Source organism: Cynocephalus volans, chromosome 12 (assembly GCF_027409185.1).
Source record: "Cynocephalus volans isolate mCynVol1 chromosome 12, mCynVol1.pri, whole genome shotgun sequence".
Lineage (NCBI taxonomy): Eukaryota > Metazoa > Chordata > Mammalia > Dermoptera > Cynocephalidae > Cynocephalus > Cynocephalus volans.
The window spans coordinates 12841269-12911620 of NC_084471.1; the positions used below are offsets into that span (position 1 = coordinate 12841269).

Below are 70352 nucleotides of genomic sequence, written 5' to 3' on the forward strand. Positions count from 1 at the left end.
GAAGTATGTTCGATAAATATTGGTGCCTTCTGCCTCTGTCTTCCTCATGGAGCCTCTGTGTTGGATGACCTAGGGCATGTGCCTTAACTTCTGTGAGCTTCAGTTTCCTCTTGAAGGAAGGGACAGGATGATTTTTCATGGGCCAAGGCATTCCTGGATGGGGCCGGAGGTCCCCGTGCAGAAACAGAGAGAAGTTGAAGAGGAGAGGGCCTGGGAGTCCAGCAGTAGAACAAAGGCTTACGCCCTTTCTTGAGCCTGGCAGCCCCGGACCATGAATCTAGCTCGCCAAAAGCCAAACTGTGAACACTTAAGATTGGGACAAAATCAGCTGCTGAGTCTCCTTTGGAGGTTCTGGGACTAGCACACTTATTTCTCTGAAACCTGTGGAGTCTTCAGGGAGCCCTGGGGGTTGGGGGCTCAGTGTCCTCCTGCAGGAGGAGGGCTTCAACTGCTTCTGGGAGGATGGATGGACAGCCCCTGTTACCATGGGTAGTTCTGTCCAGAGCCCTCACTCTCAGCCAGCCCAAGGAAGTCCCCATCAAAAATATAACAGTGACAGCTGGTATCTGCTGGAGGCATGGGGTAGACCAGGCTCACCAGATTTGTTATCAGTCCACACCATGCCACTTTGGGGCAGGACTGGGGTGGGAGTGGGGCTCATAAAGAAGAGCTTGTTGGAATTAGGTGGTGGTAACGAGCTGGAGCCCAATCCACTCTGGATAAAACAGCCTCCCTTTGCTTTTCCAGGATAAAGCAGCCACGGGTCACATTCCTTTCAGTCCACAGGGCCACCCAGGGTGACCCTGCTCTCTTGCTGGGCTCTTGTGGATATGTCCAATCTGTAGGGTGACCATATGCCTTGGGGAACCTGGGGAAGGCCTGGTTTACTCCTATTGTCCAGCCATCACCTTGAATCCAGCACTTCTAGCCCTCTCAGAAGGGCCCCATTCTGGATGACAAGATTGTGGCCTCCCTAAATCTACATCGGTTTCACATCAGATGGCCTTGGTTCCCTGCTGGCCCTTCTTGGCTGGGCCAGAGTGAGCCTCAGAGTCCTTGTCTGTAAAGTGGGTACACTTATATCCACTTCAGAGAGTGTTGGGAAGTTGGAAGGAATATGTGGGCAGAGACCCTGGCAGTACTGAGTGCTCCGTGATTGGTGGCTTTGGCCATGACACATTGATGCTGGGCATCGTGGCAGGGGAGAGTAGGAGTGTCTGGGTCAAATCTGGAACACTGGATCTTTGTGGGCTAGTTTCGAGGGTCACCTGCTGTTAAGAACTCACAGGAAAAAATAAAGGGAGACCTCCAAGGTTAAGTATCTCCTTCGGGGGCAAAAGGTGACAAAAGGTGGCAGGGGCCTCCTCACCACTCCCACTGCAGCAGCCCCTGCCCTGCACTGTGGATCCATGAGAAGCCAGGGTCTAGGTGCACTTGGGAAGGGCAGGGACTTCAGTGACCCATAGAAGTTTCTGCCTCTTCTTCCAGGGCAGGCCTGAGGTTTGAGTAGCCTCCTGCCTCCCAGCTGTACTATCAGGTCATCCTGGGACACTGGGGCCCGTGACATCTGGTGGGCGCCGTAGCCTCCAGCAGCAAGAGTTGAGAAAGCGAGGTCCAGAGATAGTGGAGTATCTGGCCCAGAGCCACACAGTTGGTAAGGGGGAGCTAGGATTCGAACCCAGGTCTGCAGGAGGACACCAGGACCTTGGTGCTTGCCAATACACCATTGGCCCAGGACTGGATGACCAAGAAGGTGGGGGGTGGGGGTGGAGATGGGGGTGAAGGGGGGGTGGATGGGGGGAGGAGGGAGGGGCAAATGGGAAAGGTGGGACACGGAAGAGAAGGAGATAAGAGGGGGCAGACGGGGAGGTGGGGAGGGCTTTCTGCCGAGCGCTGGGGCCTTGTCTAACATGGACTGAAGGTCTTCACCTGGAGCTCCTCCCGGCCCTCCCGGCTGTTGGGGGAACTGCCCTCATCCTCCCACAGCTTCAGCCCTGGGGGTGCAGCAAGACTCTGTCCTCTTCCTCCGCCTCGTGCTCGTGCCGCTCCTGTCCAGCCACTGCCCAGCCCTCACTGGCCTCCTCCAGCCCCCTGTGGCTGCTCCCCACGTCCCTACAAGTGGCCTGTGGGACCATCCCAAGCAGCCTCTAAGTGAGTCTCTCTCCAGCTCCGAACACTCCCCCAGCTCCCCACTGCCATCCTGATAAAGTCTAATTGCTGAGGCTGGCCAGTCTGGTCCCCCTTCTGTTCCATTCCAAGTCCTGTTGTTCTGGGGCAGCCCCTTCCAGGCCCACCAAGCAGTTCGCCACTCCCCAAATGTGCAAACTGCTGTGTGGGGGCTTCATGTATTTCCCCAGCAATCCCTCAATCAGGAATGTCCTCCCTCACTGCCTGGCAGTGTTGACCCCCGTGCCCCTTCCACCCAGCCCTCAGGCCCTTTCCCACATCCTTTCCTACTGTAGCCCCTGCGCTTGCCCTACGGGGTCATTTCCCCTCCTCTGCCTGCCCTGCCTCTGGCCTGCAGACTGTGATTCATCCGTGTTTCTCCCGGAGCCCAGCGCTGCGCCTGGGACCCGGCACTGGAAGAGCGTGTTCTCCCCGAACGAGGCCCTGTGGAGTCTGGCTTTTCTCCTGGAGGGCGGTTGGCGGATTTTAGGCAGAGGAGGCCGTGCTCAGCTGCTGAAAGAAGCTGAACAGGATGGGAGATTGCCAGACTGGGAGGGGGAGGTGGGGCCTGGCTTGGTGGGGAGGGGTCTTCCCTGGTGAATGGGGTCCAGAGAGGGTCAGCGACTTGTCCAAGATCACAAAGCTATTTGGGGCAAGGCTGGGATTTTGATCAGATGTGTCACTCCGAGGTTTTGTTCTTCAGCCATTCTACATGGGAAGTCTCTTGGGGTGGGGGGGCATGCAGGCTGGAGTGGCTGGGTCTCTGGTGCCCCTCAGAGGCCAGGCTCTCAGGACACTCGGGGTGGCCTTCCCATTGCAGGGAAGGAGGGGCTCAAGGCTGGCAGTGCCCTGGCGGGAGGAGGCCTGTGTTTGATTCTTTGGTGCTCACCCTTGCAGACCCCTGGGGAACACCTGAGTCGTCACTGAGCCGACAAACATATTTAGCTCCTTTCACCGTCCCTAATAAATCAATTTCTCCAGGTCTCACACACCTGCCGATCTACTCCAGGCTGCCAGCCCTCGTCTCCTGCCCCCTGGCATCCAGTGCAGGGCCCCATCGCCAGCTCTGGGTACCAGGCCTCAGGATGGAGGAACTCCTCCCTGGTGCCTGACAGGGGCCCACTTTGCCTCCTTAGAGACCCCCTTGCCCTCTCCTACTCCACCCCAGGGCATCCTGTGCCAGGCTTGTCCTTCCCTGTGCTGGGATGTCCTCCATTCAGCTGCTGTGTTACTGGATGCCCGAGTCAGAGCTTCATGCAGTCAGAGCTGCGGCCTCCGAGATGCAGGGATTGCACTACTGTGCATGCCGCTCAGCCCCTGCTAGCACCCGGTCTCCCTCCACCTCACATCTGCTTGGTCACTTGGGCTTGTGTTTGGGGCCCAAGGGGGTCCTAGAAACACCTTGCCCGTCCTGCATCCTTGTTCTGCCTCCTACTGACCCCACTGGCTGGCTGGAAGGCCCAGGCCTCCACTTGACTTATCTTTCACAGGCACCTCTGCCCAGATCTCCACCCCCTGCCCCTCATCTGTGAATTTTTCCTCCTCCAATGGTGCCAGCCTCTTCTGTATTTCCATGAGAGCATGTGCACAGTCTGCTTTGTGACGATGATGATAATAACAGCAGCACTTCACATGACCCCGGTAGCTGCCCAACACCATTCTAAGCATTTTGCATATATTTAATGATTCCCATTTTATAGATGGGAAATCTGAAGCTCAGAGAGCTTAGGAAACTTGCTTACAACACAGGGTAGGTCTGGGCCTTGAACCCAGGCCCTCTGGGTGGCTTTCATTGCTGCCCGCTGTGGTCTCTCACAGGAAGTGGCTTTTGTGGCACTTGCCTCCCTGCCTCTACCCAGCACCATTGCTCCCATGGCAGGAACTGCATTGTAACCATGCCCGAGACCCCCTTTTACGTGGAAGTCTCCATTAAAGGTCTGTATCATGGAACTCATCTGGCCCAACCCCTCAGGCAGGAAAATCACATCCAGAGAAGGTAAGCCACTAGTTCAGGGTCCCACAGCCAGAAATCACAAGAGCGTGAGTCTCCCGACTCCAGGCTGGGCAGGGGTGGTGCCCAGTGTGAAGGGTGAAGGAGGCTCGTGCTCATCTATGTCCGTGAGTGTCTTTTGGGCTGCTTGAGCCCACAGGCCCTAGTAGACCAGGTGCCTCCCCGCTAGGATGCCCAGGCTGGGGCTCTACTCTGGACAGGGGCCCCATCCCTGCAAGGGACAGCCGGGCCTGGCAGCCTGTTTCCTGTAGCATAGGAACTGCTCATCCACGTGTGGTGGGAGCCCCCTGCTGCCCAGAGTGGGGAGTGGCAGAATGGGGCGAAGGTGGGCAGAGGCTGCCCGGGGAAGGGTAAGGTGGCCTGGGGCCTGGGCCAGTAAGTCAGAGCTGGACTCGGCCAGTTCAGACTGTGATGTGGCCCTGCCCGCCTCTCCGGCCACGCCCCATCCCTTAGCAGCACCAGCATTCTTATGGTTCCCTTTGCCTCCAGACATTTGCACCTGCTGATGCTGAGGCCCAGAGGGCCTTTTATCAGTTAACTTCAGTTGAACCCACAATTACTGTGCACCTACCATGTGCCAGGCGCTGAGTTAGTGCACAGCCTTACCCCGAGGACCTCACAGTCCAGTGTGGGGCAGACATGAGGTGAGCTCATTGCACTATCAGGTGTGTGTACCTTCAAAGGCCCGGCTGCCAATACTAAGGCGCTCCTCCTCTGAGAAGCCTCCCTAGATTGCCCCCTGCCCAGCCCAGCCCCCCACTGCCCCTTCTGTAACAACATGTATCAGCCTGAGCTGTAACTGGGTGTTCATGCCTGTCTCTCCCTCTAGACTTGAGCTCCTTTTGAGGGCCAGGGCTTTGTCCTGATCATCTTTGGATCCCTGGCTGTGAGCATGGACACTGACATAGTAAGTGCTCAATAAGCATGGGCTGAATGAAAGAATGTGTGGGTAAAGTCAACCAGTTCAGCTCCTTAAGGTCTTCAAGGAGTGACTCCAATGGTGGAATTTCAGGCAGGGGACTGGGTTAGGGCGTGGGGGTGACCTTGGTGCCCTACATATCGTAAGGGGGCTGCCTAGAGTCCTAGAATTCAGGACCACCAGGATGTGAGCCCCATGTGGGCAGGGATTCTTTTTTTCCCTTTATCAATTCTTTCATCTTTTAAAAAAAATTTAATTAATTTTACATCTCAAAATACATTGTACTTGATTTTCGTACCCCTTTAACCTGTTCCTCTCCAGCCCCTCCCTTCCCCCCCATCATATCTGTGCACTTCACTTAAATAGTTCAAGGAATTTTTGTGGTTATTCTGTCTTCTTCCCTCCACCCCCACCCTTTATTTGTTTGTGTGTTTATTTATTTATAAATTTTTAGCTCCCACAAATAAGTGAGAACATGTGGTATTTCTCTTTCTGTGCCTGACTTGTTTCACTTAATATAATTTTCTCTAAGTCCATCCATATTGTTGTGAATGGTAGTATTTTGTTCTTTTTTATAGCAGAGTAGTAGTCCATTGTGTAGATGTACCACAGTTTCCTTATCCACTCATCAGATGACGGACATTTGGGCTGGTTCCAGATCTTGGCTATTGCATATAGAGCTGCAATAAACACTGGAGTACAGGTATCCCTTCGGCATGATGATTTCCATTCCTCTGGGTATATTCCCAGCAGTAGAATCACTGGGTCATATGGTAGATCTGTCTGTAATTGTTTGAAGAACCTCCATATCATTTTCCATAAAGGCTGTACCATTTTGCAGTCCCAACAACAGTGGATAAGAGTTCCTTTTTCTCTGCAACCTCTCCAGCACTATCGTTCTCAGTCTTTTGCATGTTAGCCATCCTAACTGGAGTGAGATGGTAGCTCAGTGTGGTTTTGATTTGCATTTCCCGGATGTTGAGTGATATTGAGGATTTTTTCATGTGTCTGTTGGCCATTCATGAATCTTCCTTTGAGAAATGCCTGTTCAGCCCCTTTGCCCATTTTTTAATTGGGTTATTTGTTTTTTTGTTGTAAAGTTCTTTGAGTTCCTCGTATATTCTGGATATTAATCCTTTGTCAGATGTATATTTTGCAAATATTTTCTCCCACTCTGTTGGTTGTTTTTTTACTCTGTTGATTGTTTCTTTTGCTGTGCTGTCTTGTTCTACCAGTGCCTGGAACAGTGCCTGGCATACTGTAGACGCTCAATAGATATTTGTGGGAAGTATGAATGAATGAAGGTTACTGAATTCAAGCTCCTCTGTCACCCACCAGTGATCATGGGAGCAGCCTGTGCTGGCATCCCTCCAGAGACAGGGAACTTATTACCTATCTCCCGAGGCAGCAGCTCTTTCCATCTTTGGACAAGGCTGCCTGTTGGAAAGTTCTTTTGCCTCTCCCTGGGCTTGGCAGAACCAGCCCACCCCTGCCTGTGCTCTGAGGGAGGCTTGTTGCAAGTCCAGCCCCTGAGGGCTTCCCTGTCCAGCATGGCAGTCTAGTGTCCTGAGGATGAGGTTCCAGGACCTCTGAGCACCCACTCTTCCCTGTCTGGCCTTCCTCCCCTCAGGTGGGAAAAGGATGAAGGTGAAAGGCCAGGGTGGGGTCAAGGATGGCACATAGATCATGAAGGGCACAGAGTCCACTCATGAGTTGGATCATGAGTTTTATTCTCTTTTCTGTGACTCCCAGAACATCTACTCATGCCCAGAAAATCACTGATCCCACCAGCTCAGTGTTGGGGAGGAAGCTGAGGACCAGAGAGGGGAGTGGACTAAGATCACACAGCCAGTGTGTGCCAGAGGCAGGAGAGGACCTCGGACCCCCTGACTCCCATCCCAGTGTTCCTTCCATGACTCTTGGCTGCCCCTTCACCAGCCAAATGGGTCAGCAGAGGTGGGGCTCAGCTCACAGGCTGACAAGAGTCTGGAAGTCCTCATATGTCCAGCAAGGCCTCCTTCTGCAGATGCCCAACCCAGCCCTTCTCTGGTGCAATATCTCTACCAGGTGCTTGCACACCTCCAGAGACAGGGATCTTACCACCTCACAAGGCAGCCACTCCATCCTGGCCCCGTGAAGGTGTGCACGTGTGTGTGGGGGGAGGGGGTGCCTGGTGAGCTGCTGTTCCTCCTGGGAATCCACCTGCTCCCCTCACCCACTCAGGCTGGCGTGGGGCAGAGGAAACCCCGTTTTCTGCTCCCTTGCCAAGAAATTTCCCTCCAGGGGCTCTCCCGGGGCCCGTGTGAGGGGGTGAGAAGAGCTTCTGAGAAAAAGCCGATTAGTGAAATCCTCCTCCAGGCCAGGCTTCCTTGGAGACAAAACTGCCTGCCCGAGTACTGGGAAGTCAGCTCTACTCTGCTGCTGCTGCTGCAGAGGGTCTTGGGATGCTGGGACTGCTGGTCTAGCAGGAAGCTGTGGCCAAGACTCTGCCACTCCAAGCAGGAGCCTGCATTGCTCGCTGGCTCAGCCGCTGCCTCCATGCAGCCCTCCTAGTAACCACAGCCCGTAAGCTCACTCTTCTTGGCTTCTTTGTTGTAGCACCCATCCTGCCGGAGTCCCATCTGTCTTCGATGCTCTGTCATTTCCTTGAAGGGTCCCACCTGCTCTTTTGCCCTAAATGGAATCCTTGAGGGTGGAGGCCATTCCACCCTCCTCCCCCCAGCAGCCTTCTTCCATCCAGAGTCTGCCCCTGCTCAGTGACAAGTGCTGTCATCTCCAACTGGAAGCTGGAGCACAGAGCTAACAGAGGCTGAGACATTTCTAGTCCAAATACTGCAGTTTTGCAAGAACCAGAGAAGGGGCGTGACTTGGCAGAGGGCACACAGTGAGTCAGACGGAGACTGTGGGGTCTGGGTTCCTAGGCTCCTGGTGCCTGGGGGTCCTGTCTGTGGGTCTGAGCTGTGTGTGTGCTGAGCCTTGCTCAGGCAGGGAGGGCCAAGCCCAGTCTGAGGACAGGGGAGGGGCTCGCTGTAGCAGCGTCCTGTCCCCTGAGCAGAAGGAGGAACCTGGCCACGGGCAGGAAGCTCTCAGGGAGCCCACGGGGCCTCCCCTACTTTGAAGGCTGACAGCATTTCAGATGCAAAGAACCATTTCAGAGATGAGGACACAGAAATCCAGCGAGAAGACAGAGTGCGGGGTTCTGGGGCTGGTCTCTCTGGCTGCTTTCCTCTCCCTTTACTGTAGTGGACTTAGGGCAGGGTCCTTGGGGCCTTTCCTGGCAGTGGCTGCATGTTGAGGGCCAGGAGGCCACATTGCAACTCTGGGAACTCTGAGGTTCCCACTCACCCTGCTGAGCTCTCCTTCCCCAAATATGGTCAGCACCAAGTAACTAGGCAGAGTGAGGATGTCTGTGCTGGGGATGTGGGTCTCCAGGTACCACAGGCCACCTGGTTCCCAGGACATAGGCCCCCAGCACCACCTCCTAGGAAGCTCACTGCTTGCTGGCAATCTTCTTTTTCCGAGCAGAGACCAGGTCATAGAAGGGGACGCGGGTGATGCTGGCTCTGGAATGAAAATAGAAGAGACTTCAGGGCTGGACTGGCCATCAAGGGGGTCTGGTCTCCCAGGGATTGTCATTAGGGACATAGTGCTCCCAGGGAGGTGTCGGCCTGCTCTATCACAGGAGAAGGGCCAGCTGACCCCAACAAGGACCGAGCCAGGTGAGTCCGGCCTTGCTAGCCTAGCCCAGATCCCATCACAGGGCCAGTGAGGGTGAAGCTTTGGATCAGAAGCTGAGAGTCTTGGAATTCTGCCTCAAAGTGTCCCTGGGCCCCTCTTCAGGTTCCCGATAGAGACTCTCAGAAGGAGGTGGAAACAGCCCGGGGTGCAGCCAGCAGACCGGCCCCTTACCAGCTGTGTGGCTCTGGGCAGGTCCCTCCCCTCTCTGGGCCTCAGTTTCCTCATTTGCAAAATGGAGATGGGAATGGGTCTGGCCTGGCAGCCTGTCACAGCTATTGTGAGGCCGGAGTGAAAAGACCCCGCAAGTCCCTGGGACACGGTCCCCAGCCCAGCGACCAGTCCTGTCTTCCTCCCAAAGGTCTTGCCTTGCTAATGTCTCCCACAGGCCCTGAGAAAGTTTGTCATCTTGCCCGTTACCAGGCATGCCCTCCCTGCTTCTCTCCCTACTCAGTGGCCACATCAGCCTCTCTCACCCGGACGGTGATGACAACATCTTTCCCTCCATCGCCCATATTGGCACCTCAGAATCAGCCCTGACTCGGTGGCCTTTCTCACCTGGCCACACCCCTCCCTATTTACCAGTCTATAGCTCCCCATTGCCTCCAAGAGAAACAAAGCTTGTCACCATGGCGACCATGGCCTTGCAGCCTCAGCCCCCACACTGCCCAGCCTCGCCTGGATCCCGGGATGCTGTCTAGGTGGGCCACGCACTGATTGGCCCTATTGTCTGTGCCCACACTGGCCCTTCCACCTCCACCAGGTCCTTCCCAGGGCCTCTTCGGACAGCGATGCTAACAAGAGCACCATTTGCGAGCACTTGCTGAGTGCCAGGTGCTGGGCAAGCGCTTCCATGCAGCACCTGGTTGGACCCTCCCTCAACCCTGTGAAGTTGGCCTCTCCCTCCCCTGAGTCCCAGGACCTGGTGTGGTGCCAGGCACTCAGGAAGTGCCCACGGAATATGGGTGGAAGGGATTTGCCTGCCAGAAACAGGAGGGAGATTCCGGAGTTTAGCCCCCTTTACAGACAAGGAAATGAGACCCAAAAGAAGCAGGGTCCCCACGGCCCAGCCACCCCTTACCGGATGGCCTGGATCCACTGGTCGCGCTCCTCGGCGCTGGTGGCCGAGATCCGGTATGACTCGTGCTTGCCCTCCACCACTTTCCCGTCGCCGTCCGTCTTGCAGGCCTTTATCTTCTGGCCCCGGCTGCTGGGGTTGTAGAGTTCCAGGCAGAACTGTGGGAAGGTGGCCAGGTGAGGGTGGGGCAGGGGTGGGTGGAGGAGACACTTGGGCAGTACCCATGCCCAGCAGGACACCCCCATCCCCAGCAGGCCTGCTTCCCATGACAGGGGAGGGGACAGGAGTTGCTACTACCCACACTGAGCACTAGCCAGGTGCCAGGCTTGGCCTAAATCCACCATTCTCTCTAAAATCTCCATGTGATAGATGGAGAAACTGAGGCTTGGAAAGGAGCAGGGGCTTACTCAAGGTCACCCAGCCAGAGTCAGAGTCAGGCTCTGTAAGACAACTGAGACCATGCCCTTTGTTAATATTGACCCATCCCCAGGGTCCACGGCTCCAGGAGGGAGAAGGAGGGGAGCCCCGGCCACACAGAAAGTGGGATGGGGTGGGCATGGCCCAGACTCTTGGGGAGCCCAGCCTGGCTACCCTCTCCCACCCTGTTTAGGAAATTCCCCAGCAGCTCTGGCCTCGGGCCCCTCACCCCGACACGTACTGGCTTCTTGGGGTCGTCCACCTTCTGCACTGAGAGGTTCTCAAGGGGTATGATTCCTCGTGGCTCCTTGTCCTGTAGGGGAAGGAAGGTCAGGGTCAGCAAATGGAGCTGTGAGGCCGAGAGCAGGGAGTCAACTTGGAGGGCTTCCCAGACTTAAAGAGCAGTGTGCCCATCTTCCCAGACTCTGTCCAGCCATGGAGGGGAGCAGCATGTGAAGAGCTCTGGCTGGGGGTTAGGAGACCCAACTTTAAGCCGAGGCTCTGCCTTGGACCTCAGCCGAGCCCCTCTTCCTCTTTGTACCTTAGTTTTCCCCATCTGTAAAATGGGCATGGAGGCAGAATGAATAGCCTTAAAGGGTCTCAAGCTCTGTTAGTCAATTGCTTAATGGGGGTTGAGAAGGGTGCTTTGAGAGAAGGGTAGGGGCAGGGTAAGGCTGCTGGGACCCCTGCTCACAGTGGTGAACTCGAAGTAGTAGAGGCAATTGTCGGTCAGGATGAACCAGCGCCGTTTCCACGTCTTCACGCGGCCCCCTGCAAGAGGCCAGTAGTGCAGCAGGTCAGGCCTCCTCCTCCTGGGCTACTGACGCTTGGTCCCCCACCAAGCCCCCTAGCCCCTCACCCACCATACTTTCCCCTACATCTGTCCCTTCCTCACACAAAAACCTTAGTAGGTCCCATCACCCCAGGTGTCCCCTGCACTTCTTGACCGGACACACTCGGGGCTCCTCCATGATCAGGCCCTGGAACGGCGCCTGGCCAGTCCCTGGTCTTTCTGGCTGTGGTCACTCCTTGGTTCAGCCCTTAGCCTGTGCCCTGCCTGACACTGTGCTAAGCAGTCCATCTTTCATTTGCCAGGCACTGTTCTAGAGGTTTTTAAAAACATTTACTTACTGATCCCCAAAACCACCCTTGAGGAGGGGACCATTGTTAACCCCACTTTACAGATGAGGACACTGAGGCACAGAGAGGTTAAGTCATCTGTCCAAGGTCCTGCAGCAGAGCTGAGGTTTGAACCCCAGAGTCCCAGTTCCATAGTCCAATCTTTGGCTATTTTGCTCCACATTTAAGCCTCCCAGGGATGACTGTCCCCATCTTACAGCCATGGACACTGCAGCTGAGGAGCCTGACTCAGCACATGGGTGTGGGAGCTGAGGTTTGAAGCCAGGAGAACCCTGCCTGAGTTGGGATCTGTCACTGAGGGCTTCCCTGGGGCTGAGAGCAAGGGGCTGGGGCCGACAGGGGGCTGAGTGGCCTGTAGGACAAGGTCGGAATGGGGCATGGGCGTGGAGAAACAGAGGGCTCCAACAGGCATCTGGGGGGATTGGGCAGGACTGGCCCGATGCTTGGTATACAGTAGTGCAGGAGGCTCTGCATGCTGAAGGTTGCCAAGGCCATGGCCCCTGCTTCAGCATGAGGTGTCTTTCTTCACCTGCCTTGGAAGGCCACTGTCCCTGGCTGGGCTGTCCCTTCTGGGGAGGCTTCCAGGAGTGTGTGTGGAGGAGGCAGGGCAGAGGGCTGGGTCCTGCGGTTCTCCTGCTAGACTTTGCAGCTGCTGCCACTGAAGCATTCACCACAGTAGCACCCACCATGGCAACACCCATCACAGCAGCACCCACGACAGTAGCACTCACATGGCAGCACCCATCACAGCAGCACCCATCACAGCAGCACCCATGCAGCACTGTGGCTCCCTGCAGGGTGGGGGCCCTCCCTGCCCCCAGTCATCTGGGGGAGGCTTCTCCTGAGCCACATCCTGTTGCACTCCCTCCTTTCCTTCAGGGACACCAACCCTCTGCCCCTCAAACTTGCCCCTTGCTGGCTGTGTGGCCTCGGACAGATGCTCTCACTTCACTGAGCCTTGGCTTCCTCACAAAGGCCACCTGAAGGCCGGGCTGTACAAGGGTCCAGCACCTTGCCCATGCTTAGTAGGTCCTGAACAAATGGCACTTTCCACTAAGACTCGTCTCCCCACCCCTCTGGGGAGAGACTCAGAACCGCAGGGGAAGCATTTGTCTACGGATCTGTCTGTGCCCCTGCATCCTGCCCCTAGCTCAGCATCCCCCCGCTGCCTCCTCGTTCCCAGGACAGAGCGATGGATGAAAGGGTGGATGGGGCAGACAGACCCGGGACACTCCCAACCCCACCCTGAGGCCACGTGTGAGCGTATGTGCACGTGTCAGCCCCGTGTGCCTGAGTGTGTCAGCGTGTGCTGCTCATGCACGAGCGTGTGTCAGGGCCTGTGCCTGTCGCCTCTCACCCAGCTTGAGCAGCCAGCCCTCCCGGTCCGGGTTGAAGAAGGTGTGAGTGAGGTCGCTGCCATCGTCCTCGGGGATGGAGAAGGGCTCGCTCTTGATGCTATCGAAGAGGTTCTGCCCGAGAGAAGGGAGGGGACACCTGGCCGTGAGTCCACCCGAGTCTGGGGCCTGGGCCCAGCCTGGCCCATGTGGCTTCGGGCAGGTCACTCACCCTCTGAGCAAACTCATTCCTCTCCTGTTGGCTCGTCGTGGTCCCTGGGCCCTTTTGGAAAACCCTCCCTGGTTCCCTGGGCCCATTAATATTCCCCTTCCCACCCTGGGCCTGGCCTGACCCACACCATGTCATGCCTCCCCTGTGCTACTGTGTCCCCCAGGGCAGAGCATATGGGGGTCAGTGCCTCAGACACACAGACTCACATGCACTGCTCCCCCCACTCTCCGGGGCACAGTGGCCAGAATAAGGACCTCCTTAGGCAATACCCATGTGGGGAGGGACCCTCTTCTGCTTAGCTGCTGCAGTGGAGGCTTCCAGATGCACCCTGGGTTGGCAGGACACAGAGTAACTACCGGGGAGGAGGGGATTGGCTGCTCCATGTTGAGGGGCCCAGCTGAAGTAGAGACCCAAGGTGGGATGCTTCCGTGGCTCTCAAAGTCCCCTATCCTAAGCAGCTGTCTTTTGGATGGGCTCCTGTTGAGGGGGTGGGGACATGGGGAGTTCCGAGAAGCAGATTTCAATTCTCCATTGAGGACTTTCTCTCAGTAAGAGCTGCTGAAATATGCAAGGAGCAACCTTGTAAGGTAATGAGCTCTTTGTCACTGGGGTATGCAAGCCAGGGCTGGGACCTCCCCGTGGGCAACGTGTGGATGCTGGCCCCAGACCGCCTCTGTGTGTGTTGAATCTCCTGCCACTAGGCATCATATCTCATAAACAACCTACCTTGATTCCCAAGTGTTTGGAAAAACATTCAGAACTGTTTATTTCTGCTTATTAAAACCAGATGCAATGTTGTCTAAGATAATCAAATCATTTCCTTTTGTCACATTTGTGTGTGCTACTGTTCTGATGGTTTCCTCTAGATTTTAAATAAAAATTTTCACAAGTATTGTTTTATTCTCCCAAAGTTTTAGAAATGGTGCTTGCTGGTTTTTTAAGGTCCTCTCTGACCTGGGAGCTCAGGGTCTGGAGTGAGGGGCAGGCCAGAAGCAGGTTTTCCTGGCTTGATGGAGGTGGGGGCTCCAGCATGTCCCCCAAGCACAGATTCCAAGTCCCCAGGCTCAGACTGGCTGTGGTGGTGTGGGGGTGGGGAAAAGCAGGGACCAGTGTCTTCTTTGGGAGCCCCTACACCCCACTCCTGCCAAGGCTCAGCCTGGCCCTGGGGATTCCCAGGTGGCATTAGCTGGTTGACCAGGGCCTGTGGCAGGAAGTCCTCACCAACAAAACTGTCAGCACCAACAAATATTTGGAAGGTGCAAAGAAGCAGGCAGGAGTCAGACAGGGGGCCTTGGTCTCCACAAAACCCACAGGGGGACCCAGCAGCTTCTGCGGTCACCCTGTCAGCCTGCATATTCTGCCCCCACAAGAAAACAGCTTAGTTCATCCACATTTCCTGTACTTTGTAAACACCAGCTTCCCTTATAAGAAAACACCTCTGCACCCACTGCCACCCACCCATGGGGCCGGCTGTCTTCTTCCGGCTGGGAGGATGTGCACAAATATAGTAGCCTCTTCCCGGTCACTCTGCTAGCCCTGTGTCTGTCTGTCCCCCACCTCCTCAGCCTTCCTCTGGGGAATCACATCTCCTGCTTCCTGTCCAGGTTGCTCAGGGGGGTTGACACCCACTGTCCCTGACCCCCAGTTGTCAGGAGGGAGTGAATGGCTCACCTCTGGCTGATAGAGCATTTCATCCTGCTAGCTGCAGTTCAGGGAGGATTATGTTTTCCCAGCCAGCCCATAAGCCTTGATTCTGGGACTTTAGTTTAAACTGCTGAGAAACAGGGCTGCTAAGAAAGCTGGAAGTCTGGGCCAGCTCTGCCACAGCTTGGGCAGAGCGTGTTTAAGAGGGAAGTCAACATAGAGGAGAGGGTTGTTGAGAGATGGAGCCATTGCATTGAGCCCCGATGTCACTAAGCACCTGGATCTAGCCAAACCTGAAGCTGATGGTCTAAAGACAAATTGGTCCCTGATCTTTTCAGTGACATGAATTGAGATTCCCTTAGCCAGGAAGTAACTGGCACCTGGGAAGGCCTCTGTCCCCAAATTTTGCCTTCTGCTCTCTGCAGAGGGAAGGGCTCTGGAGTCAGACAGACACGGCTTCAAATTGGGACTCCTCATGCACCATGAGACCCCGGCCAGCTATCTCTCCTGGAGCTCGATGTCGTTAGCTGTAAACTGAGGATGGGAGGACTTAATGCGAACATAAAGTACCTAGAACTGTGCCCGGTACACAGTTTGTTCTGATGGAGAATCTTGGACAAGGCCCCAGGAGGTCCAGGTCTGCCTACAGCAGAAGATGCTTGGAACTGAACCCTGCCTAGTTTCTCCGCCTGTAACCCTAGAGGGTGGGGTTCGTAGTCCCCTCCTTCTTCCCGTCCTGCACTCTAGCTCCTTCTGCTGGCAGCTCTCAGGGTAAGGGCTTCTCTGCCAGCATTTTCCAGGTACCTGCTCAGTGCCAGGGCTCAACTGTGTTTACTGTGAGGTCAGTGCCATCAGCCCACTTCACAGATGAGGAAACAGAGGCTGGCACCCAAGTCACACAGCCTTAAGGGCAGAGCTGGGACTTAATTGTCCATCCTTGTAAGTTCAGACCCTGTACTTTTGCCCTGAGCCTCTTAGACACTCTGCCCTGGCCCGATCTGGACTGCCAGAGCAAGACCTGCTCAAACTGCCTGTCCCTGCACCGGCCCCGTGCACCTCTCCAAACCCTTTCCCACCCATGCACCCTCACGGTTTGTGTGCCCTTGAGGTGACCTCTCTTTAGCTCATGTATCTGTGTAGATTTAATTTTGTAAACTGGGCCACATAAAAGCATTACATGACATGTCCTTTTCAGCAGGGCTCCAGCTTGAGTTGCTTCATGGAGAACCCTTCTGCAAAGTGGCAAACTTTGAATATCTGAAGGTGCTTAAAGCTGAGTCCTTGCTTTACATACGGGGAAAATGAGGCCCAGAAAGGAGGCGAGAAGACCCCCAAACTCACGCACTGCCCGTGAAAGCCATGGATGGCAAGGATCAGGCCTGTGTGGTTCTCTTTGACTACGCCCTGTGAAGCTTTGGGATTAATTAGCCACTCCAACTACACCAGGCACGTCGCTGAATACCTCATACTTCTACACTAATCCTATGAGCTGGGAATTCAGAGAGGTCAAGCCACTTTCTTAATGTCGCACAACCAGAAAGTGGGATAGCTGGGACTAGATGTGGCTCTGCCTCCGGAGCTCTGTTCTTTTTTCTACTCAGTGCCTGCCTTGCTGGGTTGCTGAAGAGGATAATAAACCCTTCCCAGACCTCCCAGGCAGAGTTGGAAGCTAAAATTGAGATAATAGACCTAAAGCCCTTTGAGAAGAAAGTTACAAGCTCTGTACAAATGTAGCACATTGTTATTAACAAAAGGCTTAAAATGGGAAAAATATCTAAGGAGGGAGAGGCTGAAGAAGGCTCTCAGGGGACTGAAGGCAGTAATGTGGCACCTGGGAGACCAGCAGGACTAGAGCTGGGAGGTAATTAACTCATTACCTGCCAGACAAGGCGTGCCCAGTTTCATGCCAGAGGACCTCAGATGAGATGAGTTACCAATTCTCAAATGCCTTGTATGATTCAGGCATTGTACTAAGTGCTGCTTTTTTCATTATTAATTATTCTTAATAGTGACATAAACCACCATTCAGAGCCTGTACTATGTACCCGGTACAGGCTCTGCCCTTTACATTTTTAAAAATTACTGCTCACAGCAGCTCTTGTGACACAGGTATTATTATCCCCATTCTCCTGGTAGAGGGAATGGTGGACCAGTGAGTCATTACCAAGGTCAACCAGCAGGCAGATGGGGGAGGTGGGATTTGACCCGATCTCTATCCAGCTCTCAAGCCCTCATTCTGTGTAGCAGCCCCTCCATGATAAATGTTCTCCTCTTGAGACCAAGGCAGGTGGTGGGGTAAAGGTGAGGCTGTTCTCCAACTCTGAGGGGCACCAGAATCATCCCAGACCAGGCTCCACCCCAGGTTTCCAAGGCAGGGGGTATCCAGGGTGCTAAGCTGGGAGGTGGCGTTCATGCCCTTCCCCGCCTCCCTGCCGGGCTCTGACTATGGAGGGGATTGAAGTTCTGTTGAGGTCTGGGGCATCTCTAGTCCTTGGAATGAAGTGTCAATTCATTTTTGGCTAAGCCAGGCTCTGAACCTCTCCCTCCTGTGTTTACAAACTGCTCCCGGCTCCTTGTTGCCCATAGGAAACAGGCAAACTCCTGGGGCTGGCATTTGAAGCCTTGGACACTCTAGCCCTATCCTGCCACCCATCACTGTCCCCACATATCCACACCTCAGCCAGCTACACTGGACACCCTTCCTTTTCCCCACCAGACCAGGCCAGGGTTCTAGCCTCTTCCTTTTTCTGGAATGTCCTTTCCATGCTTCTCCTCTGGGAATGCTCCCGTTTAACCTTCAAGGCCGAGTTCAGAAATCACCTCCTCCGTGGAGCTTTCCAGGATGGCACCCTTTCTCTACCTCCAGAAGAATGACAGCAGCGTGCTCTGTGTCTCCATAACTACATCCCCATAGTAAGCATGGCATGAATCATGCAGGTTTGTAATTCACATGTATATCTTCTTCCCACCAGACCATGAATTTGGTCAGGGCAGGATCTGTGGTTGATTCATTCCTGGGTCCTCCGTGCTGGGTACAGGGCCTGGCCTGTGGCAGGGATGGGGACTATTTGATAAGGAGACAGGAGGCTTGGGTCCTGCTTCGCTCTTGAGCTAATGTGAGGCCTTGTGGAAGACTTCAGTGCCCTCCCCTCTTAAGAGGGAGGGGTTCCAGCACGGAGTCTGAGGATTTTCAGCCCTGACACACTGAGAGGCTAAGAATCTGGGATTCCAGGAAATAGTCTTAGGCTGCATGAGGAGACCCTCTTTGGAAGGTGTGAATGATGGGGGTTCCCCAGAGTCCCCTAAAAGTTTACAGCTGGGAGGACCTCCTGGATGGTCTGTCTCCAGGCATCCTTCTCAAGATGGGAGCCACTCTTGGGAAGGCCCTTTTCAGAACAGGACAGTCACCATCCTGGGTGGTCCATCCTAGTGGAGTTCTCTCTTGGAGTGGTCTATCTCAGAAGAGCCCCTCTTTGGCCATCCACCTAAGGAAGGGCCCTCCTGGATGCCCAGGACCCAGGCTGGGTGGGCTGTGCCCTCTTACCCGAAGCTGCTCCTCGGGCAGATCGCCGCCGTCATTGATGCCACGGTTCATGGACACAAAGCGCTCGAAAGGTGGCCTGTCCCGGACGTTGGGATTGTGGAGGCTGGTGTTGAGCATGATGATGGAGAAGGACAGGACGTAGCAAGTGTCTGTGGGTGGGGCAGTGGGTCAATCTCCTCTCTCTACCCGACCACTTCTAGTGGCCAGACCCTGAAAGTCCACCATGTCCCCCCGGCATGGCATTCAAGGCCCAGCCTCACTTCCGACTCTTGCCGGACTCCCCGCTCCAAACAAACTTCAGCTGTCACACTCCTGTTCCCAAACCCCCACCCCCACTCCATCCCACCCCTGCACTTTTGCTCATGCTGAGCCCACACCCTCCCCTCCCCTTTTCTACCCATTAGAATCCTCCTTGTCTTTCAGCTGCAGCTCAAGCCCTCCTCCCTGCAGAGTCCTTCCAGCCCCCTGCCCACTCTGTTCTCTGCCTGCTGGGAACTCGGAGAACACTTATTGTTGGCAGCACCGTTCAGGGCTTAATCACATGCTGCTCTGTAATCTCCTGGCATTGTGGGGCTTCTGGAGCCCGAGCTCCTGTGCCATTATTCAGACTTTCATGTGCTTGGGAGTGAGGCTGGGCTGAGGGTTTGGGAGGCAGGTGATTGCTGCTCTGGGACTTTTATGGCCCTGGATCCAGAGCCAGGGAAGTCCAGCTGTGTCTCCAACTCTCCGGTTGATCTTGGAAAGTACCCAACCCCCCTAACCTGCAGCTTCCCCATCTGTGACATTAGGAGGTTAATCTTTGACGTAGCTCCGTGTTCTAGAACGTTGATGATTCTCTGATAACGTTATTGGTACTTGCCCTGTGCTAATCTCCTTACACCCCCATGACCATCCTACGAGGCAGGCACTGTTACCACCCCCACTGTACAGATGAGGAAACTGAGGCATAAAGAGGTTAAGTTACAGGCCCAAGGTCACAAAATTAAGAATCAATTGGACTGTGATGCAAATCTGATGTTTTTAAAATCCGTCCCTTCCTTCATGTCTTTGAGCCTGTATTCCATGCTTCAAGAGGCGATGAGGTTACGACCGACCTCTCAGAGCTGATATAAGGAATAAATGACTTTGCACGTGCGAAGCACTTAGCACACAGGGACTGTGTAATAAACAGAATTGGTTATTGTTCTGATACCTCTAGATTCAGAGAAGAGGCCAGGACAAGTCGGCCATGGTGGCCCCCACCCACCCTGACCTCTGGGTGTCTCCGCATGGGCATTTGCTTAGCCCTGGGAGAGAGCGGTATGGAGAACTGACCTTTGTTGATCTCCTTCTATGCCCTTTTGCCCCCTATACCCTGTCCAGGCTGTTTCATGCTTCTAGGCCTTTGTTCAAACTGAAACTCCTGCCAAAAGTTGAGTGGAAAACTTAACTTCCTGGAGAACGCCTATTCATCCTGCAAAACCCTATTCAGACCCCACCACATCTGAGAAGCCATCCTGGACATGCTGACTCCCCCACCCCTGCCCTCAGACAGGGGTGCTGTTGCCTTAGAACCCTGTGTCATATTTCCTGCTCTCTCTCCTAAGGACCATGTCCTGAGGCAGCTCTGCCAAACAAGCACCCAGCAGAGGGCCTGGCACAAAGTTGATGCTCAGGGAGGGCTTGTGAATAAGTCTGGGCTCCTAGGGTCTGGGCACTTGGGGGAAGCCTGAGTGGGTGGGCTGGCCAGAGTGCCCTGGTAGGCAGATCTGTGCCTGGCAGTGCTGAAGGGGTCCCAGAACCCTGGGACCCACCCCACTCCCAGCACCTGTGGACTGGAAGATGCCTGGGTTGCAGAGGCAATATCGAGTGGCAAAGGTCTCCATCATCCGGTCGATCTTCTGGGCCTCTCCTGGCAGCCGGAAGCTCCACAGAAACTGCCTGGGGGAGGAACAGGGCTCATGGGCAGCAGTGTGGGGGCTACCCCATCCTGCCCCTTCCACACTTGGTCTCTTTATCCTTAAAGTGGGAGAATCTGCAACTGCCATGTAGGATTATGGGAAAGAGTAAGTGGGATTTGTAGGTGCAAGTACCAAGCATGCAGGAGGTATCCAAGAAATGCCTTTTCTTTTGGAATATGGGAACTGAGCATGCGCTCCCTCTGCACATCTGAATCCCAGCCCCGATGACAGCCTCATCATCCTCAGCCCATAAGGGGGCCTCTGCTTGCCCTGGGTTCTATGGCTCCCTTAGCCTGGCCACTAGGCCCTGGGATCTGGCTGTGGGACTCTGGGTGACTGCCTTCCCCTGGCTGGGCCTCCCTTTCTTGGAAACTAAGCTTCCCTCCATGTCTGGAAATTGGCAATTTCCAGAGCTTCATGCTGTGTCTCGAGGGTGAGGCTGAGCCTCTTCTCTCTTCTTCTTACAGCTCCTGTGGGTCTCGCACAGGCCTGGGCACCGAGGAACTGTTCCCTAAAGGCTTGTTGAATGACTGAGTGAATCAATGAATAATGAATGAATATGGGACTCCCAAGCCCCCTAACTGTCTCCCTTACAGAGCATGGGAGTCGGAGAGAAGGACACACCACCTGGGTGATGGTGGCTTCTTCCTCTTCTGCCTTGAAAGCTCCTTGTTATTCTTCAAAGCCCAGAGCAAATGCCCCTTCTTGGGAGCCAATTTTCCAGGCATTACCAGCAGCAGCAAGACTTACTAAGCACTTGCTATGGGCCAGTGCTAAGCACTTTTATTATTAAGTCCTCAAAACTCTATGAAGTTGGTACTATTATTATCCCCCTTTTACAGATGAAGAAACTGAGGTACAAAGAGGTTTTTGTGACTTGCCCAAGGTCACACAGGGGTTGGGGGTGAGTGGCAGCACTGGGATTTGAGCTGTGCAGTCTGACTCCAAAGTTTGTGCTTCTAACCCATATACTGTACTGCCTCCCGTGGTTGTAAAAATAACAGCAGCAACAATAGTATCTTAATTAGAAAACAGTAAGTAACAATAAGTGCAATACATACTGTATTAGTAAAATAAAACAAGCACTATCCCCCAAAGTAGTAGAATGGCAGTAATAAAGTAATAATGATGATAATGATTACGTACGGTTATAATGATACTATAATGTGATAATAGTAGTAGAAGTATCCAGTGAGGCCCTGTCCCAGGCAGTCTACGCCTATTATCTCACCTAATCTCGGCTTCCAGGAGGCGGTTACTATGGATAGTTAATTTTTTGCTCCTGACATCCTCCTCTTTACACCCATCCCTTTGTGCTGTTAGCCATGTGAACAGTGATGCCCCCAACCTCCCAGGCTGTGCCCCCACCCAAGGGCCAGACCCCTGCCCCCTGGACCACTCACCTGAGGGCCTGGACGAGGTTGAGGTTGGCGAACTCGTGGCAGTCCACAAAGGCCTGGAGGACCTGCAGGTTGAAGGGGTCCCTGGAGGAGGGGGCAGGAAGGGAGGGTGGGACACACTTGGGAACTTGCTGGCACCCAGCTCCTGGAGGGGGTTAAGGTGGTGGAGGGAGAGGAGGGGTCCGGCCACCAACTGGTCTGCTCACATCTGTCCCACCCACATCACACCCCGAGGGCACCCCTGTGTCCTCCCGCACACTGAGCGCATACCACACACACCTTCATGGACCATCAGCATTGGTCTCGCCCAGGAGGGAAGCTCTGACTTTGGAGCCAGACTGCCCTGAGTCACATCCTTCCTCTATTACCTCCTAGCTGAGTGGCCCATTCAAGCCACCGGACCTCCCTAAACCTCAGTTTTGTCATCTGTGTGATGGAGAGACCAGGCCTCCCTCCTGTTCCTCTCTCTTCCCAGCTCTTTAATCAGGAAGGGCTGCGCCTCCCATCACCTGCATTCCCAGCTCTCTCAGGAAGGGAAATGTCCTCTGGGGAGCTTGGGCGAGAGTCATTGGCTCCCTGGCCCAGCTCCACCCTTGTCCCCTACAGTCCCCCCCCACCCCCATCCACCAGCCAGAAGGGTGGTCTCAGACCACAACTCTGCCCACAACCCTCCCACAGATCCTCATTGCCTATCGCTTCCTCCCTCTCCTGCTCCCTTCCAGTCTTACCAGCCTGCTGTGTCTTGAGCCTCTTTCTGCCCCAGGGCCTTTGCACCTGCTGTTCTCTCTGCCTGGAATGCTTTTCCCACAGATGTCTGCATGGCTTTCTCCCTCAGCTCCTCTAAGTTTTGGCTAAACATCATCTTCTCTCTGAGACCCTTCCTGTCCACACTATTTAGAATCACAGCCCTGGACCTGTGGTCCCAGCACCTCTGGCTCCCTTCCCTGCCTTATTTGTATTCTACAGAAATTACAATCATTTTCTAACATTTTACATGTGTCAGGATCTGTCTCCCCCACTAGAATGTGGCAGTTTTGTGTGTCTTGTTCCCTGGTGTAAATCCAGGGCTTAGAATGGTGCCTGGAACACAGTAGACACTAAAAAAATTTATTTGTTGCGTAAATGAGTGAAGACAGGCAGACTTTGGTTCAGAATCTGGAGGGGGCTCAAGCCCTAGGAGTTATGACTTTCCTAACATAATTCACTCTCACTTTCCTGTGCATACACACACCTGCATGCTCCTGCATATCCTCATTTCCTGCCTCCCTAAGGCCCCACCCCCAATTTACCTCTCCCCCAAGTAGGTGCCAATAGCTGTCTTGTTGAGGCCCTCTCCCTTGTACAGGAACTGGGCGATGTCCTGGACGTTGGAGGTCAGCAGCTTGTGCTCGATGAGATATTGGATGCCCTGGAGGTGGGACAAAGAACCTATGGGCAGCCCCTGCACAGCAGCAAGTCTGGAGGAGGAAGCGAGGGAGGGATTCCCGTGGCCAGAGCCCTGCAGCCCAGCTTTCTGGTGTTAGCACAGCCTGCTCTGGGAAGTGTGTTCTCTTCTTAATAGAAGCTGCCTCTGTGAGGTGGTGAGTTCCCCATCACGGGAGGCGTGCAAAGAGAGGTGGGGTTCCTGCCATGAACCAGGCTCATGCCAGGTGCTCCTCAGGGTCCCTTCAGCCTGACGTTATTTGATTATATGCTTCGACGATTCTATGAATTCATAATTCTGAGATCCAATGATTCAGCCATTCTATTTTTTCCCCTGAAACTTGTATTATTCAAAAACAGTGTTCCATTTTCTCATACAAGTAACCTAGGTCCATTGAATAAAAGTTAGAAAAATAGCTAATTCAAAAGGGGAAGAAACTGCCCAGTTTCCATCGTGGTGACCTTCCTTCCCTTTCTATACAAAAATGGGAGCAGACCACACTGCCTCATCGAAACCTGCCAGTATCACAAACATCTCTCCCCACGAGCCAGGCTCTCAGAGTCTGTCATCCTAATCTTAGGAGCTGGAAGGGTTGGTCTCGTTTTCTGTGATGATTCCTTCCTGTCCCTGATCCTCCTGGAGACCAGACAGCTGGTGCAGGTTGTGGAGGGCTTTGAGCCGCAGTCAGAGGGTGCCAGGGACTCCTCGGTGGCCTCTCCCGGCTGCTCAGCTGGAATGTGCGTTGTTGTGAGTGTGTGTGGGTCCGTGTGGACGGGGGCAGGGGTGCGAGGGTCTGCGGCTGTGAGAGGTGAAGGGACGTGACACTCTGGGCCTGTGCTGGGGAAGAGGCAGCCTTCTAAGCTGGAGCAGTGAATTTCTAGGGACCCCAGCTTGGTGCTCCCCTGTCTGTCCCTGCAGGAAAGGGAGCCCAGCTGCCACTTGGCAGGTGAGGGGTGGGGCTGGGGCGGCTCTGAGGCCATAGGGGTGGAGGGGAGGGGGGAGAGTAGCCCAGGCCTGAGCCCCAGTGCTTGATGCCAACAGAGGGGGCAGGTGGTAGGACCGCAGGGCTGGCTCTCTCTGAGCACAGGGCTGGAAGACACTCCAGGGGCCCTACTGTCCAAAGCCCTATTCACAGAGGAGGAAACAGAGGCCCAGAGTGGGAAAGGACTTGGAGGAGTCATAGATTCCTCCATCCTGCTGGTTCTGACTTCATGCCCTGGCGCTGCTATGCCATGGAGTGGACAGAGCCCCCAGCCACAACTGGCCATGGGTACCGGAGAAGACACGCAGTCCTGCTGGGCCTCAGTTTCCTCTTCTGTAAGGTGGGTTATTGTGTCAGTTGAGGGGAATGAAAGGACATCGCAAAAGTGTCCAGCACGCAGCTCCCTCCTCCCTATGGCCCGGGCCCCCACTACCACCTACCTTTGTGGGGTCCATGTTGAACTTCTTGCGCCCGATGCACAGTTCCCTTTCCTTCTGGGCCATCCGGCTGTAGATGTGAGGATGTCAGCCTGGACTGCCACAGGACCCCACGGTACCCCCTCAAATCCCCAAAAGCCCTGTCCTCAGTAGGAGCCAACATTCCTGGGGGCCTCCAAGTGGGGTCCCCAGGCCCTGCATCAGAACCACTGGGAGAGAGAGAGAAATGCAGGATCTCAAAAGCTACAAAAACAGCCTCTTCTGATGGGCCCAGCATGTAGCAGCTCTTGGGAGCTGAAAGGTGCTTGTGGGGAACATTCAGAGGGGCCCTCTGTAAGAAAAGGTGGAGGCCGGGGTGAGAGCACAGGCTCTGGAGCCAGACTCCTGGATGTAAGTCCCAGCTCTCCTGCTCGCTGGATGAGCCACTTTGGGCCAGTCATGTCATCTCTCTGGGCCTCAGTTTCCTCAACTGTAAAATGGAAGTAACACTACCATCTGCATCCTAGCATTGTTGGAAGGTTAAAGTGCTGAAAACAGCTGGTGGTAGGTGTTCTGTAAGGGTTACGTTGTTGTTATTGTTGGGTCTGGAACAGGGGATCTGTGTGTGTGTGGTGGGGCTGGAAAGGTGGAGATCTAAGGGGTGCAGGGGCAGGGTGGGAATTTCCTGGGACACTTTACGTAGGAATCAGTGTCCTGGGGCCCTAGGGGATTGTGTAGGGACAAACCTCACTGCACAAATGGGGAGACTGAGGCCCAGAAAAGGGAGGGTCCAGCCCCAGGTCACAGAAGCAGTGGGGGTCTTCCTTAGCAAGGGCAAGTGGATGATACCCTGTTAGTGGGAGTCGGGGGAGGTGGACCAGCCCTGGCCCTGCCACAGGCCAGACTGCTGTCCCTGCGAGGCCCATGGCCTCCTCGTCCTTGTCCTCGGGGCTGCGCTTCCCTTCTCTCCTGCTCATCCCAGGATGCTCGCGGCCAGTGATCGGTGGGGGCTAGGCCCCTGGTTGGAGGGAATGGGGGGCTGGGGTGACTTCAAGAGAGGGCCAGTGAGGAAGCAAGGACAGCCCAGATGGGGGACGGGGTCAGGGGCCGCTCTGTTCCTGTCTCATAGTGGCTGCTTCCTCCTCCCGGGCCTGACTCCCGATTTCCCCAGGGCCTGGGGCCCAGGCATGGCCCCTGCTTATTTATGTTGTGTGACATCCTCGGGAAGCAACCGTGGCAGTTCCTGGGTCCCCTGAGCAGGACCTCACCTCTCCTCCGCAATCTCGAAGCAGTCAATTTGGGCAAAGACATCTGCGATCTCGTCCTTCAGTTTCTGTTGGGTGGCAGGGGGCGTGACCAGGAGGGAGAGTCAGAGGGCGGAGGCCAGGACCAAAGACCTTCCCACAGCAACCACTGCCACCCCTGGGCATGACTCTGGAACCTGGCCTCTCTCCCTGATCCTGTCCTGAGCCCCCAGTGTGAGGGACCTTCCCCTGACAGATCCCCTTCCCGGATGTCTCATACCCTCAAAGTCCCACGCCAAACTTATCGTCTCTGTCTGTACCCACCGCTTCACTGGCTTCTGTCTTGGGGGATGGGAGTCCCCAAGCCCCCACTCCTTACCCAGCCTGTTTCCAGCCTTTCTGTCTCTCTCGTCTCCAGCTGTAAAGTCTCCTGCCCTCTAGCCAAGCCCACCTGACAAGCCCTCCTCCGCCCTGCTGGCGTCTTTCTGAAGCTCTGCTCAAATTCCTCCCATGGCTCCCTACTGCCTTCTCAATTCTTGCGCTGTGATCAGGCCCCATCTCCTCTCTGGCTTCCTTCCATTTCCTCTGTCACTCACCCTGGACTAAGTGCCTGCTGTGTGCCAGGTGCTACAGGTACACCAGGGCACAGCAGCTCTGACCCTCTTCTCAGGGACTTTAAAGTAAAATTTATAGAAGAGGACACTCAGGCACAGAGAGATGAAGTGACATGCCTAAGGTCTGACTCCAAGCCTGCGCTTCCCTGACTCCACTTCAAACCTATTTCCTCTTGACCCTGGAGGAGGTGCCCAGTGGCAGAGGTGACCCCCTAGTCCCCGCCAACCACTGTCATTGGGCAGATGGGGAGAGGTGGGGGCTGGTCCAGCATTCCCCTGCACGGCAGTGGCACGAGCACCTGGCACATGCCCCCAAGAGGCACCCCAGCCCCTCCCTCCACAAGATCTGCGGGATGCCAGTGAGGAAGTGGTCCCAGGGGCTTGTCCTGGGACTCAGGGCCAGCATGGGGCCTGGGAGCCCATACCTGAGCCTAGTCACCTCCAGTCAATGTCATCTTGGCTGAGTCACTAAGTGTCTTCCCCAAAATAAGATGTGGATTCACTTGCAAGTATTTATTGAGCACCTACTGTACTCTGCTGGGTGGCGAGACAGACCTAGGCTCTGCTTTCATGGAGCTCACAAGGATCATGGGTGGTCATGGGACAAATGAAATGACTATGCAGAAAATTATCAGAGCAATTGTATAAAGAGAGCCTGGAACGTAGTAAGTGCTCAATGAAATGCTTGCTGAGTGGATCATTTTGTGACTTCATCCATCACCAGAATCTTAAATTTACATGTGTGGGTGTGGGGGCACAGCCACTGTGGCCAAGGTGGTCAGGGCAGCCTCCAGGGGCAGGTGGCATTTGAGCTGAGAATGAATAATGAAGAGGAGGAGCCGTGAGGAGAGTTGGGGACAGGCCCAGGCAGAGGGGCTGCGAGCGCAGAGGCTGGGGCAGGACTGAGCGAGGCACGCTGCAGGAGCAGAACCCAGGGCTATCTCGGAGGTCGCTGAGGACGAGAGGAGTTAATGGTTAAGAAGCTGAGTGGTGAAATGGCAAAAAGTGGGTATCTTGGCCAAATGGACTACATTTTGGGTGGGATGTGGCCTGACTGAGGCTATACAGCGGGATCAGAACCTGCCATGTGAGGAAGTGGTTAAACATCTGAGTGTGGCTCTGCACACAGTAGGTGCTTAATCATCAGATGGCTCCCTTCCCTCCCCTGCTCTCCTAGTTCTCTCTGGGTCCTGGCAGCTGAGCCCGGGAGTGCAGAGTCCCCTGGGAATTCTGTGTTTGTGGGTGGGACTCTGGCCATGTCCTCTGACCAGGCTGGGTGGGGCTGGGCATGAGTGGGGAGGTCTGCACACGTGATGAGTGTTTGCTCATGGGTGGGTGTGGCTTGAGTGTGTCAAAGTGCATGTGTGGACATCAGCACGTGCATCTCTGAGTGTGAGCATGGGAGTGTGCACACACCTGGATGTCATCCAGAAGCTGCTTCCGGTGCCATTTGATCCGCTGCAGCTCCTCGGTCTCCCCGCTGCTCAGCTCCACCGGGTCTGGAGAGAGAAGAGCCAGCCTTCTCCATCACTTGGCTCCAGCCACACCCACTCGCTCTCATGTTCTCAGGGCCCTCTGCCCTCCACAAACCATGGCTTGCTTACCCTCTTCACTCAGGCCTCAGCTCAGGCGTCACCTCCTCCAAGAGGCCTTCCCTGACCACTCTGTCTAAAGCGGCCCCCCCTCTCCCCTCCAACCCTGGTTTATTGTTCTCCCACCCCTGGAGAGTGACTCCCTGAAAACACCTTCTTTACTTGCATCTTTTCTGTCCCTCCCATTTGATGCTCAGCTCCTTGAGAGTTTACTGTTTTGCTCCTTGAGAGTTTACTGTTTTGCTCCTTTGCTCCCTGCTGCAGGCCCAGTCCCTAGAAAGAGTATGGCACATAATAAGTACTGCTTAAAATCCTCGCCGAAGGCCTTCATCCTTCCTGGGAACTCTAATTTACTTCTTCACATGTATGCAAGTCAATTATCTATTCAGTTATTTATTTGCACAACCAGGAAATGGCATACCACTTTGCCTCACATTCCACTGGCCAGAATGTAGTCACATGACTACAACTAGCTGCAAGAGAGGCTGGGAAATGAGACTTTAGTACGGTTGTCCTGATGTCCTTATTAGCAAGATGGGAGACTAGATTTGGGGGATATTTTACATTCCCTGCTGCTAGATACTGGGGCTCAGAGAGGGGAGGTGACCTGGCCAGGGTTCCACAGGCACAAGGTTGCTGAGCCAGGATAGAACCTGGGATTGGGCTGACCACAAAGCCTGTCCTCTTTCATCTCCACCTGGGAATGAGTTAGATGGGACATGTATGTGCTGGCATTCTGTGCAAGGTGCCATGATGAGTCCCACAACTGGGACAGCTGCCTCCCAGCCTCCCTCACCTCCCCCCGCCCCATTGTGGCTCCTGCCCTATCCACAACACTCTTCTGGTCAAAATGTCCATGGACTCCATATTACTTAGAGGGAAAAGTTCTCGTCCTGGCCCTGGGCCTTCCGCAACCTCCCCAGCCTTTCCAGCCAGGCTTATTCCCACCATTCTCAACACAAGCGTCCAGTCCAGCCTGCCAGCTCTCGCTGCCCCTGAAACGTCCAAACGTCTTACTTCCCCACTTTTGCCCAGGTAGTTCCTCCACTCTGGGATGCCTTCTCCTGTCTGTTTATCCAAATCCTCCCTGACCTCGAGTCCTAGCTTTAGGAAGTGCCTGGTCACATTTCTTAAAAGTTTACAAAGACAGACATTATCTCCTCCAAATAAATGCAGAGAGAATGTTAAGTGCTCCCTTGTCCTGCTTCCCCCTCCTGTTGACTGGGCAGCTGTCTTGGACTTTGAGATGGAAGTCATGTGTTGAGGCGGCAGGGTACTGAGCTAGAAGGAGCCTGGGTCCGCAGGCAGTGGTGTGGAGAAGGGTCATTGTATTCACCTTGACCACCTGTCCATTTGGACTTTTCAATAAGGGAGAAATAAGTTTTGAGAATGTTTCAGTCACTGTTATTCTGAGTCTCTTTCTTTCAGAAGCCAAACCTGAAATATAACTAATAAGGCCTCCTTATCTATAAAATGTGAGCCATAATCCTTACCTCAGGGGGTGGCTGTCAGGAATAAAAGAGTTGAATTTATTCAAACACCCAGCAAGTATCCAACATATGGTAAGGGTCCAACACACGTATAATGAACACTCAGTGGTGCCATCCAGCTCTCCTTTTCAGCACCAACGCACCATTTCCCCAGCTGCTGGGAGGGGAGCCTGCTGATGGCTCACAGCTGAGTCCCTCCCCAGGAACTTACCTCAGCCAAAGGGAGCTGCCTTACCCAAGGACATGCCCCTCCCAAGGGCAGCCACTGCCATGGAAAGCCAAGACCCCTTGCCTAATTTCTGGACCTAAGCTGGTTTTCAGCCCAGAACCTACTGAATGAAGGAGAGGCTGGGTCCCCAGAGGCAAGAGTCCTGCAAAACGGTGGCATGTATATATGACAATAATTTCTCTGCTCCTTCCCTAAAAACCCCTGTGGCCATTTACTACAGTAACCATATACTGGGAAAGGGGAATATCTAAACATTTTGAGGATTGTTGGACACAGGATCTAAGTTGACATTGACACTCACCACTAAAGCATCATCAAGGCTCCATTAGAGTGGGGGCATATAGAGGCCAGGTAATAGATGGAGTCCTGGCCAGGTCCAGCTCAGTATAGGTCCACTTGGTTCATAGCCATTTTACTAGTCTCCAGATGTATAATTGGAATGGACATACTTGGTACCACATTGGTACCTTGGCCTGCGGGGTCAGGATCAGTGTCATAGGGAAGGCTATTGGGAAGTCCATGAAGCTGCCCCATCACCTCCACTGCTAAGAGAGTAAATAAAAAACCATATGCTGAGGGGAATAGCAGGTGTCAGTGCCACCCTTGGGACCTAAGGGATGCAGGGGCCCTTATCACAGCCGTGAGCCCTTCACTAGCCTGGAGGAGCAACAGCAGACCTCCACAAGCTAGCCCCGGAAGCCCAGTTGCAGCTGCTGTGCCAGATGTGGTGTTTTTGTTAGAGCACATGAACATGGCCTTGCTGCATGGTGTGATCTGGCAAGTAAATTCCCTTCCATCTCTGTCAGGAAGGAGGATCAGAAACAGTTTGCATCCACATGGGATGGACATTAGTGCCCTTTTATAGGCTTGCCCCAGGGTCATGTTAATTCTCCTGTCCTCTGTCATAATATATGTAGTCTGAAGAGACCTGAACATCACATTGGTCTACCATATTGGTGACAGCATCTTAATCAAACCAGATGAGGGAGAAGTGGCAAGCGTAGTGGGGACCTTGGTGAGACACAGGTGCTCCAGAGAGTGCGAGATGAGTCCTACAGAGATTCAGGGGCTTGCTGTGTCAGCATAGCTTTTAGGTGATCCCATGCATGCTGGGATGTTCTTTCCAAAGTCAAGGACAAATGTTTCTCTATTGCCTCTTCCACCACTTAGAAGAAAATGCAAACACCCAGTAGGCCTCTTTGAGTTCTGAGGAAGCATATTCCACCCCTGGGAATGCTGCTCCATCCCATTTACTGAGTGACATGCAAGGCTGCCAGCAGGAAAGGGCTCTGCAGCAGGTCCAGGCTGTGGACCAAGGGTCTGCTTGGGCCATGTCACCTGATAGGCCCTGGGGGGAATTAGAGGTATCAGGGGTGGGAAAGACTCCACGTGCAATTTATGGTGGGCCCAAGTGGGAGAACCGCAATGCAGACCCCTGGGGTTCTGGGGCAAGGCCGTGCCATCTGCAACAGAGAATTATACACTATGCAGAAAACAGTTCCTGGAATGCCACTGTGTCCTGATAGAGACATAGGGCCTGCCCATGGAGCAGTAACTAAGCAGCTGAGAGGGGTCTGTTGGACCTACCAAGTCATAAAGTTGAGCAAGCCCAATAGCAGTCCTTGTGGTACACCCAGGAGCAGGCGTGAGCAGAGCCAGAGGGCTGCAGTAGCTCCATGGACAGGTGCCCCAGGCCCCTGTATCGCCACTGCTGTCGCACAGGGGCCTGTCCCTCAGCTCATGCCATGTCCATATGGGTGGGTCCCTATGACCTTCCAATGAAGGAGAAAATTTCCCTAGCTCGGTTGCAGGGTGGGTTGGCTCAGTGTTTGGGTACAAGTAAAAACAGGATAGCTATTGAACTACAGGCCCACTCAAAGGTGTCCCAGAAAGACAGTGGCGAGGGGAGGTCCTCCCAGTGGGCAGAGCTTTGGGCAGGGCACCTGGTCACCCCCTTCCTGTGGGAAAAGAAGTGGCTTGAAGTGAGAACATACATGCATTTATGGGCCGAGGTGAATGGCTTGACTTCCTGGTCAGACGCCAGAAAGAAGGCAGATACGAGGATTGGGAACGCAGAGATTGGGAAGAGGCAAGTGATGACCTTATGGGAGTGGCGCGAAGAGTGAAGCATTTTGTAAAGTGTATTAATGTCCACCAGCAAGCATCCACGCAGGAGAGGCACTAAACCACCAAGCCACAGAATGACTCTGCCAGTTGACCCAGCCAGCCTCTGGTGGGCCACCCCAGTGTGGTACAGTGGGTGCTTGAGTGAAGTGGCCTTGTGGCCTGTATGGAGGCTATGCAGGGACTCACTCACCAAGGCTCCCCTAACTACTGCTGCCACTGAATGTCCAGCCTGCCAGCAGCAGACAGTGATGCTGAGCCCAACCAGCACCTTGGTGGCAAACCGATTCTACTGGAGCCGATCTATTCTGCAAAGGCCAGTGATTCATCTTCAGGGGAATCAACACAGGTTTAGATATGTTTGCCTTTCCTGCCCATAGAGCCTTGGCCAGCACTCCCAACCAAGGGCTTTGAGAGCGCTCGATCAGCCAGCACAGAGCACCAGATAACATTGCATTAGACCGAGGAACTCTCTTTGCAGTAAATGAGGTGTAGACTGAGCATATGGCCAGGGGACCCACTGGGCCTCTCACATTTCACCACCAGCAGATGCCGGCCTGATGGAGCGACGGAGCAGCCTTTTAAAGGAGCATGAGGTGTTGGCTTGGAGATGACATCCTGCTTTGAATGGGACATCATCCTCTGGGATGCACCATGCACCCTAAATCAATGGCCACTATATGGTGCTCTGTTTCCAGCAGGGAGTCCTCATGGCTCCAGGAGCCAAGGCGTGGGAGGAGGAGTGGCTTCGGGTGCCATTCCTTCCAGTGACCCACTTGGGAGTTGCCCTTTCTGTCCCCAAAACTCTGAGCTCTGCTGACCTAGAGGTCCTGTTTCTGGGGGAGTGGGGGAGGTGGCACGGCAGAGGACAAGGCAAGAGTCTCATCAAACTTTAAACTCACACACACCTATTCCAGGTGAACGGCTCTGTATAAATTATGCTATTTGGTCATTGCAACTCTTTGGAGTAAGTATTTTTCAGGTGAAGACACTCGGGCTCAGGAAAGTGAAGGGAATTGTCCCAGGTCACATGGCAGGGAAGTGGCAGAGCTGGGCCAAAGCCCGGTTTGCTGACACCCCAGTCTCTGCCCCAGGAGAGGTGGCTTCTCAAGCTGTTTGGGACACGCAGGGACAGAGGTGTGAGGGGCCATCCACATGGACATAGGAGCAGAGGCCTTGCATGGGAGGCAGCACCAGAAACTGGGAGCCGGAACTTCTCTGTTAGGAGCAGGGAGGGAGGCCAGTTCCTATGCATGGAAAAAACCAATCTCCTCTAGCTGCCTTTGGAGTGAATGACTGGATTTGTTTGTCTGTTTGATTTCCATCACTTCCCTGTTGGCCAGGGCTTGTGTTATGAGGGCCTGTTTCTGGCTTGGGTAGCTCAGGTGGTGGGGGCCAGCTGGATTCCAGACGGGCGGCTTGTCTGAGAGAAGTCAGGATGGATGCCCCATGTGGACGGTCAGGAGGTGAATGATGGGGATCCTGAGGCTCGCACGGTCCCAGGTCGACTCCCACCCCCCATGGGGCCCCATTAGCTCCCGGCTCCTATTTCTCTTCTGGGTCAAGGGATTGCACGCACATCCTCAGTTCCAGCGCCTTCTCTGAGCTTCAGTCCGTCAATCCCCTTATGTACCGACCATCACCATTCTTGTCATTGGGCCCAAAATGGAACTCCTAGGATTTCCCCTCCGCCTGGCCCTCTTCCTGAGTTCCCGATCTCTGGGAATAGCCCCCCAATCCTCCAGGAACACCTCAACACCCACCTCTCTCTTGTCCCTTTTGTCCCCTCCATCGTCAAGTCCTGTCTGTTTTCTTTCCATTTCCATGTCCCTTACCCTCATCCTGACTGCTATCACTTTGCTCAGGATGACTACAGGGCCTCTCAAAGTCTCCCTGCCTCCTCCTGCCCACTCCAATCCCGTTTCCCATGGCATCCCATTGTCCTGGTGACAAAGACCCCAAATCTTGCTGGGCCCCCCAGTCCTGCTGGTATGCACCCCCATCCTCCAATCACACTGCAGCCTCACCCCCACCCCAGGATTGAGCTCTGTGCTGGGCCTCCCGGGCCATCCTTCACTAGCTGCCCTGTGCTCTCTCCCTCCGAAGGCCTTTGCACATGCTGTTCCCTGTGCCTGGATGCCCTTCCTTGTCCTCTGGGCCTAGCAGCTCCTACGCATCCCCTGGATCTCCTCTCAGGTGCCCTCCTGCGCCCTGTCTGAGCACCGTCCCTCCCCCACCTCCTTCCCATTCTGGGATCTGCACGGCTCACTAAACAAGCCACACTGTTGGTTAAGGAAAGTCATGCTGGTTGAGCACCTACTATGTGCCAGGCCTTGTGTGTTTCAGGCTCTTCCCATCCACGATCTCACCTGATCCCGACAACAACTCCGGAAGGAAGTCATTTCTGATCTCATTCCATAGACGAGGCACCGGAGGTCAGAGAGGTTGAGTCCCACTCAAGGTGACACAGCTGGAAGGTGGCGGAGCTGGAATTCACACCAGGCGCATTCGAAGCTCCGAAGCCCCAGCCCTGATGTTGATCTTCTGAAGCCAAATATCTTCACACAAATTATCAAAAACCCATCAGACGTTAAGCCTGGATGTTCTGACATGGAAATGCTGATCATGGCTACGTGTTTGAGGATAAAGAAGATGCAGAATGATGCCTGCAGTTGCACCCCCTTCCCTTGTAGAGCTGGGGAAACTGAGGCACGGGCATGGTTGGTAACAGACACATGGTAACATGGTTTCCTAGGGGAGCGGGACTGTGTGGGAATAGTGAGGGGCTGCTTGCATTTTTACTTTGTACAGCTCCTTTTGTGCGCCTTTGTGGTTGGCGTGTTCATGAACCCTCGCAGTCCACTGTCCCCTTTGTTGAGGTCCTATCCCCAACAGGTGGCAACTGGCCAAGTGCATCTGGACTCAGGATGGTGCTGATGGTCCTTGGGCTGCTGTATCCGACATGGCTCACACGGTGCACAAGGGGCCTTCTGGACATGAGGTTCAGGGAGAGTAACAAGGACACAGCCTGAGAGTGGCCACTTCTGATTCTAAGCCTGGTGATGGTGGAGTTTCAGGCACTGGTGTAGGCTCATGGGAGATTTTTTTTTAATAATGACACACACAAAATAATAAAATGACAATCACCACCATCACGGAGCCTTGTTTACTCCTTGCTCAGCTCTGTTCTCCCCAAACCTCGCAAACTCCACCTTTGGCCCCTGACCCCGCCTGTGCGCGGGCTGCGGCTGCGGCTGCCCCGCCCGGCCGCTGTGTGCCCCGAGCACCGCCCAGCCTGGCTGCAGTTCCTCTTTGTCCTTCCTCTTTCCCGTCATATTTTTAGAAATCTTTGTGCTTGCAGCCCCACTTCCAGGACAGCTGGCCTCACTTCTCCTTGCTGGGGCAGAAGGAGGGCACCATCCCGGGCCTATGGGAAGAAGGCCCTGGAGTCTTGGGGCGAGGGGTGCTGGCGCAGAAGGAGGTGGCAGCAGAGGCCCCAGACACCTTGCAGGCGCTTCCTCTCCCCCAGCTGAGCTGCCTCTATTTTTAACTGTGCCCACCACCGCCACAGCCGTCCTCTCTGCACCAGCCCTGTGCTTGTCTTTGGTCAGGCTTTGCTGCCTGAAACACTCACCTTCCTGGCAGGCCCTGGGGGAAGGGGACCTGACCTGCTTCCTGACGTCACCCACCCACGGCAGGAGGAGGGGAGGCAGCCTTGGGGGAAACTTTGCTACCACCTTGTCATAATAAAGGTGGGAAAACTGGGGCCCACAGAAGGAAGAGACCCATCACGACTCTTGGCAGGTCAGTGCAGAGCTGGAATCTGAGCCAGGTCTGGCTGACTCCAAATCCCCGTTCATTCCCCACTTCCCCAGGTCAGGCCAGGGTGATGGCATCTGCTTATAGCTGATGAGTCTGAACTCAGAGAGGGCAAATCATCTGGCCATGGAGGGGCTCAAACTAAGACCCAGTCTGAGTAACAGGGGAATGACTTTTCCTCCCTCTCCCCACCTCCTCCAGGAAGTCTTCCCAGATCTCCCCTGCCCGGCTGGGGAAAGTTACTTCCTCCCACGCTCCAGGTCTGTGTCCATTTGCACATCTGAGTCAGAGTCCTGCAGAACTTGTCCACTCCTGCCCCCAACATCCTGGACCAGCAGCTCTCCAGGGCTAGTACCACGGCTGGTCACGCTGTCCCAGCATTGCACAGTATATGTTAACATGGAGGACTGTTTACAGAATGAATGAATGAAAAGACGAACCTATCAACGGAGACCCCAAATCTCCCAACGGACTGCATGCATTGACCTCATTCAATCCATCTTCTCCCCAGGGCCGGTCTGAAGCAAAGCAGAGACTAACCTTCTGGTCCCCTGGAGGCCTCTCTCTGCCCTCTGCACAGTGCAGGCCAACCTGGTTCTCTTTCTCCTCTCACGTTCTTATCCCTGCTCTGCCACTTACTGGCCATATGACCTTGAGCAAGTCAGTCCTGGCCTCTAGTTCATTCTGTCAGCCTCAATTTCCTTATTTGCATCATGGAGACAACCATCCTTGTAACCTCAGTATGTTAGGACCCCAAAGAACTAAGCAACAATGGTGGAAAGACAGGCGGTGGTGGGGAGGGAGGATCACTCCGCAGCAGGATGCTCTCACTGCCTCATCCCCTCTCACGTCCGCTGAGTGACCCCTCGCCAGCCCCTCGCCAGGTCTCCTTCCTATGCGTGCCATCTAAGATGTGCTCACTGCACCTGTGCAGTATGGGAGCCACCTGCCCCAGAAGCCCACAGGAGACGTGGGGGTCAGGGAGAGAGCACTGCACAGGGAGTCAGGAGATGGGGTGTGATCCTCCCTCTGCCTTGGCAAGCCTGTTTCCTGCTCTTAGCCTCCTTTGCCCCATCTGTAAATGGGAAGCTGTTGGAACGGATCAGTGGTTCTTTAACTGTGTTCCCTGGAACCTGAGGCTTCCACCTTGGGGGGTAAGGAGGACACCCAGTGGGTAGGGTGAGGGTGCTCCATGTTAGGTTGATTAGGGTGCTGCTGCTGAACAAGGCTGAAGTCATCTGGACCTGGGGAACTGGACAGATCCTGCCAGTCCTTATGTTCTGAAATTCCAGGTCATCTGGAACATTATAAGACATGGGGTGCCGAGACTTGGCCCTTCTTCCAGCCCTTCTCTCTGCCTCCCAGAAACATGACCCCGTCCTGTTCTCTCAGCTTTCTTTCTCCTCTTTCTCCCTAGACTCATGGACTCAGTTACTGGGGAGGGTCTCAGCCAGGCCCTCTGCTGCTCAATCTTGGCCCTCCACTGGCTCCAGGCAGTGTCCTCAGCCTCCCCAAAGGCTGTCCCAACCCCCAAGGGCTAAAAAAGGGCTTCAGGGTTCTTGCACCACCCAGACAGACGTCATTGTCACCAATACTGTCATCTTCATCACAAGTATCTTTGCTCAGTCCCACCTCCAAGCTTTTGTGCTGGCTGTTCCTTCTGCCTGGAATGTTCTTTCCCCAGATACCCCCATGGCCCACTCTCTCTCCTCCTTCAGGTCTCTGCTCAAATTGAGTCTCCTCTCAAGGCATCTCAATGCCCCTTCCTACCTCTGTTATCTTGCTGTAGTGTTCATCCTGCTGGCCACCAACCGACGTGTCACATCACATTGTATGTCCCATCCGTCTCCCAGGCATGGTGCCTGCTTTGCTCGTGGCTGTGCACGCAGCCCCCGGAACGGAGTTTGACACCTGGCCCCTGCTCATAAGTGTTAGCTGCTGCCCTTCCCACCTGGTTATATCCATTTGCACATCTAGTCCTTCCAGGACTCTGTGAGACGTGCACTGTCACCCTCGTTCTACAGAAGAGGGTGCTGAAGCCCAGAGAGGCTGGCCCCAGTTGCTTACCTGGGTGGCACAGGTCCATCCTGAAGCCCTCAGGGGAAAGTTGGCCTGTGTTCCTGGTGCCTGCTGACCCAGCTGCTGCTCGCGCTGGCCAGGCAGGGATGCGTCACCTTGACTGCAACAGGCCCCTTCCTGCTGGCCCCGCCCAGCCCTGTGTGGGGAGGAAGTGAGTCCTGGCCTGCTGGGGTCTTGTGCGCAGGCTCTTGATGCAGCGGCACGTCCTAAAAACAGGCAGTTTCTAACAGCAGGGACCTTTGCATTTGGGGTGTGAGCAGGGGAGGGATAGAGGTGAAAGAGAGAGACAGAGAGAGGAGAGGAGGGGATAAAAGACAGATAAGGAGAAACATACACACGTGCACAAGCACACAAAGGAAGATGGTCACCGAGGACAGAACCTTCTCTGGGGGCTACGGGCACATATAAGCCAAAGGATCACCCAACTTGAGCAGTCCTCGCTGGGCCCCATGTATTCCATCCCACATGCTCTTTTTCAACTCCCATTTGAGAAAAGACAAATTAATTCCATGCTGAGAAAGGCTTTGCTCTCTTTTAAAAAAATGTCTAGCTTGATCTTGTCTAGTGACCAAATGGGTAATATGTTCAGTTTCCCTTTTCCCCCAGGCTTCTGGGAAGCTCACTGTCAAATCAGAAGTTCATCTCCATCTGTTTTATTATAGCACGTGAACTTTGGGGCCAGCCTTGGCTATTTGACTCTCAGCTCTGCCACTCAGGACCTGTGTGGACCTGGGCTGGTCACCATCTGCAGTGAGCCTCATTTGCTAACCTGTAAGAGGGAATGATAATGTTCAACTCAGGGATAGGGAAAAGATGGAGCGTGATGATGTGTATGAGATGCTTGCAACATAGTAGGTGCTCAATAAACACTTTGCTCTTTTGATTTTAATTTTCTTCTTGGTTAAAATTTACAACGTTATTGTTTGTGCCTTTTCTGGTAGGTGGATTCAAATCCTTTGTGGAAAAGGTGTGGTGTAAAGAAACATCTATAAAATAAATGCTCACTCCTTTTAACTTCATGGCATGTTGAAATAGAGCTCCCTACATAACGTACACTATCTGCTTCTGTAGAATTGCTTGCTTAACCTAAGTAACTCCATTTTACCCTGTCTGACCTGCAGACTACCCACCCCTTCTGCATGAGAAACCGTTGACCTCATAGAAACAAAAGCCGTTGCATAGAAACAGGAGCCATACACAGTGAACTATTACATGGGAACATACACAATGAAAAGTGGCATGCTTGACTGCTCTGACGGCTCATTCTTGGCCTCTGTGACCTAGCTCCCTAGCTTGCTTTGTGCACCTGGACAAACCCGTGTGCCAACGGGATGTAGTTTTTGTCTTAAAAAACCCCACAAGACCACGGCCCAAGGCCGCTCTTCCTTCGTTGCTCCTTGGGAGATGGTCGCTGGCCGCTGGAGTGAATAAACTGCCCTTTTCTGCACGAGTGGCGTGTAAGTGCATTTCTTGTGGGAGGGAGCCCCACAACAATGTGTTGGTTTATTCATCCACTTCCCCACCAGTCTGGAGACTTGTGAGGGCAAGGTCAGCCTTACGTCCTAGTGTCTGGTAAAGTGCTGGGGCATAGAGGGTGTTCAAATGTGCAATAAATAAGTGAACGAATAAATGAATGAATGAATGAATAAATAAAGGGAACACAGGGGAGATGTCGTGGAAGATGCAAAAACCAGGTACAATTTCCACTCCTTTGCACCGTGATGCTGCCACTCCTCTGGTCAAGAGGTGGAGTCTATTTCTCCTTCCCTGGGATCTGAAGTGGCCTTGAGTCTTTCTTTGATCAATAGAATGTGGCGGAAATGACATTACAGGACTTTTGAGGATAAGCTTTAAGAGGCCTTGGAGTTCCCACCCTTACTCTTGGACCCCTGTGCAGCTGCCATGAGAACAAGCGTGGGCTAGTTTGCCAGAGGATGGAAGACCATGTGGCGACAGACTCAGCCATCCTGGGATCATCTTGGATGCACAGTCAGAGTACTCACTCATCCATTCACTCATTCATCCAGCCAGTCCACGTTTATGGAAGATCTCCTGTGTGCCATGCACTGTTCTTGGCATTAGCACAAGACAAAAAAATCACTGCCCTTATGGGGCATATGGTGCGTCAGCTAGGCCAGGTGGAAGGTGGCAGTGGTGGGCAGGGTGTGGGGGTGGGGGGGATGAATCATCTCTGAGGTCCTTCTCCTTCATATTTTTCTCTGATTTCTTATTTTTTTCTCAAGGACTCAGAATTGGAGACAGCATTTGGGAGGCTGGTAGAGTGGAGCATTCTTGTATCTCGGGACTGCTGAGGGTCTGGCCAGTGAGGCCGAGGTATGAGAGGGCTTCTGACACACAGGGGCTCTCCAAAAGTGCCTGATTTCCTCCAGACCTGTCACTCTTTGTCCAGGTTGGCCACAAGACTTGCTGGAAGCAAATAGCATAGGCAGTGGGACAGAAGGAAGCTGGACCCAGGGGAGCATCTGTGACTCAGTGATCCATAGGGCAGTGGAGCAAACTTTGATATTCCAGTTCACTTCTAGGAGTTGCCCCTAACACGGAGGCTCTTCCCAGCATCACCGATAACCAGTGAATGTGGGAGGAGTTTAAATGTTCATTAGGGAGGGAATGGTTAATAAATTACACTGTGTCTGGATGATGGGTCTGTGTGAATAATGACGATACAGAATTCAAGCATCTTTTGGTTGTAAGTGAACATAACTCAGACCAGCTTACACTGGAATTTATTGGCTCAGTCCCTAGAGTCAGGGATAGGGTTGGCTTTGGGGATAAAGATACCAGAGACTCAAAATGTCCTTGTTTCTCTCTCTCTCTCTCTCTCAGCTCCAGGCTCACATCAAATCACCTTTGACTTCAGAGGGAGGGCCTACCAAACAAAACTCTCAGGGAAAGACTTTGGTTAGGCCTGGGTCATTGCCCATCCCTGGGCCAATCATTGCAACTGTGGGGAAGGAACACCATCGCTGGCCAGGCCTGGGTCACACGTCCAGCCCTGTGGCCAGAAGGGAGGTGAGGGGAAACGGACAGCCCCAGCAGACCCACAAGGAGAAGGGCATTTCTTTAAAAGAAGGAAAGATGGGCAGATATAAACAACAGATGCCCACTCTTGCTATTTTTTAAGTTTTTGGTTTTTTAGTTTCTCTTGTTTTTATTATACAGGTGGTCCTAGACTGTATTGATTAACGTGGAGAATCATCCTCAGCATAGAACTGAGTGTATGTGTAGTCACATAAAGCAGGAGGGTCAGGAGCCCAGACTCTGGAGCCAGACTCTGCCTGGGTTTAAATCCCCACTCTGACACCTTGCCATGTTCTCACCGTGGTCTTGGGCAATAGACTTCACCTCCCTGAGCCTCAGTTTCCTCATCTGTAAAGTGGGCATAATAATAGTACTTACCTCCTATCACTAGAGTGAGGATTAAATGAGTTAAGCCACATCAAGCATGTTTGAGTGGTGCTTGGCATATAGTCAGCTTTCGATAAAGGTTAGCTGTTGTAGATGCCCAGAGCAGAGGTTGCCAACTTGAATGCCCACAGGAGTCAGACAGCTAAGTAAATGAGGGCAGTGGGCCCACCTGGGGGCACAACAGGGCATGGCAGGGACTGTGGCAAAATGGAGAAGCTTTTCCCATGTGGAGTGGGCAGCTGGTCGTCAGGTCTAGCTGACTGCCACCATGAAGGTACAAGAGCACAGGACGGCTGGATTTTTGTGTTTTCCATGTATAGCTGGATTTATACAATTTTGTGTGATATTAATAATCAGTTAGTTTTACTAAATTGCAAAATGCTGAGGTGGAGAACATGGTGAAGACCAACAATGTGTCCTTCAGCTGGCCAAGACCTGGCCATGGCTTGCCGGTTGCTGCCTCTGATGTAATCGGATGATGAAAGGATGTTCACTAATATGGTAGCAGACATTGTCTCTGTGTGATGAGATTTAAGATGACTGGAACTTTGTTTGTATGTCCTATGTATTTAGATATTTTATTCAACAACATTAACAACCAAAGAGAGGGCAGGAGCTGCAGAAAACTGAGTGGGGAGCATGGGACAGGAAGGTAGAGAGATGACAGCCAGATCCAGGGTCTTGGGGCAGCCCACAAAGTCAGTCTCCAACTGTTTACAGGGACCAGACCAGCCTTGACCCTTAGCAGGGGCTGAGCAGGGTGGGGGCCAAAGCTGCATTCTTGATAATGGTGGCCCATACAGGTGAACCCCTCTCTTGCCCGAGGGGCCCCAGACTTGAGTTCACATCTCAGATCTACCTGTGTGATCTGGGGTGCATGACTTTACCCTCGGCATCTGCTTTCTTATCTACAAAGGGAAGGGAATAATGCCTCCTTCTCTCCTGTGTGGATGAACAGACTGCCAAAGCCAAAGGATGTAGCCCAGCATTCCAGGTCATGGGTGTGCGACATACAGCGCGGGTTTCTGAGGACGTGCGCTCTGTCTGGAGATGCACGCGCTTTCCAGATCTCTGTGTACTTTGGAGCCAAGCATGGGACTAGGGTAGTGGAATTTCAAGTGGAAAAAAATTTTTAGGCGAGAGCCATCATTTCACATGGAGGGGATGGCCAAAGGTTCTGAGTGCAAACTCTGTGCCAAGCTGAGTGCTGGGTGTGGGGGACAGAAAATTAAACAGCCCCTACCGAGGCTCCATGGTCAGCTCAGGGGATGGAGGGGCTCTTGACCCATTCAGGGAGGGCTTCACAGAGCAGGGATGCCTGTCCACAGTCCTGGATATTTTGTCCAAAAAAGGAAAGAATACTACTGAAGGTCAAGCGGGCATTTGGGAGGGAGGTGGGAAGGGGAGAGTGTTTCTGGCTGGAGGAACTGCAGGAGCAAAGGCTCAGAGGCTTGAGATGGGTGGAGGTGGGACTGGCATGAATATGGGCCTGGCTCCAGTTCTGTCTGGGGCCTCTCTCTCTTCCACCCCTCCTCCTCCTCCTCTGGGGCCTCTACCCTTCACTCAGCTGCTCTCTGACTCCCACTTCCCCTTTCCAACCCAGGCAGCAGTAGTTTCAGGGAAGGGCCTTTTTCTGTGGCGACAGGAATACACACTCACACACCAAGAGCCTGCCTGCATATCAGGTGCGTGAAGGAGGGGCTCCAGGCTCTGCCCCCTCCCAAGCTCACTGGGGTAGTGGCCTGAAGGAAGCAGAAGGTCTCCCTTGGGTACAAAAGGCTGTGTCGAGGGGTGGGATGGGCTGAGGTCCCAGACAAGCCAGAGGCAGCGTCTCTCTGTGTCCTGCATCCCTCGTGGTCATCAGATGGCTGCTGCAGTTCCATGAGTCTCATACAGACTCGATCATACCCACCTAGGCACACTCATTCATTTGGTCAGGGTGGGACCATGCTCACTCCTGGGAAATGGAGCACCTGGCATTTGTAGCATCTAGGTGAGAGGTGGGGATGGAGGGGACTGCTGGTAGGAACAAAGGTGCCAGCCTCTAGGGCCACCACGGGAACCAAGAGGGAACAGTGGAGAAACAGGAGGGAACCCCAGTGTGGTCAGAGGTTCCTGGGTGCGGGCCTTTCAGGAAGTGACCGGCAGTCCCCGGCTGCTGGGAGGCCAAAGATCCCTGAGAACCCAGTGTGTTAGCAGCAGGGAGAGCTGGGGTGGGAGGTGGTGAGGCAGGGGCCACTGGCAGGGAAGTGCAGGTAGGGAGGTGGGGGCGGAGAGGAGAGAGGTGAGAGGTGAGGTCGCTGGAGCCCAAGGGGGTGGGTTGAGGAAGGGGTTTCGAAGAAGAGAGCGACTCTACTTGAGTCAAATTGCAAGAGACCCAAGGCATTTCTGCCTGGAGGGATTCTAAGAGGAGGTTGGGAGGGCTCCGGGTTGGAGGGGCAGCCCATGGAGGAAAGGTTGGAGGAGGCTTGCATGCGGACCATAAGGCTGGAAGTGGCAGTCCTTCCAGCCTGAGGCATCTCCTCTCCCCATTTTACAGACCAGAAAACTGAGGTTCAGAGAGTTGCAGCCACAGGCCGGGATTCCAGCCCACAGTTTGGTGCTGACTTTTGACTTTTGAGTGTTTAAGGTTGAGTCATCCTTCTGGGACATCAGTTCTACTTCTTTTGAGGTCACTGCTCTTGAGTTTTTGTCAGTCCTTTAAAAGATAAAAATCTGACACTTCAGTATTTAAACTTGTGTCATCTTCAGTCTACCAGGGAGTCTTCTCTTTCGCTCAAAAGTGTGATTGTAGAGCCTTAACAAAACGGTCTGTTTACACGTGTGCTCCTGGGTCCCTCCATCTGCCTTCTCTGCCAGGTTGGTCTCTGGCTTCTGTGTGTATAGCGCTGGGCCCTGGGGCATGGGTTTGAGTCCTGGCCTGCGGTGGCCACACCATCAAGAATCACCAACCCCCAGGGCTGCGCTGGAGCTCCCTGCAACCTCCTGCTGTGAAAATCAACCAGTCAGAACTAACGCTGTGGACTGAGAGCAGAGTCCACATGTTTTAACATGTATCCAGGATTTTGGTTTCATTCAGGTCTGGTGAGGTCAATAGATTAAGAAACACCTGCTGTTGTAAAGATAGCTTGTATCTCACAGTGCCCGAGAGGAGGGGTCATGCCAGGCCACACAGGGCCACAGGAACCCCCAGGGATGGTCAGGAGGCCAAAGGAACAGGGAAAAGCAGGGGAAGGAGACTTTATGGTTTTTTTCTTTTTTGCAGGAAAGAATGGGTGAGGAAGGGTAAGCAGCTGAGCAGGTTTAGGATTGCACAGTTTGAGAAATTTCAGCAGGCTCTGGGCTAGGGTGGCCCTTAGTTGTCTGGTATGTGGCCCTGGGATGACTGGGGAAGAAGGATGTTGCCTCCTGAAGTGTGAAGCCAGACAGAGGGGCCTCGGGATTGGTTGCTTTGCATGTGAAAGTCGTTTACTATCTATCTCCAGGAATCAGCAGCCCCTCCCTCCCAGCCGTGAGGCTCCAGATACCAAAGCAAAAAGAATACAGAACATAAAAAAAATGGCTAACGTAGTTAAATCTGGTTAACACAGTGGGCTGGTTTTGTTCCCTGCTGCATTCCTGGCACTTTGAATAGACCTGGCGCACAGTAGGTGCGCAATACGTTCTTCTTGAAGAATGAGGCTCGGGCTGTGTTTGTGAAGGGCTGACGTGGGTCTCAGCTGGGAGGACTGGCTCCATCCCAGCGTCAGCCAACAGCTCAGGGAATTCTGACAGCTCACCCTGGCTTCGACCCTCAGTGCATCCACCTGTGAGCTGTGGCAGGTTCCCCTGAGGCTCAGCATTCGCATCTGTAAACACAGATGTTACGGGGGGCGCTTGTGGAGATTAGCGGGAGCGGTGGCAAAGTGCCCGGCCTGGAGAGGGCCTCGGTGGAGGCAGCCGCTGGTCCCTTGTCGGACCCCCCACTGCGCGCTTGCTCATCTGATTTCCAAAGTGCTCCAGGGTCCTGGCGGAAGTTAGGGCCTTGCTTTGTTTTCCTGAGATTTAGGAAAGATGATCGTAGGCAGGGGACCCCAAGTGTGGATATGCACCAGCATCCCAGGGGTACCTGTAGGATGTAAACTCCCAGGCTACCGGCTTCTGAGTCTGCCTCTCCCAAGGAGGGGCCTGGAATCATTAGTGTAAACATGTTCTGAGATGCTGCGACTCCAGTAAAGGAGATTTCCTCCTCTCTCTGTGAAGATGTCCGGATACACTCTGGGCTTCAGCCTCTAGCAAAGAAGTTATTACAAGAACGAGGAAGCCACTTGGGTGTTTACTGTTGAAGGCACGATGTCACCCAGCGCCTCTTACACCAGAGCACACAAGAGCTCTCTTGTAGCTGGTGTTAGGCGAATCCGCCGCATAAGACCTGGCATGCTTCTCCTTTTCCAGTAAGGAGAACTGAGTAACTTGCCCTGTTTCCCCTTTTGCCCCAGCTGCCAGCAGGCTCAGGCAAATCTGAAGCTCAGGTACAGCAACCCATCATTTGACATATTTCTCCTGGGTCCTGGTTTTCTTCCTCCATATTCCAGCATTTTGTGTATGTGGGAGGTGGTCTGGGAGATGCAATTCTCAATATAAAGAAAGGGAAGAAGAGGGAATCCAGGAAGGCAGGAAGGCAGGAAGGATGACAGACTAAAAATCTCAGGCAAATACAGATGCAGTGGCTGGGGGGTGGCCAGACTTACAGTTTTGGCCAGCAGCCCGCTATGTGCCCTTGGGTCACTCGCTCACTCTCTGATTCCCTGCAGCCTCCTGATCCCTCCTCTGTCTCCTCTGTGGGCTCCTCTTTCTCTGCTGTCCTTTCATGTTCCTTCACTTACTCATTCAACACGTATTTATGAAGTGCCTACCTGCTCTGCTGCATAATGAACCACCCCAAAACTTCTTAGTAGATTTAAACAACATTTTTCTTGCTCGCGAATCTGCTCTAGGCAGGGCTCGCTGGGGACAGCAGGTCTCTGCTCTACTTGGCATCAGCTGGGGCATTAATATCTGAAGGCCTGCTCTCTCACGTTTGGTGGCGTTCTGTGGGTGCAAACACCTAGAGCTCCTTGGGCATCTCTCTCCTGCCCTATGTGGCCTCTCCATGTTCCAGGGTAGCCAGTAGCCTTGGAAGCCACGGTGCGTGTTCCGAGAGAGAGAGCCCGGTGGAAACTGTGTCACCTTTTATGATCTGGTAGCCACACAGTATCACTTGCACTGCAGTCACAGGCCCACCCACACCCAAGAGGAGGGGACCCTGAACGCTGCTCTTGGTGGGAGAATGTCAGGGTCACACTGTGAGAAGAATGTTGGGCATAGAAGATGTTGGTGCTGCCATCTTTGGAAAATACCACCTGCCACTCTATCTCATGCCAAATAATGTGCCTGGCCCTAGGGACACAGACACAGTGGTGTGTAGGGTGTTGGGGTTCTGGTGGGGCCTGTCACAGGGCCTTGTTCCTTATTCAGGGCTCTGATCCCCACACCAACACTCCCAAATCCCCAGCTCTGCTCTCAGTCCTGACCCACACTTCCAGCTACCTCCTAGACGACTCCATCTGGATGTCTCAAGAGGGCCCTCAGCTCGGTGGGTCTGAAACTGGCTCCCTTCTTCTCCGGCATTCTCCAGCTCAGCGAACAGCAATCCTGGCCACCCAGCCATCCAGCCGGGAACCTGGACATTGATTTGTTCCTTCTCCTCTCTCCTCCCTGCCTAGATGGTCAATGTCTCTTGGAGTCTGATGTTTCAGGTGACTCTCAACTCCATGGACTCCTCAGACATCCTCACTGCCACCTCTCTGTTAGGGCCACACCATCTTTCCTCTTGTGACACTCCTGTTGGTCCTTTGGCCTCTAGCCATGCACCACCCCCACTCCAATTCTTTCCCCTCATAGTACACAGAGTGATTTTTCTCAAACATAAATCTGATCGTGTCACTCTTCTGTTTAAAAACCTTCAGTGGAACTGAAAACAGGGATTTTAAGTGACAGCTACATATCCACGTTCCTAGCAGCATCAGTCACAATAGCCAAAAGGAGGAAAGAACCCAGGTGTCTGCCGATGGATGGATGATAAACACAACGTGGTATGTGGTATACACATACAATGGAACATTACACAGCCTTAAAAAGGAAGGAAATTCTGACACATGCTACAACATGGATGAACCTTGAGGACATTATGCTCAGGGAAATAAGCCAGTCACAGACTGTATGTGACTGTATGATTCCACTTATATGAGGTACACAGTGGTCAAATTTATAGAGACAGAAAGTAGACTGGTGGTTGCCAGAGGCTGGGGGTGGCCAGTAGGTGAGAGGTGACTTGGGCATTATTGTTTAATGGCCACAGAGTTTCAGTTTTGCAAGATGAAAAAGTTCTGGAGGTGGGTGGTGGTGATGGCTGCACATTGTGAGTGTACTTAATGCCAGTGAGCTGTACACTTAAAAATGGTGAAAGTGATAAATTTTATGTGATGTATATTTTACCACAATCAAAAGAAGCAACAAGCAAATCCCTAAAGAATTCTAAAAAAAAAAAAAGAAAACACCCAAACAAACCTTCAGTGGCTGCCCCCTGTCCTCAGCCCATAAGGGGAGACCCTCCAGGACCGGCCTCCTGCCTGTGCTCTAGCCTTTTCTCTCTCCTACTCTAGCGACGAGTCTATGAACCACCTTTCTTTCCAGATGCATTTTTTCTTGCCCCAGGGCCTTTGCACCTGCTGCTCCCTCCACCTGGAAGACTCTTTCTCCTTGCCATTTCTGCTAACTCTTGCTCATGCCTAAGGCTTGATCTGCGCTCTTTCCTGACCCACATGCTCAGGACTCCTGGCATACCTGTCCCTATGACTGCTCAATTATTTATTTTCACCACTGGACTGTGAGCTCTATGAGAGCCGGGGCCAAGTCTATGTGGTCAGCCCGTGGCATGTGGTATGCTAGGCAAATACTGATTGAACGAACAAATGGCTGGGGTGGGGGACGGAAGCTGACCCCGTCAGCTCTAAGGGCCACTCGAGCCCTGACTCTCTATGGCCCATAGCAGTAAAGCTGCATCGAGCCACGGGTTCAGAAAGTTGGCATCTCCTCTCCTCTGGCCAGCCCCAGTTTGGGAGTGGTGACACTCCCAGCATGAGCCTGGGGTGCAGTGACAGCCGAGTCTTGGTGGTCCCCATGCATCTTCTAGTGCTGAGCTTGGGTCCCTCCCCTCCCTCTAGCTTGGGCGTCCCCACAAGAGCATGGCAACTCTGTTAACCAGAAGCTTCTGTCATCAGGAAGCCGTGTCCCTCGGCCAGGCCGGGCCCTGGGAGCTGTGTTCAGGGATGGTGAAATAGACAAGCTTGAAAATGCAATGAGCTTTCTATCTCTGAATTCTAGAACATTCTGCAGGAAGGGCCTCAGTTGTGTCTGGTCTCTCCCCTTATGTTTACAGAAGAGAATACTGAGACCAGAGACAGGGAAGGAGACTTTTCCAAGTGCTGCCCCCTCAAGCCCCTGAGGCTTTCATTCTCTCCTCCTAGGGTCCTTTTTGTCCCCTTGGCTGTCCCCTCAGCTGCCCCCCAGGCTCTGCCTTTCTTGGCTTCTTTTTCCCTGTGCCAGGCTGTCAGTGTGCTGGAGGAGGCCTTGTCTGGTTTCTCTGCGTACCCCCAGGCCCAGCAGGGTCCTGATGCAGCCTTGCACAGACAGGGGTGCGACAGCTCATAGTGGCACCAGGGTGGGCAGGAACAAAGGACTTCTCATTCCCATCTGCTAGAGCTTTCCTTATGGGGCCTTGCAGGTGTGGGGAGCACACTGGGGGAGTGGTGAGGACACAGACAGGACAGGAGCATGGGGTTGGGGTCAGGCAGGCCCAGGCCTCCCCCATGGCTCTGTCCCTCCCAGTTGTGTGACAGGAGCTAAGTTACTCAGCTCCACTGAGCCTTGGTCTCCCCCATGCAAATGGGACCCTTTGCTTGTTTGTTCTCTAGACATGTCCAAAACGTTCTCAGTGAGCTCTGGGGTTGTGGGGACTGATGCAGAGGGACTCAGGGCTCAGTGGTTATACCAGGCTGTGGAGCCGGGCAGGCACCACTGCCAGGCTGAAGGTGCCTTTCCTCACCAGGACTCAGTTTCTTTTTCTGTAGAAATGGGGATAATGATATCACCTCCCACATGGGAAGGATTTAAAAACAAAAAAACAAAACAAAAAAACCCAAGGGAAGTTTTGAAGGATTTAATGCAAGAATCCATGTAAGACAATTAGCACATGGCATGCTGGTTGGCCGAGCAGGAGGGCTGGGGCAGGGGTCTGAGCCTGGGCCCCAAGAGGAGACAAGAAGACAGGGGAGGGGGCTGGACCTCCAATTCCCATCCTCGTGGGTTTCCTTGGAGACCAAAACCAGCCCGCAGGCTCCTCCCTGTGGTAGCCGCAGAGATAGCACACGGAGAACCCACTGCCGGGGGCTTCCCTGTGAATGAGGGGACCTCTGGGGATTCCTCAGCCCCTACACCCCCCAGGATCTGTGAGGCTGGATTATAGTCGGGGCCAGGGCTGAGTGCTGGGAAGAGCGTGCAGCTCCATCTCTCTGTCTTCCCTTTCTTTCTGCCCTGATTTCTATTGCTGGGTGTCATTGGCGGGTGGGGGTGAAGGGTAGGGGGTGTGGGACGTGGTGAGTTGGGGGTGAGGGGTTAGTAGTGGGGGTAGGGAGGTGCTGGGGGTGGTGCGTAGGGCCTGGGCCAGGGTGAGACAAATGAGGCAGGGTCCTTCGAGTGCTGGATCAGATCCTATCTTTACTCAAAATTTTATTATGATTTTTTTTGCATTAATTTTGATTTTTAGAGATATCACATAAGTCGTACTTATCTTGATGAGTAGAATTTTGGCTTCTCCTTAGATTCTGTGCCTGAGGTGAGTGCCTCACTCACCTGACCCTAGCCCAGCCCTGGTGGGGGTGGACGGCAGGTGTATGGGGGGAGTACCTGGGCTGTGGCCCACGTACAGGGCGAGCTTCTCATGGAATCCTGACTGTCAGCCCAGTGACTGCTCACTTGTCCACCTGTGCCCCCTCCACCTCCTGTCCATCTGTCCATACTCCATAGTGGTTAAGAGCTTGTATGTACTCTGCATTCAGGTGGCCTGGGTGACCTCCGATGTCTATTCAACACCCACACGCTCATTTGATATATTTTTACACTTAAAAATGATTCATATACTACTCAAATCCATTGAATACATTGTTTAAAAAAATAAAGCATGTACTGATCTCCTGATTTCTAATCTTCCCAAACATTCCGTGAATGGGATATGCTTATCCGCATTTTACAGACGAGGAACTGAGGCTCAGAGGGTGAAGTGTCTTGTCCAGAGTCCCGCGGTCTATGAGTGATAGTGACGTGAGACCCGATGAATCTGAGTCACATATCTGGGCAGTGTCCATCTTCTCAGTCCCTGCCTCGCCTCAGGGTGGAGTAAAGTCTGGCCTGTCAGACGGGACAGACCATCCATAGACTATTCTACTGACACGTGATAGGTTCTTGGAACAGTACGAACAGGAGTGGCAGTGATGGATTCTGTACAGGGAGACCTGGGAAGGGGTCGCTGGAGGTGAGGGGTGGGTTGAGAGCTGGCTTGGAAGAGGGAAGGGCATTGAGTGGTGGAAACAGCACGTGCAAAATGCAGAGGTGGAGACTGGGTGAGTGACCTCTGTGCACATCCATGCACAGGAGCACAGGCTGCCGGTGAGTGCGGCTTTAGTGAGGGGTTTAGGGAATGTGCCACCAAAGAGAAATGGAGGCCAGACTGTGAGAGGTTTTGGATGCCAGCACACTGTTTACACTTCTTATTTTACCCGACTGGCAATAGGTGAGAAAGGAACTGCCCTTACTGGGAAATCTCTTTTGCCAGGTGTCACCAAGGGGGGCTCATGTCCCTTGTCTCAAGCATCCCTCAGTGCAACCCTCTGTGATCCTGCCTTGGCTATGAGTGAGGCTGAGCCTCAAAGAGGTTCTGTAACTCCCCCTGGGCCACACAGCCAGACTGTGGGGAGCTGGGAGCCGGGCGCCGACGCTAGCTCCGACTCACAGTTTAGAAAGGTTGCTCTGACTGTCGTGTGAAGGACGGACTGGATTAGGCAGATTAAAAGCATACAGACCGGTTAGGAGGTTGCTATAATAGTCCAGGCCAGAGATGCTGGTGGCTTGGGGTCTGACTCCGGCAGAGGATCTAGAGAGTGATGGACCTTTGTGAGAGGTAGTTAGGGGTGAAACTGACCAGACCTCATGAAAAATTGAGGGTGCAGGCGAGCAGAGCAAAGCGTGCTGTTGAGGTTTCCATCCTGGGAGACCGGCGGGTGGTGCTGTTTCTAGAGACGGGCTGAGCGAGTTTAATGGGTAGTAGATTAATGATGGCTGCAAATCCTGTGCTACTGTTTCCATTGAGGGATGGCGTTTATTTCCTCTCTTTGAACCTGGGCTGGGCCTAGGACTGGCTTTGACCAACAGAGTGCAGCAAAGTGACGCTGGGCAGGCTTGGACCAGGCCCTCAGCTAGCCTGGAAATTTTCCTAGGGCTCTTGGACTTCTTGCTCTTGAGATGCTCCCTCTTCCATCCCAGGTGCCATGTTGTGAGATGCTCAAGCCATGTGGAGACGGCCCCAGCTGAACTCCCAGCCGACAGCCAGCACTCATGTCTCAGCTATGCGAGTATCCCAGCTTGGACGCTCCAGCCCAGCTGAGCCCCCACATGGCTGTAGCTCACCTGACATTAGACAGAGCAGAGAAACACCTGGAACCACAGGAGAGGATGAATGATTGTTGTCTTGGGCCCCTGAATTTTGGGGTAGTTTGTTGCGCAGCAACTGATGTGTGAAGCCACAGTAGGTGAGTTTGCTTTGTGCTGTGATGCTGCTGGAAGAACCCAAGAGACCTCCAGGGGGCCTAGTTTATTAGGCAGGTGGATTTTAAGATGTAGAACCCCACAGCAAGATCAAGTGTGGAGAGATATATCTGGGTGTCATCCACATGCAGGACCACTAGGCCGTGCGACTGGCTGAGCTTGCTCATGGAGGCTTCAGTTGAGTTCAGATCCCCGGGAAGCCCAGCGTTATGGGGCTGATGCTGGAAGAAGGGCCCAGGGATGAGGAGGAAGTCATAGAGGTGGGAGGACCAGAGGAGAGTTGTCAGGGAAGGGGAGGGAAGGATCTAGAGGCATCTGCTGTTTGTGCTCATCCAGCATCTGTTCTACCTTATTCAGAGAGTGTCTCTACTTCCTTTCGGGACCACTGCTCCTCCGCTTTGCACATGATCGATGAGGCGCTCACCCCATCCCTAGCTCCAGGAAGTCGGGGAGAAGGCATGACCTGGGTCCAGCTAATATTCCATCTCCTGGTTACAGTGATTGGCTCAAGAGTGGTCATGTGACCTAAGTAAGTCTGATAAGATCCAATCCTGGGGCTTTTGCTGGAACAACTAAGAAAACAAAACTCCTTTTCAGCTATGATTTCTAGCTGCAGATAATGCAAATCTGAAGCTGCCAGGTCACCAGAAGGAGCCTGAGACTTAAGCCACAGCAGAAAAAGGTGTGTGGGAAGACAGAGCAACTGCGATTGAGGCTGGATGATGTCATATGAACCTCTGGATTCATCGATGTGGAAGCCTGGATGACTTGATTACATGAGCCAACGATTTCCCTTTATGGCTATGGCAAATATTAAAAATAAGCTCACACCTATTTCCAATCCTTCTCCTGCTCTCCTTTCTCTCCTACAGAGTCTGAAATGCTAAATCATTATTTCCTAGCCTCCTTTGCAGCCAAGGGTAACCATGTGAACTCTCTGGGCCAGGGGAGGGTGCCCCTTCCTGAATCCAAGGAAATTCTCATTAGGAGAATGCAGTGTTCGGCCCCCTTTCCTGCTCCTTGAAATGTGGACTTGGGACCAGGAGGTTCAGCCATCAACTTGCAGCAACACGGTGACAAGCATGAGATGCAGGACAAGTGTGGAGGATGATGGGACAAGATGCAGAAGGAGCCCAGGGTCCTGATGGCACTGCTGGGCTGCAGCTCCAGTCCTGAGCCTCCTCCTCTGACATCTTGTAAGCCCTGGTTGCTTCTGTTACCTGTGGTGGAGTGTGAGTCTGCTGGTACATGGAGCAAGTCACAGGAGCCCACACCACTGCAAGGGGAGCACTGAAAAAATATGTGATAAGGGAGGGAGTGGCCAGCCATGTGATGCAGGGAGGCTGGGCAGGAAGGGCCTGTGAGAGAGCCCAGGGTTGACCCATTTGCCTTGCATTCCACCTCCCTCTGCTTGGCTGTACTGCAGAGGCTGGCAAGCTAAAATCACCGCTGCTCCCAGGTCCCTTGCAGCTATGGGTCTGTATGTGAATTAGACCCTCCAATTGGATTTGCTCATGTGAGATCTGGAAAGGGGCTTTCTTGTGTTCTTGGTGGTTGTTGCTGGCAAGCAAGCTTGTGAGTGTTGAGAACAGTTGTAACAGAGGAGGCAGTGGCTGAACTATGTGTCACAGTGTCCAGGCACCTGCTTCCTGAGGGTCAAGAGACAGGTACAGCAATGGTGGTAGTGTCCTAACCCCTGGGTGGCAGCTGCGGTGGGGGGTTGGGGGTGGCCCCTGACTCCTTGCTATCCTGGATGTGGCCTCAGCAGCTGCTCCCCTTGGGCAGCTCTGTGGGGTTCTGGGAGTCACGCCTGGGGACCGCCCCAGAGTACCTCCCTGGGTACAGCTTACAGTAAGAACCCAGTTCCCTGCATTAAATCTCTCTTTACTTAAGATACCTGGCATGGTTTCTAGCTCCTGTGCTGAAACACGACTGATGAAAGGATCAAGAAGCGACCTTTTGATGTAGAAATCTGGATGTCATAGGTGACCTTTGAAGGAGCATTTTCAGTGGAGCGGTGGTGAGGGGCAGTTGGTTTTTGGAGGTCTATTAGCACCCGCACTTGTATTAGTCTGCTCGGGCTACCATAACAAAATCCCACAGACTAAGTGGTTTAAACAACAGAAATTTGTGTTTTCATAGTCCTGGAGGCTGGAAGTCCAAGATCAAGGTGCGGCAGGGGTGGCTTCTTCTGAGGCCTCCCTCCTTGGCTCACGGATGGCCACCTTCTCGCTCTGTCCTCACATGGTCTTCCCTCCATGTGTCTGTGTCCTAATCTCCTCTTCTTATAAGGACACCAATCAGATTGGATTAGGGCCTGCCCCGAAGACCTCATTTTAACGTAGTTACCTCTTTAAGGACCATATCTCCAAATACAGTCATGTGTTGAGGTATTGGAGGTTAGGACTTTAATGTATGAATCTCGGGAGAAAACACAATGTCATCTGTGACAGTGCCTCCTGGAAACATTCCCTAATCCATGGGAGTGAGCCAAGCTCCAGAGAACACTACTGTGGAAGAACTCCGAGTATGTAGGCTTAGCTCCCAAGTGTGTCCTTGGCTCACTGGAGTCCCTGGTCCCCAACGCTTCTTGGCCATATCCCTGGCTTCCCCCATCTTTGTGTTTTCACATCTGGGTCCAGGCTTGCTCCCACTGGACCACGAAGGAAACTGGACTGCAGGGGGTGCTTCCTGGGGGGAGGGGGAGGGGACAGCATGGATGGGATAGGAGGGTGGGTGGATGGTGGCAGAAGGGGACATGGAGCGGACATGGAGACAAAGCCTGGGCTGTTCCTGTATAAGATGGAGAAACTCATGTGAGGGGAAGGAGTCAGTAGGAAGAAGCTAAAGACATTAGAAAAAGAGCAGAGCTGTGTCCTAGAGAAGGGAGAAGGGGACAGGGGTAAGAGATAAAAAGGGAAAGGACGGCCCCCCGCCACAGTCACACTGACACTGAGTGTTTGAGATGTGCCAGTCCCTTCTAGGTGGGGACATACACCGTCTCACTTCGTGCTCCCTGCTATCCAGAGAGGGCTGTGCTTCCACTGGCCACGGGGACCAGCTGGCAGAGAGGTGGGGCGGCTAGTGGAGTAGGTGGGAAGTGGACGTCCAGTCTGACTCCAGAGCCCACGATGGGGAGAGGAGCTGGAGGAGGACACAGGTCGTCTCCAGACGGGTTTGGGGAGTGGAAGCCGAGGCCATCTCCCAAGGGAGAGGTTGGTGGTTCGAGAACAGTGATGGCTTGGGGTGGAGGACGGAGGGGTGAGACAGCATCCCCTAGGGGTCAGGAGGGGCGGGCTGGGAGCACTGGGCCCTGCTGAGACTGAAGGTGGCGTCTGCCCCAGTGGACTTTCTCCAACTACTGTCTGCAGCTGGGTGTGGATGGGACGAGTTTGGAGGTTTAGATCCCAGGGTGGGCACTGGCCAGTGTGTAGTTGGAAAGGCAAAGAAGGAAGGAATTAAGGGCACTTCGGGTAACTTGTGCAGGAAAAGTGATCTGAGAATGGGCTGCTGGCTGGGGGAGTGGGGGGTGGGATGGGGTAGGTAGAGGGGGGCCTGGGTATGTGGCCAATAAAACAGGGTGAGGGGCAGGGGCTGAGGGCAGGGCTGAGATCTGGAGGGGGACACAAATATGCCCCCAAGATATTTCAAACTCGGGTAATATGTGTACAGAAGGAAGGGGTCCTGCCTCTTGTCCTCCCAGTTCCTCGGGTCTGGCATGTGGAGGCTGGTAATGGAAGGAAGTCTCTGGCCATGCAGCTCAAGGCAGGGAAAGATGTAGCCCCCTGGAGGCTGCAGGAGCCCCCCCCCAGGTTCTTCCCATCTTGAACTGCATTCCTTGGGGTGTGGGGGGTCTCCTGCTGATTTTCAAATACTACCTTAGTTTCTGGAGTCATGAAAGAAACTGAAGAAGACACAAATACACGGAAAGATATCCTGTGTTCATGGATTATTAGAATTAATATTGTTAAAATGTTCATATTACCCAAACGATCTACTGATTTAATGCAATCCCTGTCAAAATTCCGATGTCATTTTTCACTGAAATAGAAAAAACAATCCTAATATTTGTATGGAAATACAAACGACCTGAGTAGCCAAAGCTGGAGGCATCACACTACCTGATTTCAAAGTATACTACAAAGCTATAGTAATGGCATTGTACTGACTTAAAATGGCATTGTACTGGCTTAAAATCAGACACACAAACCAACAGAACATAATAGAGATCCCAGAAATAAACCCACAGATTTATAGTCAATTGATTTTCTACAAATGTGCCAAGAACATCCAATGGGGAATGGACACTCTCCTCAATAAATGGTATTGGGAAAGCTGGAGATCCACATGTGCAAATCGAAGCCTTATCTTACACCATATACAACAATCAACTCAAAATAGATTAAAGACATGAAACTGTAAAACCACTATAAGAAAATATGATAAAATTCTTCTTGGCACTGGTCTGAGCCATGATTTCTTGGATATGACCCCAAAAGCATAGGCAACGCAGGCAAAAATAGACAAATGGGATTGCATCAAAATAAAAAGCTCTGCACAGCAAAGGAAATAATCAGCACACTGAAGAGAAAATATTTGCAAAGCATACATCTGATAAGGGATTAATATCTAAAACATATAAGGAACTCAACTCAATAGCAAGAAAACAAATAACCTGATTTTTAAAATGGGCAAAAGATCTGAATAGACATTTCTTAAAAGAAGATATATAAATGAACAATAGACATATGAAAAAATGCTCAACATCATTAATCATTAGAGAAATGCAAATTAAATCCACAATAAGACATCACTTCATCTGTGAGAATGGCTGTTATCAAATGGACAAAAGTTAGCAAGTGTTGTGAGGATGTGGAGAAAAGGGACCCATGCACACTGTTGGTAGGAATGTAAACTAGTACAGCCAATGTGGAAAACAGTATGGAGGTTCCTCAAAATTTAAAAATAAAACTAGCATTTGATCCAGCAATTCCACTTCTGGGTATGTACCCAGAGGAAATGAAATCTGTATGTCAAAGAGATACCTGCACTCCCATGTTCACTGCAGCATTACTCACAATAGCCAAGATATGGAATCAACCTAAGTGTCCATCAACAGATGAATAAAGAAAACATAGCATATAAACACAATGGAATGCTATTTAGCCTTAAAAAAGGAAATCCTCTCATTTGTGACAACACGGAGGTACCTGGAGGACATTATGCTAAGTGAAATAAGCCAGGCACAGAAAGACAACATATGATCTCACTTGTATGTGGAATCTAAAACTATTAAACTCATAGAAGCAGAGAATAGAGTGGTGGTTGTCAAGGGCTGGTTGGGGGTGGAAATGGAGAGATGGTCAAAGGGCACAAAGTTTCCTTTAGATGGTATGAATAGGTTCTGGAGCTCTATTGCATAGCATGGTGACTGTAGTTAATAATATTGCATTGCATACTTGAAAACTGCTAAGAGAGCAGATCTTAAATGCTCTCACCACAAAAAACATAAGTATGTGAGGTAACAGATATGTTAATTAGCTTGATTTAATCACTTCACAATGTATACATGTATCAAAACATTACTGTAAATATATACAAATTTAATTTGTCAATATAACTTAATAAAGCTGGGAGAAAAATAAAGTAAATCCCAAACATCATACCATTTCAAATAAATAAACAAATAAATACTTAGTCTGTTCAGGCTGCTGTAACAAAATACCATAGACTGGGTAGCTTATAAACTCATTTCTCCCAGTTCTGGAGGCAGGGAAGTCCAAGATCAAGGCAGGGGCAGTTTCAGTGTCTGGTGAGGGCTGCTTCCTGGCTCACACATGGCCATTTTCTCACTGGGTGCTCACATGGTGGAAGGGACTAGCTAGCTCTCTGGGGCCTTTGTCATAAGGGCACTAATCCCATCATGAGGGCTCTTCCCACATGACCTAATCGCCTCCCACAGGCCCCACTTCCTAATACCATGACATTGGGGGTTAGGATTTCAACATATGAATTTGAGCAGGATGCAAACATTCTGTCCATAGCAAATACCATCTACATTTGGACAATTCCTTGCTATGTCTCCAGCCTGGACCCTCCATCTTGTCCAGACTCATCTATCCAACCCCACACTTGACTTCATGTCCAACGGTCTTCTCAACTGAAATGTCCAGGACAGGTTTCCTCCCACAGTCACCCCCCTCCTAGTTAAATAGCACCTCCATCTGCCACGTTGCTAAGAATGACACCTGGCACCATTCTTGACTCCAGCTGAAAATTCTGTGCACTCTACAAAATATACCCTTGGTCCGGCCACTTCTCACACCCTCCACCACCACCTCCTTTGTTCAAACCCCTGTCGCCTGTCGCCTGAACACTGCAGTGGCCCAGGCTCGGCTCCGAGCTTCTGCCCTTGTGCCATATGGTCTATTCCTCACACAGCTGCCAGAGGGCGCCTTCGAGATGCGCACCGCGGAGTTTCTGTGCCGACACCCCGTGGAGCCTGCCGTGTGGGGCCACTCTCAGCCTTGTGCACTTCATTTTAGCCCCACCAGCCCTCTGCCTCTTGATGGCTCTGAAAATACCCCGAGCTCCCTCCAACGTCAGGGCCTTTGCCCTTGGTGGGTCCCTCCAACTGCTCCGCTCTTCCCCCAGATCTTTGCAGAGCTGAGTCTTGTGTCTAACCAAGTTAACCTCTTCCCTTCTCAGCTTCCTTTATTATTTTTCATGGCACTTTTCATCACCTGACATTATCATTATGTTTATTGCTATCTTGTTTATACTCTGTCTCCCAAATGGAATGTGAGCTCTCTGGGATAGGGACTTCAATTTGTCCCTGGGGAAATGGACCCAGGACAAGCTTGTTAAATATATGTCATGTGACTAATATTGCATGTTAGCTTAATATCGCCCAGGGGACTTGCTGGCAGGGGCCAATCTTCTCCACCCTCCCAGGGCCAGGCCACATAGAAGGTGTCTTTCCCCTCCCCTTCTCCCGATGCTCAGCGTGGGGAGACCCTGGACCACCCAGAGCTGGAGGAGTGACATCCATGGCCAGGGCACAAGAAGAAAGGCAGGAACTAAGGGAAGGAACTAAGTTAAATGGCCTGGGGGGCCATGGAGCACTTTGAGAGCTGAGAACCAAGACCTGCCCATTGGAGGAGACAGGGGGTACATTGTTGGACGGTGTGGGGAAGCCCCCGGGCCTCTTGCCTGTGTCCAGCTAGAGCGAACCCATGTCCACACCTCAGCATGTTGTGTGCAGGTCACGTGCATGCTGAAGGTTGACAGGCAGGCTGGTACCCATCTACGATAAGGGGCAGGGAGCTGAGCAGAGGGTGTTGGGGGCCTGGAGGAGACACCCCCATGCTCCGTGTTGGAGGAGAAATAGGGTCTGGTCAGGCAGGAGAGGGAGGACAGGGGCTTCTGGGCAGAGGGAAAGGCTCGTGCGAGGGAACGTTGGGCACAGCATTTGAAGAACTTGCAGGGTGTGGCCTGAGGGAGGCAGAGGGGAGCATGCGACGGGATGGGGAGGGTGGACGGGAGAAGCGTGGAGCCTCCGGCCCTAACAGGTGACAGCAGGCTTTACCCAAGGGCAGGGGGAGCACAGGGCCCCATGAGCAGTGTGGACAGCTCACAGCCCCTCTTCCCGGTGCTCACGTAGCTGTGCTTTCCTGGGGAGAAATGCCGAGGCCTGAACTATAGCTTCCAGGTGGAGAGCGAGAGCAGGTGGATTCAAGAAATATTCAGGAGGGAGAAGCCACAGAGCCCCGAGGGTACCGCAGTGCTGGGGCCGAGAGGAGGAAAAGCGCCAAGAAAACTGCCCCGTGCAGGACTGACTGACTTCAGACACGCTGCGGATTTGGTGTGAGATAGGGGAGGCTTTTCATCAGGTGGGGAGGAGACACGTGGTGAGGGAAGGCGGTGCAGGTCAAAGGGCAGCCCTCTGGAAAAATACTAAGTCCGATGTGCTTCCCACTGCACAGGGGGGTCATAGGAGGTGTGTCTCATAACTAAGTGCAAAAAGTTAAACCATAAAGCTACAAGAAGAAAGCATAGAAGAATGTTTTAAAAATCCAATTTTAGAGTGGCAAAAGCCTTTCTAAGGAATCACAAAGAGCTTATGGCTTGATTAACTGAACTAGGACGTAAACATGAGGAAGTCCGCATGGCTCAAGCCACCATCAGATAAACCAAAGGGCCGGTGACAATCTGGAAAAACATGGCTGTAACTCATGTGATAGACAGAGAGCTAATTTCCCTAACATGGACATCAGTAAAAAAAAAAAAAAAAAAAAAGACCAACACCAGATAAGAAAATAGGCAAAGGGTCTGAAAACACAGTTCACAGCAAAAGGAAATACGGATGGCTTTCAACTGTTTGAAAAGATGCTCACTCATATGAAAAGAAATGTGAATTAAAACCCCAGATGGCAATATCATTTTTTGCCTATTGGAGTATCAAAAATAAAGTTGCCTAAAACACCGTGTTGGTGAGAATGTGGGGAGACGAGCTTTCCAACAAACACACTGCTGGTGGGAGGGGGAACGGGAGCAGCCCCCATCAAGGGCAATTTGACACAAATGCAGACACTTGTCACCGCGCCACCCCCTGCCTGGGGAGGCTGCCTTCGGATACTCACGCCTGGGCAAAACAGCGCGGGCACAACGCCATACACGGCAGCATTGCTGTGCTGGTGAAGGGTGGGGGAAAACCTGACCTTCCTTCCACAGGAGCTACTCAGATGAATTGTAGCCCTACTACGAAAGGGAATTCTATTCCTACAAAGGAAGCTCTCTATAAACAAATATGGAACAAACTTCAAGGTAAATAGTGAGTGGAAACCAACAGTGTGCAGAACACATTGGGGCGAGAGAAAGGAAAAAAGGAATGCTTTGCTTTCTGCCAGAATGGCTGAGGAGGGGAACGGGGTGGCTGGGGACTGAGCTGCAAGGTGGACTTATCACGATAAGCCCTTTGTGCCTTTTGAATTTTGGACTGTGTGGACACATTACCCATTCAAAAGTAACATGGGAATATTAAAATGTAACAAAACCACTTTGAGAGCATTTAAAAGTGTTTGCTGTCTAGGTCCCAGTGTAGGGGGCTGGGATGGATGTGCTGTACTGGGATGGGAGTGGGGAAGACTGTTGAGTTCGAGGGACCAGTGGAGGTCCAGGTGGGGGTGCGAGGCATTTCCAGCAGGCGGTGGGGAAAGATCAGGACACCATCCAGACTGAGATGACCCTACAGGGCATGAAGAGAAAGGGCTGGGACGGATACCTGAGGAGCAGGTGCAGGAGGTAGAGGAGGGGGACACACCTGCACGGGGACCGGGAGCAGGAGCTGTCACCTGTCCTCCAGTCAGAGGGTGGCCTGTGAAGCCCGCAGCGAGAGCCCCCTGGGATCTGGGGGGGCAATAGAAGCCTGGTTCTGCTTGGTGTCTGAGTGTGTCTGGGTGTGTCTCGGGCACAGAACCTGACTCTGGGGGCAGAATGCTGGTTCTCTCGACAGGAAAGTCCCCGATGAAGAGAGGGGCCCACATTCTTCCTAGGGAATCTCCTAGGAAAAAATCCCCTCCCCGAGTCCTAAATTTGCCCTTGTGGAGCCTCCTGGGTGGGAGTTACCCTCCTCCCCCAGCAGGAGGGAGGGAAATCACTAGAACTGGAGAGTGGCTTGAGGTGGTCAGCCCAGGGAGCTGAGTGGGGGGCAGGGAGAAACAGTCAGTAGCTGTCTGTCCATCTGTCCTTCAGTCTGAGTTGGTCTCCTAGGAATTTGATCCCAGAACCCAGTCACTCTGGGGACTGCCTAGAGCAGGCCACCCCTCTTCTGTCATCTCACTTGGTTGCTACACTGAGCATGGGCTGACCCAAGGTAGAGTGAATCTTGACCCTAACGTTTCCCAGGCCTGACTGCAGGGCGCCTGCCGGAGACACCGGGCACCCTCCACCCAATGTTTTCCTAAAAGCTCTTATTTCTACAACAATTTACTGAGTGCTAGCTTTGTTCCAGATCTTGGAATATAGTAAAGACTTAGAAAACGCTGGCTGCTATTTTAATAAAGGTTAAAATTTTAGGAAGGTAGAATAATTCTCAAGTTGTACGCGTTTGATGATATAGCCTGAAGGTTTATAAAGAAAAAAAAAAGTGACAGAATTATAAAGAGAATTGACAAATTTATCATCATAGTGGGAGATTCAACATTCTTTTCTCAATAGCTGATAGTTTAAGCAAGACAAATAAAAACATATTTGTGATGATATAAAAATTTGAACAGCACAGCAACATCTTTGATTTATTAGATATATATGAAATACTGACAATATACACATATGAAAAAAAAAAAAAACAACTCACACTAGGTCAAAAAGCAAGTCTCAACACGTTTAAAAGAATTAATCTGATACAGTCCATATTCTTTGTCCACAATACCAGTAAGTAAGAAGACAATTAACAGTAAGCTAAGAATCCCTTTCCCCAACCTTTGGAAATTAATAACACACTTTCAAACAACTCACTGATCAGAAAGAAAATCATAAAGAAAGTTTAAAAATGTTTGAAACTAAAATAAAATATTACATATCAAAACTGTGGGTTGTGGTAAATGTTATATTATGAATATTTTATTACCACAATTAAAAGAAAAACAGCTGTAGGCTGCAGCTAAAGTGGCATAGCCAGGAGAGCTTATGTCAGGAAAAAAAACAAGGCTGAATATTTATAGCTAAACACTCAAAACCAAGCAGTCAAATAAGAAAAACAGAATAAACCTAAGGGGGGTGGGGGTGGGGGGATCGAAAGGATGTAAAGGTAAGAAAAGAAATTAATTAAATGGAAAACAAATGTATAGTAGAAAGGATTAGCAAAGCCAAAAGTTGGCTCTCTGAAAAGATTAATAAAATCAACACATCTTGGGAGCAATCTACTGAGAACAAAAGTTGAAGGCACAAATAATCAATGCAGGATAAAAAGGAGGGATATAACAGAAATTTGAAGGGAGAGATTAAAAAGATACAAAATAGAAGTATGAATAGCTTTATATCAAGGAATTTGAAAAGCCAAGAAAATAGGCAACTGTCTTGAAAAATGTATAAAAGGTAATACTGATAATTACATCAAGAAGTAATAGAAATTCCAAATAGTCCTGTATCCATGAAAGAAATTGAATTACTAGTTTAAAATCTACACTCCCTCCTCCCCCATAATTCCACAACCAGGCCCAGATGGCTTTACAAATTTTAAAAAATATTCAAGGAAGAGATTATTACATTATTATCCAGATTTCTCTAAAAATAGAAAAATAGATCATATGCCAACTCATTGAATGAAACTAGTATAACCTTCATGACAAAAAAAAAAAAAAAAGAAAGAAAGAAAGAAAAGGAAAGAAAGAAAGAAAAGCAAAAAAGATACAAGGACAATATGAGAAAGGAAAATTACTAGCCAATGTCACTGATGAACGTGGGAATACCCCCCGACCCCAGGGTTGAAGCCAGCAATACACAGAAAACAATATGTCATGACTGCATTAGTAAGGGTCTAGTTTAAGCTTCTTTAACAAAGAGACCCCCAAAGAAAGTGGCTTAAAGAAGACAAAAGTGCTTTCATTTCGCTCTCACGTCTGAAGGTGGGCTGTGCAGCTCTACCCCCGGACATGGCTTCCAGGATTGCCCCAGCATTCCTGTATCCCAGTCAGTGCGGAGAGCAAACAAAGATGCACAGGGCCAGTGGTTTAGCTTCTAAGGAGATGGCTCAGGCGTTGTTCACATCACTTCCATTTATGTCCTTTTCCCCAGAACTTAATCATGGGGCCATACCTTGCCACAAGGGAGACAGAAATGTGGTCTTCAGTGGGGTGAGCTTGTGGCTAGCTACAATTCTTGGATCTCTGTTATTAAAAAGAAGTGGAGAATAGCTGCGTGGGAATAATTAGCAACAGTCCCCAGATTGACTAAGTTAGGTTTACCCAGGAATGCAAAGGTAATTGAACATCAGAAAATGTACTGGGCTGGCTGGCTGGTTGGCTCAGTTGTTTAGAGTGTGGTATTATAACACCAAGCTTGAGGGTTTGGGTCCCCACACCGACCAGCTGCCAAAAAAAAGAAAAGAAACAAAAAAAGAAAATCTATAAATGTAATTCATATCTCCATAGATACAGAAAAAAAGCATTTGATAAAATTAACCACTTATGATAAAAACAAAACAAGACTGTTGTTACTAAGAATAGCCGGGAAATTTCTTTAACTGGTAATAATATCTGCCACAAGCCTACAGTAAAATCAGAAAATTTTCTCCTTAAAATCAGAAATAATACAAGGACACCTGCTATGACTGATTCTATCGAGCCCTGAATAAAGGCTCCAGACAAGCTAAGGAATTAGTGTCATAAAAATTGGAAAGGAAGAAATAAAACTGGCATTTATCATGAATGGTAAGACTGTCTACAAAGACAGTCTTAGACTTGTTAGTAGCAAAATCTCTAGATAAATTTTGATGAGAATTTCCATCCAGGTTTTCATACGTATAAGTCCAATATGCAAAATTTGACATTTTCCCTACATATAGGCAACAAATAGAAAATTCAATTTAAAATATTAGTTACAATGGCACCAAAAGTTATAAGGTATCAAGTAATAAATTTTTTGAAATGTTAGCATGACCTTTCTGGGGAAAAATAATACAACTTTATTGAAAGATGCAGAGAAGAAATGCACCACGTTAATGGATAGGAAGACTCAATATTATAAAGATGTTAATTCTCCCCAAATTCCTCTAGAAATTGAATACAATTCTAATCAGGATCCTGACAATTTTTCTTGAAACTTGATAAGCTTATTCTAAAATGTATAGGGAAAAGCAAAGGGTCCGTGTAACTATGACAATTTTGAAAAGTTCAGGATCAGGGAATTTGTCCCTCTGGATATAAAGACCTGATACAGAAACGTGGTAATTAAGGCAGGTTGTACTGGCTCCAGGGTGGACAGATAAGCCAACAGATGAGAGGCTAGGAAAAGATTCACATGTACCAGCCCTCGGCACGTGAGACAGCCTGACGGCAGCTCATGGGGCCAAGGCAGGCGGTGCGTTCAATAGACGGTGCTGGTTGCAGAGATGGTGAAATTAAATCCACATCTCACAAAAATTAAAAACAGTCCATATCTCATCACACCCTAAAGTCTGTCCCAAGTATGTAAAGACCTACGTATGAAAAGCAAAACTTTAGAAGAAAACGCAGGAGAATATCTTTATGAAACTGGGCCTAGGGAAGGAATTCTGAAGCAAGACTCAGTCAAAAAACACAAGTCATTAGGGAAGAATATTCTAATCTGGTTACATAAAAAATAAAAAGTTCTGTTTATTAAATGTCACAACTTATGAAAAGATATCCCACAGACTGGAAGAAAGATATGCAATGCATATAGCAATTCAAATTTGGAAGTCAGAATATACAAAGGACTTCTCCAAATAAATGTAAAAGAAAAGCAAATATCCCAACAGAGAAATGGACAAAAGATATGAAAAGGCAATTTATGAAACAGAAAACGCAAATGTCCTATAAACACTCGCAGAGATGCTGTATAGCACTAGGCATCAGGTAATATAAATCAAAACTGCAATGAATTGCCAATTCACACTCACAAGGCTGGCAAAAGTATAAAGTCTTACAGGTCAAGTGCGGGCAAGGATGTCGACAGAGAGGCCTCTGGAGTGAAAGATGCACATGCCCCACAGCTCTGCCATCTCCCTTCTAGAGAAACCTCGCACACTGGCTCCGGGAGCCCGTGAGTGTTCACGGCAGGATTGTTTGTAACACAAGCATTGCAGGCCACTTACATATCTGCTCACAGGAGACTGGAGAAATACATCTCCATACATTTATATAATGGAATGTTATACACTAGAAAAAAATAACTAAACTAGAATTGTAAGTTAAACATTTACCAGCACACTGTTGCCAGTGGGTGTGCCTTCCAAATCCTAAGGCCCAGGGTGGGGAGGAGGGAGCTGACTGACCCTGAGTGGCCCCAGGACGAGAACCAGGACTTCTGTGGGGACAAAGGTGGATTTCAGCTGAAAATGAGGGATGATTTTCTAACAGGCCAGGCTGTCCCCTAAGGGAATGAGATCCCCATCATTGGGGGTGTGTAAGTAGGGACTGGGCAGCTGCTTTGTGGGCAGTAAACCCAGCACCGTGTATCAGCGGTGTAAGGACGGGGTGGGGTACAGATGGCCTTGACTCTTCTGAGCATGCCCAGAGGCCTCGTGGTTCTGTGAGTCAATGAGTTTGCAAGGCGTGGGCTAAACGAATAACCAAATGTGACGCATCCTTGCAACGGGATACTGCTCGCGAACAAGAGGGGATGGACCTCAGCACATGCAACAACCTGCCTTGCAATGAGATACCACATAATGTGGGATTCTGTTCATATGAAATTCTAGAAAATGCAAAGCAATTTATAGTGGCAGAAAGCAGATCAGAACTTGTGCATGTGTTGGGTGGAGGGAGATACAGAGGGAGGGATGGGTCGCACAGCAGTACGAGAAATCTTTCCAAGGGAATGGAGATGTTCTGTGATGTTCTGTATCTTGATTGTGGTGGACATTTCATGGGTGCCAAAATGAATGGAAGTGTACACTTTAAATGGATATAATTTATTGCATGCAAATTATATCTCAAACCAAATACTTAAAAAAAAAAAAAAAGTAAAGTAAGAAAAAGAAAAGGTGAAGAGGATCGAGCCAGAGGTCTGGGCTGCTGCATCATGACCTTGGTCATGTGGACTTGGGCCTCAGTTTCCCCATCTGTGAAACAAGGGCGTTGGACAAGGAGGCCTAGATTCATCTCCAGTGTAGTGGTACAAGTGCATCATCCTGGACAAGTTGGTGAGCCTCAGTGTGCCTCAGTTTCCTCATCTGTAAAATGGGGGAACAGTAGGAGCTACCAGCAGGTGGAGCAGTGTTTGCCACACTGGAAGCAGCAGCGATTGCTACTGTCCTAGCCCTGCGTCCACCTGGCTGCTGTCATCCGGGCTGCCTACTCCTCTGTCTTGTTCTCCTGCCAACCCTGACTCCACACAGCCCCAGGGTCACCTGCAGTGAGAAATATTCCAGGGTTCCCGTGTCATTCTCAATGTGGGTCACAAGTCCTTCAGGGGCAGCTCTATTCTTCCATGTTTTGTATCCACTGTAGTGCCAAGCCCAGAGCTAGGAATTCAGGTGGTGTATAATTGATGCATGCAGAATGAAGGAGAGAGTCGATGGTTCTAAGTCAGGGAGATGTTTTGCTTGGATTGTCTTGGAGAAGCGGCTTTCTTGGGATGGAGAGAGTGGGTGCAACTTTAGGGCCACCATGGCCACGTATGTTTGGGCAGGTTGTGGACTGCGGAAGGAAGCTCCGCCCCGGGGGAGGGGTGCGGACGATGGGTAAAACCCTGTACACGCACTGCTTTCCAGCTCATGTGGCCACACCCGCTGGCTGTATTCCCAGAGAGGTCCATTGTTCTTGTTTTTTTCCCCTCTTTTTACAAAGTAAACATTTTATTCTAGAATAATTTTAGATTCACAGGAAAGTTGCAAAGATAGAGTTCACATAAATCCTTCACCCAGTTACCCCTGATGTTAATATTATTACATAACCACAGTACATTTGTCAAAACTAAGGAATTAATATTGGTATGGTATTGTTAACTAAATTTTAGACGATTTGGGTTTTACTCCTTTTCCAGTAGTGTTCTTCCTCTGTTCCAGGATCTAGTCCAGGATACCACATTGCATTTAGTACATCTTTTTTTCTTCCTTTTTTCTTTTTTTTCAGATTAACACAGAGGTTGCCCTGTGGGCTAGCAGTGGGTGGGAAAAGAATGTGGATATAGGTGCGTATCCAGAATTAAGTCCCTGGGTGGCCTATGAGGGAGGGAGCCCCAGGGTGGTCAGGGGGACACCTGGCTTCCCTGACCCGGGCTGACGGCCATGAAGTGCTTTCTACCACCTCAGCTCAGCCTATGCAAAGCACAGAGGAAAGACATCAAATTGTTGAGAGGTTTTAACAGTTGACTTGACAAGGCTTGAAGCAGGCCCTTGGTGAAGTTGTATGTCCCTTTCTACAAAGCCATGTTTGTGATCCCTGTAGCTTGTGTGGACTGCTCTGGAAAGGTTCAGCTTCTGGGTGCCTGGTCGGAATCCTGGGCTCTGCCACCCAGCAGTGCCCCCACACCTGCACCCTCCTGTGGGTTTCCTGGCTTGTCCTGAGTGACGAGTCCAGGGTGGGTGGCCCGTGGCTCTGTCCCCCCCCCATCCCCGCATCTTCTGCCTGGAGCTGGAAAGGGAGCGGTGGCAATGAACTTGGAGCCAGCTGGAGAGATCCCGTGTTTCCCTGAGTCTACCCAGGGAGTCCTCGGGGCTAAGGAGGAGCACTCTCCACACAAGCTACAGAACTCAGACTTTGTCCCCCAAAATGGCAGCTGTGGTGCCAGAAGAGCTTGGAGTCACCTGGCCCTGGGAGTGATTTCAGGCTGGGTGGTCCTAGTGAGGCGACCAACTTCTCAGACCCTGTTTCTGTACCAGTGACATGTACTATGGATCCTAGCTCCAGGGTGCCTGGTCCCACAGGGCTGCCTCAGGGACAGGCATGCTTTGCGGGGGGCACTGCCCGCCACTTCCCTTCAGCTCGACTTCTCCATCAGCTGAGCCCCACCCTCCTTCCTGCCTCATAACACCCCCCCATTTCCCACTCTTCACACAGGGACTCCCATAAGGCCCTTGCCTGGGGGGGCCTCTGGGTCTTTGCTCATGCAGCCCCTCACCTGGACTGCCCTCTTTTGAACACCAAGTTTCCAGTGTCAGCTTGGATGCCACCTAGCAAGCTCCCAGCTTTCCCTCTTGGTTCTCTGAGGTCCCCTCTCTGTTGAACCCCATGGCCCCAAGCACTTCCTGCCTTGTTTTACAGACACCGGTGATGAGGTTGTACCTTCCCCTCTATGAAGAATGTGAACTCCAGGGATGGACTGTGTCTCCTGCATCCTGGAATCACCAGTGCCAGTACTGTGCATGGCACACAGTAGGCACTCATTAAATGTGTGTACTTAGGCTTGAAGTGAAATGAATTCTTAGAAGTCTCAAATTCTTGGAGAACAACCTCTGGCCCGGCCCCTATGGGCAGGAAGACATTCCCCAGGTCTCCTGCTGGAAACCCAGTGCAGCGTGCCCGGGGTGGCCAGGGCCCAGCCCCGCACCTGAGCCCCCTGCTGCTCTGCCAGACCACATGCTCCGCCTTCTGCAAACAGCCGTGGGGGCAGCGGCTTGGGTAAGTTCCCCTTCCGCTTCCTCCTGCCTTCCGTCCCCGCTGCTGCTCCCCGGCAACCTCCCTACACCCCTGCTGCCCGCAGACTCACTCCCAGCCCTGAGCTGCCACCGCCACCAACCCCCAGGCCCCGGACACGATGCAGGCCATCAAATGTGTGGTGGTGGGAGACGGGTAGGTACCTGGCTGAACTTCCTCACAGTCCCCCACTGGGGTACCCCAAGACCCTCCTGCCCTGCTATCCTTAGGGAAGCCCCCTGCCCTGCAGATGTAGGAGTCCCTGGGAGGTGGCTGGGAGTAGTCGCTTCCTACTTCTCCCAGGGCCAGAGGGAGCACCCGGGATGGATGAGGACAGCTTCACTCTCCTCAGCCCACCCCAGCCCGGAAGCTGCCTGGGCAAAGGGTACAGGAGTGAGTGTGGGGGTGCCTGAGGCTCTGCACCTGCACCCTGAGAGCTGGGGGCAGGTCTCCCATGGAGGTGAGCCTCAGTCTTCAACTCTGTGGATGCAGTGGGGAGATGGGGAAGCAAAAATTGGGCCTTTGTTCCCAGGCTGACCTGGGCTCTAGTCATTGGCTTGGTGCTGCTGTGTGGCCTTGGGCAAGACACAGCACCTCTCTGAACCTTAGCTGGGCCATCTGGGAAGAGGCCTATGCCCCCCGGCTTGCTGTGGGGTCACTTGAGATATGTTGAGTGGCTGTCTTGCTTGCAGTGTGTGCTCAGTGAATGCTGGCCTCCTGAGCCCTCTCCCCATCCTCTCCCCTCCCCCTCAGCCTGCTGGGTTGGGGAGGATGTGCGGGGGATGTAAGGGCAGAAGGTTTTGATGGGGGGGTGATTATGGGGGATCAGTGGGGAAAGGGGGCAGGCTGGGTTGAGGGTCCTTCTCAGTTGTCAGGTCTCAGTGATCTCAGGCTGTCCTGTCCCCTGTGGGCCTCAGTTTCCTCATCTGTAAAATGACAGGTCCCGATGTCAATCTCTCACGCCTGCTAGGAACAATATCCTAGGGTCCAGCCCGAAGGTGCATCCTGGGGTGTTCCGTGAGTCCCTCCCAGGGTCTTCTAGCTGGACAGAGCCTCTTGTCAGCTCTCCCATTCTACAGAGGGGCAGCCTGAGGCCTGAGAGACATGGGTCTTTCCTGGCCTGGGTCCCAGTGGCCT

General features: G+C 52.1%; 2 protein-coding genes across 2 annotated transcripts in view; one reads left to right on the forward strand and one right to left on the reverse strand.

Annotated features, from left to right (window-relative positions):
- Positions 1-8586: 8586 nt before the first annotated feature.
- Positions 8587-37619, reverse strand: CYTH4 (cytohesin 4). The gene is made up of 13 exons (XM_063075375.1): positions 37561-37619; positions 27656-27738; positions 25650-25714; positions 24406-24472; positions 22850-22968; positions 21564-21644; positions 20028-20140; positions 18221-18369; positions 12824-12935; positions 11021-11097; positions 10568-10639; positions 9913-10067; positions 8587-8659 (listed from the first exon to the last, which is right to left on the reverse strand). Exons 1-13 carry the CDS (start codon positions 37577-37579, stop codon positions 8587-8589), a joined length of 1185 nt encoding a protein of 394 aa, XP_062931445.1. The 5' UTR covers positions 37580-37619.
- A 31715-nt stretch (positions 37620-69334) lies between these two features.
- The window catches only part of RAC2 (Rac family small GTPase 2), a 15260-nt gene continuing 14242 nt past the window's right edge, over positions 69335-70352 (forward strand). Inside the window, exon 1 of the mRNA XM_063075352.1 lies at positions 69335-69371. Within this exon, the coding sequence (XP_062931422.1) occupies positions 69337-69371 (35 nt within the window). The 5' untranslated portion in view covers positions 69335-69336. The remainder of the gene's footprint in view (positions 69372-70352) is intronic.

What these genes read in the sequence shown, in the direction of transcription:
- CYTH4 (XM_063075375.1), bottom strand. An exon ending in AGGCATCTTCCAGTCCACAG is followed by an intron (nt 18,370 to 20,027) that starts GTGCTGGGAGTG and finishes CCCCACCCACAG; the next exon opens with ACACTTGCTACGTCCTGTCC. An exon ending in GGGCTGGCTGCTCAAGCTGG is followed by an intron (nt 11,098 to 12,823) that starts GTGAGAGGCGAC and finishes GGCCTCTTGCAG; the next exon opens with GGGGCCGCGTGAAGACGTGG.